The sequence below is a fragment of the Pseudonaja textilis genome, chromosome 2 (genome assembly GCF_049901715.1).
Source record: "Pseudonaja textilis isolate UNSWEBS1 chromosome 2, rPseTex1.2, whole genome shotgun sequence".
In the NCBI taxonomy this organism is placed as follows: Eukaryota; Metazoa; Chordata; class Lepidosauria; order Squamata; family Elapidae; genus Pseudonaja; species Pseudonaja textilis.
Window position 1 is genome coordinate 74,840,355 of NC_141991.1, and position 72,089 is coordinate 74,912,443.

The following is a 72,089-nucleotide window of genomic DNA, read 5'->3' on the forward strand; positions in this document are numbered from 1 at the left end:
TCTGTCTCTGTCTGTCTCTCTCCCTCTCCTCTCCCTCCCCCTCTCCCCCTGTCTCTCTCTCTCTCTCTCTGTCTGTCTCTCTCCCTCTCCTCTCCCTCCCCTCTCCCTGTCTCTCTCTCTCTGTCTGTCTCTCTCCCTCTCTCTCTCCCCTCTCCCCTGTCTCTCTCTCTCTCTCTGTCTCTCTCTCTCTCTCCCCCTCTCTCCCTCTCCCCTCTCTCTCCCTCTCCCTCTCCCCCTGTCTCTGTCTCTCTCTCTCTCCCTCCCTCTCCCTCCTTCCCTCTCCCCCTGTCTCTGTCTCTGTCTTTCTTTCTCTCCCTCTCTCTCTCCCCCTGTCTCTCTCTCTCCCTCTCCCCTGTCTCTGTCTCTCTCTCTCTCTCTCACACACACACACACACTCAAATAATACACAGACAGGGTCACTATAAAGAAAGGAAGCTAATATAAAAAAGCAGCAGTAAATGATAAAAAATTGTATCAAATAACATATGAGGAAAAAAGCAAATTCAGAAACATCTAAGAGAATACAGTAACTAGTTTATGATAGTTTAGAATAGTTTAGAGTCCACCATTGTGCTGCTCATCAACTCATCTCCAAACCTCAGGTCAGACAGCGTTGGGCTTCATAGTTTAATGATGGTGAAGGTGCCAGTCACAGTTACTGGTGAAACATCAAGAAACCAAGTATTCCAGCAGAAGGAAAATGTGTATAACTCACAGTTGAACTTTGGGGTCCTTAGTGGGCTCTGCGCTTGGTGGTCTTCTTGCAGATATTTCATTATCAAACTAGGTAACATCAGCCGCAGTTAGCAAGAGAGCATCAAGTATCCCACCACCAGGGTTTCTCTGTGGACACCCCTACTCTTCAGACAAGTAAAAGAAGCAGCTAGAATCTGGAAAAAACCCAGAAGTGGTGGGGAAATAGAATGAATTGATCTGGAAAGAAAAGAGGGATTTCAACATATAGGTGCTGGAAACAAAGATGGGGAAGATATGAAACATCATCAACAAACAAACATTTAGGTTCTTCTACATTTGTTCATTTAAGTGGAGGGGGAAAATAATCAAATCCATAGGAAATAAAAATATTTAAGTTAAACTTTGTTGCATCCACAGTGATTTAGTTAGAGTTAAAATTAGAGGAAAAAAGTTGAGGATGTGAACAATAATAAACAATAAAGTGGATAAAAATGTGGAGGACAAAGGATAGAAAGAAATATTTCTTTTTTAAAATATAGATTTAGTTCCATTGTTCTGGACCTGTTGGGTTAATTAGTTTGGACAGAGAGTATTGAATGTCTAGTGATTTCATTACAAAGCAGCTCTTAGTGATACCGAAAAGAGAGGCTGACACTTCTCATTCAGGGGAAGATTAGGGGGCAAGGTGAATAGGTTAATTACTTATATAGACTTACCAAATACTTAAAATTGTTTTCTTTTATCTGTAATTAGTGGAGCTTCTGCTCTAATCTTGCAGGCAGTTGTTGCTGAATAATTCACATCCAGACAATGCATGATCTGAGTATCTTTTCAGCAATAAAGAGAGACCTTGAATGTGTTGGAGAAATAAAATAGTTGATTTAAATAGTGCATCACCCGAGAAAAGGCTACATTTCCATCACCTTCATGTAGCAGATGTCAGAGCGGGAGTTCAAAAGTGCTTCATCTCGGTCATTAAAAAAAGGAGAAAACAACAGTTTTACCAATAGACTTTCATGCTGTTCTGGGAGGTCTAAAGGGGGAAATGCACCATCTGGAACAAAATTATATCAATCAGTTATTTGGTATTATACATTGTATCTATTTTGTGTTGATTTGTGAAATTGTAGTCCACATTTCTTATTTTAGTCCAATTTAGTCCATTGTTATTTTACAATGGACATTTATTTCATCGTGCTTCTACGGTATTGCAAGCCACTGTAAGTATAAAAGGTTTGGCTGCATACAAATTTAATAAATAAACAAACAATAATGAGAGTAGCCATAGAAATATGCCTACCCATAGTATTTAATACGGCTAGTCCTTGACTTACAACAGTTCATTTAGAGACGATTTAAAGTTAAAATGGCACTGAAAAAAGGGATATATGACCATTTATTCCATATAAAGAAAAGAGTATTACTACCACAACTATTTTTGAAAAAAAATCTCCCTGTGAAATGTGTTGCCTATAGTTGTAGATTACAGGTGTCAAACTCGCCACGTCACATTGCCATCCTGTGATGTTTTGAAACCTTTTCCCCATTCATTCAGAGCTGGGGTGGACGTGGCCTGCATGTGGGCCACCAGTTTGACACCCCTGTTTTAGATAGTGATCATAGCTTACAAGTCTGATTTGTAGTGAATTATAGACATTTACAGAAATCGACTTAGTTTTACAAGTATTAGAATTAAAATAGCAGAGTTGAAGGGATCTTTGAGGTCTTCTAGTCTAACCCCCTGCTTAGGCAGGAAACGCTATACCACTTCAGACAAATGGTTATCCCATCTCTTCTTAAAAACTTTCAGTGTTGGAACATTTACAACTTCTGGAGGCAAGTTGTTCCAAGTAATATATATTTATGAGGTGGGGTACCTTGTTGTAAAATACTGTATTAATACCTACATGTTAAAAAAAGCAAATATAAAATAAGGGCAGCACAGAAACTCAAAAATAAATCTTGCCAAACTCAGCTGGACTGAAATTAAATGCAGCAATGAAAAAAAAGAAGAAAAGAAATTGGAAACCCTTTAAAATTATCCATAATCTTACCATGCTGGATCTACAGTGGAATTGAAGCGTCATCTAAGTCCTGTCAACAGTGAAACTGATTCTGATTAAACAAATAACACACAAAACTGAATGAATTGAGCTGGTGTTCATGATCTATGTTGCTATTTTGTTCCAATCAGTATTCTGAATGGAATCAGTGGAAACTTAAGAGTAGTTGGAGAAAAAACCCTATTGCAAAGAGGCTCTGTTAAGACCCCTGAAGCTACATTGCATTCAGAAAGTATTCAGACCACCTTCAATTTTGTTATCAATTTTGTTATGCTGAAACCTGAGTCTACAGTTGTTGAAATTCATTTTTTTCCATCATTAATCTACACTCAGTACCAGAGGTGGCATTCAGCAGGTTCTGACCAGTTCTGGAGAACCAGTAGTGGAAATTTTGAGTAGTTCGGAGAACTGACAAATACCACCTCTGATTGGCCCGCCCTCACCTATTCTCTACCTTCCGAGTCCCAGTTGATTGGCTGGGTCTCCTTTGGTTGCCCTGCACAGGAGAACGGAGCTGGAAAGCTGGTTAGTGGGGTGGGGGGGATGGGGATTTTGCAGTAACCTTCCCTGCCACGCCCACCAAGCCAGGCCACGCCCACCAAGCCAGGCCCACGGAACCAGTAATAAAACAATTTTGAATCCCACCACTGCTCAGTACCCCATAATGACAAAGTGAAAATGGAATTTAGAAATCCCTGCAGCATAACAAAATTGACAAACGTGAAAGGGGTCTGAATACTTTCTGAATGTCCCGTACGTGCCATTAGTTTATTGAGTCCTTAAAGAATGGCCTCATTCTAACTACTGGAAGACACTGATCAGATTCCAGTAATATTCTCTGTAACTGAAGTGGCTCTGAATTTTTAGTGTCTTGATCATGGTTTGTTTTGTATGTTTTGTTTCTTGTCTGAAATGGTATAGGCCTTCCTGGTTGAGCAGGTTGGACTAGAAAACTTCTAAGATCCCTTCCAACTTTGTTATTCTGCTACTCTGAATGAGGTATTATCAGTCTAAATTAGAAACAATTTAAAGGGCCACAATATTTGATTCCATGAAGAATATATGCTGCTGTTCTCATGAATTATAGTCTAACCAACCTGATCTATAGGCTGGACAATCTGACCAGATGCCTTTAACTGAAAGTGGTCTAAATGAGCCTGATATGCCAGCTTCTTCCCTTGCTATCATGTAGTAACATTTGCTTCCATCCACTATTGCCCTCGTCCCTACTTGAGGACAAGCGGATATTGTTTTTAATGCTCAAGAATTAATTCCATGCAGATAGTGGTTAACCTGATTCCTATCGGGAGCTAAACAAAAAAAGTCATTGCTACCGACCTGAAGGAACCCTTCACCTTGAGATGCCTGTCCAGCTCTCTTCCCCACACTTTGTATTCAGCCATAATGTGGTTTGGATTTAGGTTTGGGTTTGGTTTTAGGTTTGGATATGGGTTTTGTTTTTTTTCTTTTGGCTTTGTGGATTCAGCGTTGAAATGTAACACTGATGATAGTAACCTAACAGTATGCTCAGGTTATTATTGCTCAAAGTTATATGAGGTCTATTTCGTTTTACATATTCCTTGTTTTCAATAGATATTCTGTTGGAGATATAAATAAGATGCAAAAGAAAAATTTAAAACAATGAATCAGTGAACAGGAACAACGAATGACTCCAAATCTGAAAAAAAACCCAAACATGATAGTGCAAAAGGAATGAATACTTATATACGACTTGAACAAGAAAATTTAAGTCAATTCAGATGCATTGAAACCCACCTTCCGAGAACCATAGAAAGTACTGGTTTAATAGGTCAGTCTTTTTACTCTACTTGGCCATCAATGCTTTATACTATTCAAATTAACTTTCAGGAAATGTCGTTTGCATTCCTTAGTGGTTTTCAATTAAAATAATTAAGGAATGAACAATTCATTTGTTGTGAAAATCTCTGTGTAAATTGTTTTTCAGTTCGAGGTCAGATGAATTAAACATTTTGACATTTGGTTTGCCATTTGGAGGCTGAGACAGCTTTCCTGGTTGAGAAGTTACTAATATTTTCTGGCAATCAATGTGACGTTGATTGATTGATACTAGTGATTCAGTTTTCAGGATTCCTGCTGCCATTGTTAAAAACTATAATCACTACAACCCTTGGACTTTATTACTTATCTATCCAAGTCTAAGGGAGCAACCACAATCATGGTGATCATCAAAACCTTCTCAAAATTGGTACATTCCATTCCTTGTTTGTGGTTATTCACAATCAGATAATCATCTCAAGTGTTCCTATGTCACTTGCTTTGGCTTCATGGATTACGTGAACATCTGGTCTCAGGATCATGTCTTCACTTCCCAGTTCAGAAGAATTTTAATCCAAAATCTAAGAGTCCATCTGTCATCCCTCAGTTTGATAGCGAGAAGCAACAAATAGTATCCTGGAACAATATTTTCAATGCTGTATCAGCTTCCAAAAAGACAACTGAATTGGGATGACATCTTCCTGAGATATGTCTGAATGTTGACTCAGTTTTCTGGATTTTTTTTTAATGCTTCATCCCCCTTTTGCCTATTGTAACAGTTCTTGCGTATTTTTGCCAAGATCATCTCTTATGCGCTATACCTTCCATAGAACTTCCAAAAAACTAGACCATTGGTTTTCTGCACTGTTAATCTATCACATCGGCCTGGTGACCTTCTGTGTAATACTCCTGCCAAACCTTAGACCAATTGTAACTTGCAATGGATTCCCCCTTTTTTTCCGAGATGATGTGATGATAATAGAAAAAGGCTAGGGCAATAGGGAGAGGAATGCACTTTCGCCTCAATTTTTGCATATCTGAGATTTCCAGGTTCATTAAGTTTATTGGATACCTAGTGTGGCTGTGGCACCAGGTGTTTCTTTCCTAGTTTTTTCCTGTTTTGGGGTGGTGTTGGTGTTTGCTCTTAATTTTACACTATTTCATATTGCTTTAGTGGTTGTAACCTATCCAGAGTTGTTTTAAGTGGGATTGGTATATAAGTGTTTTAATTAACGTAAATAAACACTGAATACATACACTAAATTCCTTTTGTTTCCAAGTAAAGAATTGGAAAATTTGTCATGTCCCTGGTGGTGGAATCACTGTTCTTAGTTCATGTTTCGACTGATTAACCTTTGAGTAAAAATTGTGACAGAACATAAGTCTCATACAAACCTAAGAATTAATTAAGATTTAATGCTGGGTTTACAAGTGGCAATAAGATGGAGTTTATAGAGCAGGAACAAGCCATGGTATATTAGTTCACAAAAACTAAATGATAATAGATGTTTCATGTGTTCTAAAGTAACACTGTGCATACATAAATACACATCATACAATTGCTTTTTCAGGATTTTCAGTACTACACAAAACTCAGAAAAGGGATTAGAAAAAAAAAATACTCTGATGGGATATGTCTACAAATCCAAGAAATCTGATTGAAAGAGGTGAGACCACATAACTTCCCAAGTTTTGTTACTTGTTTGGGGCCCATTTTTATTTACTTAAAAAACAGTAAAAAGCAATTTCCTGGCTTAGTCAAGACACTTTTCTGATTCATTAATTATTTTGCATTCCTTTGGAAGCGCTTTTCCCTCTCAGACTAATACAAAAGTGCCAGACCACTTATAGCCTTGGAGCCACTCTAAGTAAGCTCATATTTGCAAGTTATGTTATGCATGTACCCAGGATCAACACAATTCTTTAGGTTTCTAAATACTAGAGCTAGTCTTATATATTGTAGATTTAACACACAGGCTTACAGAATTTAGTGGTAAACTTTCCATATCTTTCAGTCAGATGAATTAGCAGTTGTTTTGGAATTTATTAATAACCTTCTGACAGGTACAACTTTGACCATGTTCTTCCTGTCTCTCTTTTGGCACAGCCTTCATACTATCTGCATTGTTATGATGGATCTCATGGTGTTTTGTTGGTCTCACCCTCAGGCAAATCATAGACTTCATGCCAGACATGAACAAATGAGCCTTCAGAAGGACAAAAAACTGCTTAATTCATTTTGGGATCACTACCATTTCTTCCACAGATTAAGCTCAACAGGCTATGCTTAACATAGCCACTAGAAATGGCTCAGGTCATTGTTGCCATGGTAGCACCTTTAGCTACATTCCATCCCCTGCTCCTTCTCAGAATTTTCTTTGATTTCTAGCACCATCCTAGTATCAGATGTCTCTTCTTTTGCCAACTCTGCTTCTGTGCTGCCCCTCCCTTCTCTGATGGGCATCATGTTGCATGAGAATCTAAACAGTCATCTATTTCCAAGTCCTTATCAGCAAAGCCTATTACAGAGAATTAACACAGAGTTTGTTTAGGTGTCTGTTTGCATGCACACTATAATGGAGGAATAAGATGAAGACAGGGAAGAAATGTAGCTAAATACAGTCAACACCATTCACCATTCTTCTCCGTGCTTTTCAGTCTTAGCAAACTAGCTTTTCTTTCATTGTATTCATCTGCCATTTCATAAAGTGAGTCAAATTAATAACTCAGTATGAGACATGGAGACACCTATCTTAAAATCCCCACGAAGGCTCACAAAGGGAGCTATGAGTATCGTGTGCACAGGCACACACAAACACACACACAGACACACAGACATAACAAATACTATTGTCTAATCTCACAGAATTGCCCAAATAAGCTTATAAGCTATGCCAATATCATTTTTCATGAATATGTTTGACACAAACATATGATTCCTCTTGATAATGATTAAACATGTTTCTTCCTCCATCAACAGAAGCCAAATTTATACATCACCCTCATATGAGGTATGCACTTTAATTCATTCTTCTGAAATAGTGAACATGGTGGGACAATTAATTTTGTTTTCTCTATCTTGGATGAAGTATTGCTTTCTCTCCACCCCATTTTAAGGGAAAGGAAAGAACTGGTTGGTTCTTGAACGGTAGCAAATCTGGAAGATCATATAAATATTCAAATATGAGAGAAAATTAATCAGGCTCTGCCACTTTCCTACCTTTCAACATGATGATATCCATAAAGCCTTTTTGAGAATCAGTGTAATGTAACCTAACTGTCCGCATAGCTTTGTTTTGTTTTGTTTTTAAAAATCTCAACAAATGTGACTTCTGACTTGCATTTTTCAAACCCCATGCTGGTCTCCTACCCAGCTTCTTTTTTTTCTGGGGTGAAGCAATCAAGACAACCAGAGGGTGCCAGGTTGAGCAGAAAAATGGAGGAGAACAATGCTAAATTTTGTTGGATATATGAAAGTGATGTCCAACAGAAATGTAAATTCAGTTTTCCATGGGACAAAGAAGAAATATTTTCAGTTTTCATCCCTCCCACTTCTGCTCTTGGAAACAAATATATCTACAAACAGATTTTAAATAGAAACCCCTATTTGTAAAGGAGAAACTATCAAAGATTTTGGTGAGTGTATCTACATGAGGCTGCCCTTGAAGAGTATCTGGAAGCTTCAATTGGTGCAAAATATGGTATGAGCAGTTATTGATGCTCCTAGAATGCACACATTACATTTCTGCTATACTACCTGCATTGGTTGCCAGTCTGCTTCTGGATTCAATTCAAGGTTCAGTTAGCAGTTGAATGAGGAAACATCAGATGGTAGTCAGTTGACAAAGGAACAAAAAAAAAACACAGAAGGCGGCAGTAGGAAACTACATTCAGGACAATCAGGAAAACCATGTGGATATAGGTGGTAATGTAGTCAGCTTGACTGGTGAGACTTTATTTTCAAATCTTTTCACATCCTAATCAGCATCTGCTTCCCCTACTCCCCTTGTTACTGTTCTCCCTTACTTAGTGACTTAGCACAGTGGTGTAGAGAGCAAGGGATTATAACAGATGTTCAATATTTGGTTGATTAAGTCTTCTCCCTCCACTGCTTGTTTCTAGAGAAGCTCAACCCCCAGGAGAAATCTCATCCTGAACACCAAAGGGAAACAGCCCAGCAATAGTACAGCAAGAATAGAAATCCAGCAAGTGATTTTCTTGCACGATAGGTTGCCAGGCAACCATAAAAATGCTCCATCTCCTGTCAAAGGAGGATGACCTGGGTGATGAAGTGGTGAAGACTCACATTGTGTAGGTACTAAAATGCGATCTTGTTGTGGGCTTCAATCAGACCTTTGCACAACTAATCTGGTACCAAAGCCAGGGTGTTATTCTGAAAATCAACTCAAGATAAATTGATTGTCAGTGTCAACTTTTTGTACCGCAGAGAAACAAACATAATGCCAGCTTCTGTTGTTATTACTTAAAATGAATTTTGTCTACTAGTGGCTTGTCTGTTCAATATGTCTTACAGTTCAAAGGGAAAAAAATGTCCAGATGGGAAAACTGTTATGTAGGCTGTGGTTTAAAGCACTTGTCCTATCAATAGTAGAATTATTTATTTGGCTGCTAGAGACTCAGGTGGAATTAACAAGTTCAAATCTAGCTGATAAACAACAGATGGTAAAAAATATTGGATCTAAGCAAGTCAGCAAGAAATGTTATTTTTCTTACTTTCTGGCCAGTATTATCAGATTCTCTTTAATGACCAATGGAATAGGGTTGACAGTGCTTCAAGGGGGAATGGGACAACTCGCTACAGCTAACACGCCATGGCCAACTCACCATGGGACGACTTGCTGTGGGACAATTCAACAAATACAAAAGTTGAATTAATTTTGATAGAACTGTGGCCAATAATAATAAAATAAGGAAAGTCAATCCAGAAATACAGGAGTTACAATAATTTTGACAAAAATGTGGTCACCAATAATAAAAGTACCGGAATGGAATGATTAATACAGCATTCAATTGTCCCACAGTGAGTTGGCTATTCTTTGACAGCAGAAGATCTCCAATTCAACATGTTAGCAGATCTGGTTGATACTATCTCCATTTTCCATGAAGTCATTCAGGTTCTTTGAAAATATGGACTGCAAACATTCCTACCTATTGTGTAAAGAAATACAGGCAGTCCTTGATTTGGAACATAATTGAACCCAAAATGTCTGTTGCTAAGAAAGACAGTTGTTAGGTGAATTTTGCGCCCATTGTACAATTTTACAATGTTTGTCATGCTGCAGTTAAGTGAATCACTGCCATTGTTAAGTTGGTAACACAATTGTTAAGTGAATCTGGCTTCTCCATTTACTTTACTCGTCAGAAGGCCAAAAAAAGGTGGTCCCATGAGCTCAGGACATGACAGCCATCATAAATATATGCCAGTTGCCAAAAGGTCCATGTGACATGGAAATGCTGCAATGATCATAAGTATAAAAAGAGTCATAAATCACATTTTTCAGTGCTATTGTAACTTTGAAGGTCACTAAAGAATGATTATAAGCCGAGGACTACCTGTATTTCTCCAAGCCTTGTAGAGATGCTTTGAAACCACTTTTTGTGGAATTTTCTTTTATTTTTATCTGATGTTTACGGTGACCCCACCCAGTCCTCGACTCCTAAGCAAATATTTACATATTTCCAAAGCCTCAGTGGTATATGCTATCTGACAGACACAGTCTTCAGAGAATAATTAGGACTACAGAAAAAACAATTACTACCAACCTCCCTTCCATTGAGGACTTGTATACCGCACGAGTCAAAAAGAGGGCTGTGGCCCCTCACATCCTGGACATAAATTGTTTCAACTCCTTCCCTCAAAATGACACTATAGAGCACTGCACACCAGAACAACTAGACACAAGAACAGTTTTTCCCCAAACGCCATCACTCTGCTAAACAAATAATTCCCTCAACACTGTCCAACTATTTACAAAGTCTGCACTACTATTACTATTAACCTTCTCATCACTCCTTATTACCCATCCCCTCCCACCTGTGATTGTAGGACTGTAACTTTGTTGCTCGTATCCTTACGATTTATATGGATTGTTTCCTAATATGATTTGATTGCTTATTGTACCCTATGACTATTATTAAGTGTTGTACCTGATGATTCTTCTTGACAAATGTATCTTTTCTTTTATGTATACTGAGAGCATTTGCACCAAGACAAATTCCTTGTGTGTCCAATCACACTTGGCTAATAAAGAATTCTATTCTATTGTATTCAAGATTAGGAAAGCTTAGGTACAAAATCACATCCCTCTTATCTTAGGCTAGTCTTTCACTAGCTAAGAAAAGGTTACATGACTATATAATAAAATGTGGCTGGAATAAACCTAAAGGGAGGAAACATCAAATTGCATTCTGTTATGTTCCCTGTGGCCACACATTTCCACATTCTAACAGCATGATGCTAATGCACTAGAGCATTTATGGCACCAATTAATGTTCTGTCTATAAGTTTTTGAGAGGTGGACTAAAATAATCTGCTCTGTTGGTCTCCAATTAATTAAGTGCTGACAAATCAGTGAGATGCAGACTAGTGAATTTATGTCTTGACTTTCATATACCTGAGTTCATAATGAATATGTTCCATTAACTAAAATCAATATTGCAGAACTCTTTGAAACTATCCAACTATATTATAAAAAGATTATTTCCCCCCCCAAAAAAATATTTGATGTGAAGGAATGAGCATTAAATGATGAAGTAGAATCCTTAAAGGTTACCTTGCTTTTAACAAGTTAATAACCTTTTCTGAGCTTGTTTAGAGAAAAAGCTTCTTTTTTTTCAAGGCTAAAATCATTTGCCATCATTTCCAAGGATAAAATTTTTTGCCAACATATTCAATTTGCCATTGGTTAAAAATGAGTAAGAGATGGCAGAATGGAGAAAGAGTAGTTGATTCATTTGTTGGTCTATCAAAAAATTAGAGATTTATTTCCATGCGAACAGAGTAAGTCCATGTTTCAGGTCCCCTGGATAAGGGAACTAGAGAGTGTCCAGATTTGGTCAGAGGATCCTTTGTACAACTATAGATGCCAATTGCATCTAATCTCGGATCAGGAAGCCTTCCATATTAGCATTCACACTTTAGTCCCCTCCTGATTGGATTACAGCAAGGTTCTACATGCTGAAAACTATCTGGAAAACTAACTGCCCTTAAAAACTATCTGGAGGAAGAAAGGGCAAACTGAAGATGGGTCCAAGAAAAGTGTAGTTGACTGTGGTGAAGAATAAAGAGCTGGTGAATGAAAGAGGATCAGAGATCGCCCACAACTGCTCTAGGCAGTTGTTCCTCACAAGAAGACTGCACTACAGTGCTCTTCAATGGGTTTTGTGCACTGGGAGTTGAGGGAATAGCCATTTGCTCCAACTGTGGTCAATACCTATAAAAGAATACTTCATTTTATAAGCTCATTTGGAAATTACTTATTAATACAGCTGGACTGTTTAGAATAGATAATTCACTTTTAAAGCCCTACATGGTATACACCTGGGTTATTCAATGTACCACCTTCTCTTTTGAACATCTTTCAGACCACATGCTTCCACAGATAGAGCATGTTACTTTTTTTTTTTTTCATTTAACCGTTGTCGTCTTACAGGGCCAAAGTAGTGTATTTTTTTAATACCCATCCTTGATACACGACGATCCCCCAGGACCTTTGCCTGTAGAAAAAGCTATTAAAACTTGGCTTTTTCCTTAGGCACGGAAGTCCCTCTTAGTTCTTCAATTATCCCCTTTGGTTTACCATTTTATATTTGGGAGGATTGCTTTAATGAGATGGGTTTGTTTCATTACTGTTTATTTTTGTTGTAGGCAGCCAAGAATCACATTGCTTGAATTGGGTAGGCTTTAAAATTTGAAAACTCAGTTAGACTCAGTGAAAAACAAAAATATTCTGCTTGGACTGCCTACAGAGTGAGACAGCAAGTAGAAGAAACTTACTACAGAACCTATTTGTCAGGTTTAAATATTTAAAGGCAAATAATTCAGTACTGCAATTAAAAAGGTATGTATTCTGATCAGCTTGGAGATAGAAGAATAGAGATTTTGCCAGAGGCCCCTCTGGATATATTTTAAGAGCAAAGAGATGTGAGATTTTTGACATCTTGTTTCCATGATAGAAAGATCAAATACCCATGGGCCATTCCATTTCATCTCAACGTTTTTATGAATGTTGGCAAAGTAGAGGACACTATTAAAGTGCTTGAATCATTGACAGCAACAGAACAAGCCCCAAAAGATCCAGAAAAGACAGGTGATCAAAACTAGATCAAACAGCAGCTCTATTTTCATAAATTACATTGATAACTGACATCCTGGATCAAATCAGAATATTCTTAACAAACACTAATGAACTGAATGTGGTCCTGTATTTAGAAAAAGAAAAAGATAGTTTTGAAATTAAAAAAGGAAAATGCAAATAAATAATTCAGAAGACCTATATTTTAAAAGATGATGCTAGCATTTTAGAATGCATTTAAGTAAAATAATTTGGCCTCTGATAGAGAGAAAAAATGGAGCATAAACTTCATAAACTTGCAATTGAACCTGGGAAAGTGGGATGGTAACTGATGGACTCCACTGGATTTCATAGGGAACTTAGGGGTCTTCATGAAAATCTGGTCCATGGCCTGACCAAAACTTTGGTCACTGCTTGGAATGAGAGGATGGCTGGGACTATGGATTGCATTGCTCCCATATAGTCCTTCTTCTTTTGCATATCCTGAGAGAGATGAAGCAGACACCCACACCGCCTTTGGAAAATGACAAGGAAGTGAACCTGACCAAACATGAATGAAAACCATGGTTAACACTGAAACATCAAAAGTTTTCCACCTTTATTGCCATCTGCAAAGAACTGTACAGGGGGTCTGTTTGGAGTGACTTGGCTCTTTCTAGGAAAGGTTAAGTTGCAAGTGTTTATTCCAGCTGCCCTATAAGGGATTGGGCAAGACTTATATTGGAGAAGATCACTTGAACTTGGTCTAAGTTGGACCACAGTCTTGAAGCAGATTCCAGGGTGATTACAGAGATCTGGGATGCGTTTGATCCTCTTTGTGCTAATGATGTACACAGGATTCTTGGAACTATTAGCTCAGCCCTTTGTATGTTGGACCCATATCTCTCCTGATTAGCTAAGGCTTTCCAGAATATTTTTATTATTAATTTTTTTATTATTAATTTTATATACCACCCCTCTTGCTATCAAAAGGGACTCTGGGCAGCATATATTTGATTGACTCTCGAATTCATTTTTGAGAGAGAGGGTGGTTCTATAATGCTTAAAAGGTGATATTTTTACCTCCTCCTTAAGAAGTCCTTGCTGAAGCCAACTACTCTGGATAATTTTTATCCCATCTCCAACTTTCTCTTTTTAGGGAAAGTTGTTGAGAAGATAGTTGCACTGGAACTTCAGAAAATCTTGAAGGAAACAAATTACCGGGACCTTTTCAGTTGGCTTTCAGACCTGGATAGGAAAATGAAATGGCATTGATTGTGCTTACGGATGACCTTGGCAGGAACAGGATAGAAGTGGTTCATCCATCCTGGTTCTCGCTGATTCCTCAGCAGTTTTAATACCATTAATCATGGTATCCTGGAACAGCTCTGGGGTGGGACTGACAGTTATACACTGATTCTTCACCTTCATCTAAGCCGGTATAAGTTTATAATGTTTTTTAGACTTACTTATTCTGCCTTTATTTTTTATAAATAATTGAAGGTGGCAAACATACCTAATACTCCTCCCTCCTCTTATTTTCTCCCCAGCAACAATCCTGTGAGATGAGTTAGTCTGAAATAGGTTCAAAGTCACCCAATTGGTGTTGATTGGAGGAAAATATCTAGCCCAAGGCCCTACTCTGTGGGTCCCAAAAAGGCACGAAGCTCTCCTATTTAACATCTACACAAAGTCACTGGTTAAGATCATTCAACAGCATGATCCAAGGTCATCCAACATTATGGAGATGATACCCAGTTCTACATTTCCACCCTGAGTTACCCAAGTAATGCCCTGTGTCATTGTTCATTGCTTTAGAGAACTAGTGGAATGTCCGCCTCAGGAGACCCCCAAGACAGAAATCAAACACTGGCACTGTCAGAACAGATGGAGCAGTCAGATGATGATGTACCAAGACCTCAGATTCAGTAAGTAGGTTGGAGACCAGAGCAAAGACATTTAGTGAGAGTCCTTGCTTTAATTAAGGACAGCTGGCTGCAGCCTGATTTAAGAGGCAACCCTGACCCAAATTTCCTTGTTCAAGACAACCATCTGATTTCTGATATGTTGTCATTGCCTTCTGCTTGTATAAGCATTTGCAACTCTGGCCCAGAGGAACTGACAATCTTTGCTTGACTTTCCAAATGTGCATAAAACTCGATAAATTTATTTATATAATTTATATGGCTGCCCATCTCATAAATGTCTTTGGACAGCTTACAGCATTAAAACAAATCTGTCAATCAACCCCCAACAAAATGTAGTTTATACAAAGGAAATTCTGAAGCCTTTCAAATATACAGTTCTACAGTGTATATTATTACTTTCCTCCTTAGATGAAGTTTGAAATATCCTTTGGAAAAATAATATACTTTTCTTCTGCTCACAATTCTTGCTCCACAATAGGCATGTGTTGGATAACTAACTCATTGTTAACTGTTCTTTCAAATATGGAAGTTGCAGCTCTTATTTATGCAGATCATAATCCATTAGTAATTGTAAGACTGAACTGGGGAACCTTTAGTTGAAAAAGGTGGAGATTGAATTGCTTATTATTTTAATAATATTAAGTTAATACTAAATTGAAGTGTCAATTTGAATTAAAGAGCTTGTTTCAAACTCACACCACTTCCAGTTTTAATGGAGCAAGTGAAAGAAGATGAATGTATATCAGGAAGATGAATTTCATGAAATAGGAAAAAAATGAGAAAAGTAATAGATCAGACAAATTGTTAGCTTATCAACAGAGGGAGGGAGGGAGGAAAGAAGGAACGAAGGAAGAAGTTTGGGATGAAAATAGATATGTCTTATCTCCAGAATAATGATTCAAGTTGTTAAATATTATTCTTAACAATACAGAAAACAGACACCAAGTCTGTAGAAGATTACAGAATATTCAAATGCAACACAGAATATGGAATTTACAGATCAATAAAAGGAGGCTCTAAATAAGCCAGCTACAAAAGATAAAACATAAAAACAATACAAAAGTAAAATGGAATGAATCCCAGACCTTAATGGTTTTTCTGCAATAAATTATAAGACTTTAAAAGAAATGCTGATAAAACTGTTGGCCCAGATAATAGATGAGATATAACAATATCAAATCTTTCCTTCTTTGTGGCAAAAGGCTTTTACTGGCTTTGATTTATAAAGAGGAGAATGTTCCAACTTGTCCAGAATCATAAAGGCATATCCCTTTACTGAATGTAGATTATAATCTTTTTTATAGCTATACTTGTAAGGAAGTTACATGGCTTTCTAGCTGTTCGAATTCATTCTGATCAGATCAGGTTTGTCACAAAGAGATATATGAGGGACAATATTAGATATACCTTGAATGCTATTGAAAATATAATAGTAATAGAAAAATAAGAAAACAGCTATGATTTCTTGACCTGGAGAAAGCTTTTGATGATTTGGAATGGATTTTATGCTCACAATTTAGAAGATGAATTGGAGTTTGAATTTTTTTTTGCATGAATACAGAATATATATAACTCTCCTATCCTTTTGTAAGGGCCTAAAGCAGGGGTCTTTAAACTTGACAGCTTTAAGACTTGTGGACTTCAACTCCCAGAATTCCTCCTCCAGTCATGTTAGCTCAGGAATTCTGGGAGTTGGAGTCCACAAGTCTTAAACTTGCCAAGTTTGAAGACCCTTGGCCTAAAGCAAGGGTCTCCAAACTTGGTGACTTTAAAGCTTGTGGACTTCAACTCCCAGAATTCCACAGTCAGCATGGCTGCCTGAGGAATTCTGGGAGCTGAAGTTCACAGGTTTTAAACTTGCCAAGTTTGAAGATCCTTGGCCTAAAGACTTTCCTCTGCCAGTTGGTTGCGGGGTGGTGGTGGTGATTGATCAAGTCACAACAGTTCCCACCTCCCCATATTCCATCCCCGTCTTCCCCACATGTCCCTCGATTTTAATCCTTGGTTTTAATTTATTTATGTTTTACTCCCAAGGGCATTTCCCACATACCATTACATCATAAAACCAGCACAACCGGTGTTTAACTCTAAGTGAACCCAAAGCCAATAGATACTTTGAATAATCCCCATAGCAGATCTGCAAAGGTTCTTTTGAATGCCAAGGAGGGAGATCGTTATTCAAAAGAGAGATGCCAGGGGTCATAAGGCAGGCCCAATAAAAATGGAAAAATAAACATTTTTATTGCCTTTATGCCACAAGGTACTCTCAACAAAGCCTCTTTACTTGTGCTCCATTAAAGTCACTCTTTATCTTCCTCCACTGGCACTCTAGGCATCTTGTATGCTGCTTCATTTCCTGAAGTTCCATAGATTGAAACTAATTTCAAATATTGACTTTTCCATCTTGCTGTTTTTCTGTTGAGCATCACTAAACCTCATATGCCTCTACAGCATGCATTGTTGACTCTATATATATTAATTGTTGCTAGGATACCTAATGTTTCTTACTTGAAATTACTTACTTAAAACATAATTCCTTCCTAAACTGTGGGAGCATGTCTCAATATGAAAAGGTCTGCTCCTGAATTTAATTTAACCTGGAAACCGTTTATGGACTGTGCCACATTGAAAAATTAGGTTTTTCTTAACACAAGACTTTAAAATATCATATTTTGCTTCAAGTGTCTTAATAAGGGCAGATTTTCTCTGCTTAGATAGAAACTCCTCTTAATTTTTTTAATCTGGTTCAGGATTCTTATTATATTGTCTATCTTTTGCTAATTATTGATTTGATTTTAACAATGCTGTTCAAGTACTAAATTAATTGTAGAACAGCTTTATACACAGTATTAATCTAATAATCCTTTGAAAATTATTATTCATTTGTATAAAATGAAATAAGAATTCTTTTCTATTTCTTTTTTGCTCCTTTATATTTCCTTTTCTATGTTTTTCTTGGTTATGCCTTTGTATATGTGATAAAATAAAACATAAATCTCTTATAAAGCTATTCAGCTTCCAGAAAGTAATAATTTTTATATGGAGGGTCTCACTTCATAAGAATAAAGTAGTAAGTGGCTGCTTAGATTCTTTTTTTCTTTAACTGTAGCATAATTATTTTTAATGACCACTTGTCCTTTTAGTTTAATATCCAAAGTGCTGAAATGCTCCCTCTCTGTGGAAATCAATTAAGGGCATTTCTAGCTTAGTTCTTTGCTTTAGCCATTGGCTGCCTGGCCAGAGTACTTAAAAATTATTCACACTTGATTCACACAAAATTATTTTTGTGTGAATTATTCACACAAAAAAAGTGACAGAATGGTCACTTAGTCCCTTACAAGATGCCTAGTAGTGCTGAGTATATTTAGTAGGACAATCCCAACCAAATATAGGATGTCCTCCTTTCCTTCTCCTCTTCCCCCTTCCCCCTCCTGCTCCTCCTCCTCCCCTCCTTTTCTTCCTTTCCTCCTCCTTTTACTCCCCCTCCCCTTCCCCCTCCTCCTCCTCTTCTCATTTTTATTTTTTATTTTATTCATTTTTTATCATTTTTTCAGGCTTTCTGTTACTAAATCAGCATGCCTTTATTCTATTGAGAGAGAAAAAAAGAATAAAATGTGCTCATGCTTTTCTTCATTTGTGAACACGTGTCTGACATTGCAAAAATGTACTAATACATTTGAGAAGAGCTAAAATTGGAGAAGGTTAAAGATGAAGTAATGTACAGAGAGCCTCCAAAAGCCTCCTGGTCATCTCTGCTGCCTCAACCACTGTAATTTGCAATTCCAACAATTCATTGGGGCACCTTTTCTCCAGTTGATTGGGTGAAAGGGAGGAGGAACTGAAGGAAGAAATGTTCTCCTACCCGTTGAAAACTTTAAGAGTGGATCATCAGGTTCTGTGACAGGGAGTGGCAAAGGAGCAAAGCTTCACTGTGCCTGCTGTTGTGCAATGAATCCAGAAGGTGGAAGTCATTCTTTTATGGTAAACTTTTTTTTTACCATGGTTGTGTAAAGTTCAGCTATAACTTAAGATCACGCTGTGCCAAAAATGAACTTAAGCAGAGGCTTTGAAGAACAAAATCTAACTTTTATTGGTCAATAAAAGGGTAAGACCTCTCCTCTCATATACACAGATATGTGAGGAAAGTTAGAAAGCATATAGGCGAAAGTAACTCTTCTTATATCTTAAGATTCTTTTAGAAGTAGAGTAATTGCATTGTAAAACACTCTAAGTTAGCTTTACATCTTTCCTGAAAAAAGACAAATGTCCTCCTGGCACTTGTTTATTTTTCAGTATCCTTTCTCCTATTGTCTGTTAATAGATCACAACTGACCATTTAAGAGGGCTATTAACAACATACTTAAAAAGGTGTATATTGCTCCAGATGTTGGGAGTTACGTTCCCAGGGAGTAGTTCCATTCAGATTGATTTAGATGGGATAATCAGGTGTCTTCATATGAGAGAGATGTAACTAATTGCAGGCATGTATTATTATTAGTTTTACAACACCAGTGAAAAGTTAAAGAAATGTTTTCTACAACAGCAAGATAAGAAATGCCTATAGAGATAAATGCTACATATATAAGAAAACAACTGCCTAACATCAAGATAAGACATGCCCATAGAGTAACTCTCTACTCTCTCTCTATAATATTTTTTATTTCTTTCCTGTATTTATTACCCTAACAGCTGTTAAGCAAATCACTGCAGTTGTTAAGTGAATCACAAGGTCCAGCTTCTCCCACTGATCTTGCTTGTCACAAGCCAATTAGGAAGGTTGCAAATGGTGATCACACTTATTTTTATTTATTTTTAAAATTAAACTTATATGCTGCCCATCAGCATAAATATCTGCTGGTTGCCAAGTGCCCAAATTTTGATCATGGTGATGTGGCAATGGTTGTAAGTGCAAGGAAGGACTGTTCATAACACACTTTTTCCAGTGCTTTTGTATGTTCAAACAGTCACTAAATGAAGGGCTATAAGTCAAGGACTATCTGTATTTAAAAGCATGTTTGTTATGTCTGCCATGATCACTGCAAATCTTGCCACGGTAGCCATAGCGTCCATCGTGCACTCTGAGCCTTGTCACAAAGGTAAGGCAGGAATTTGAGATTAAGTGCATTCATTTGCAAATCAATATCCTATCACATTCTGATGGCATAATGGAAATTGGTCATTCTTAATATAAGGAAGGCTAGTTCCCCCTGAATACAAGCATATGGTTGGCTTGTGCTGTGCCCGTATTTTAATAAGCTGTTCAAAAACAAGAGAGCCAACCAGAAATATTATTTTATAGAAAGAATGTCATCAGGATCAAGTGAAGTGAAAATAGTTAAAATGGAAGAAGGAATCCCCCACCTCCTTCTTAGCGTTATCCACATGATTGCTTTTCATAGCCTGTGTATTATGGTTAGCAGAGCAGCTATAATGTGGAGTGTAAGGCATAATAAATCTTCTTTTGTGCAAGGCATGCTTTTCATCACATTGTTTGAAATTACAAGGTAAGCATTTAAAACACACACATACAGATGCACAGACATACACACAGTGTTTGTTGCTTCCAAACAATGTTTAGATCATTAAAAAAAATAACAGTATCTTGTGGGGATAAGGGAGAAAAGAGAGAGAGAGAGAATTCTGTTTAGTTATTCTAACTTTCTTTGCTTCATGCTTATTTTGTTTAAAATTCCAACTGGGCCACTGAGAGGTTTACATTGATGGATCATGTATATTGATATCTGTGTAAACAAGGGATAGTATCAGCACAATGAGGTAGACTCGGTCACGGGGCAGCCACCATGGGGTTTATTTATTTTATATTATTTATTTATCTTGCCACATGGTAACTCTGGGCAGCCCACAATATTAAAGGGGTTCCTGGAAGGCTGCTTTATTATGATATGTTATAATAACAGAATCCTGAAAATTTATGGAGATTCTCAATCATCTGGGTCATGATTGTCCCAAGGTGCTTTTTCCAAAAGCAAACTGGAATTTATTGGGTTTTTTTCTTTGAAAACATTTCGCTACTCATTGAAGAAGTTTCTTTAGTTCTAACTGAAGAAGCTTCTTGGATGAGAATTGAAATCTTTTCAAGAACTCCCACAAGAAAGTCCAGTTGTTCTTTGGAAAAAGCACTTTGGGACAATCATGAAAGTTTCTCTGTTCCATCTTATAATTAAAAAAAAAAAATCAAGGCAGGATTATTCTCAGTTTCTTTAGGATGCTTGCTTAAATCTTTGGACTCAAGCTTATATCAATGTCAAGTCTACATTTCTTTCCAGGTGGGAAGTTGCTTATTCAATTTCAACTTCCATCATAAATTGAACATTTTGATATTCCTTTGAATAAATCCAATTTTAAGTAACAACTGTATAGACACCTAGTCAGTGTTATTTAATTGTTGATTCATCTCTCTCTTTTTTGAGCATTTTGGAGTTCCACAGCCATTCCGGCAAATTTCTTCATGTTAAAATACTTGAATGATTCCAGAAAAAGCAAAACAAAAAACCCACCAAATATCAGACTGTTTATCTTATGGCATGGAGAATAATCTGGGATTTACAAAAACAATTCAATTTCAATTTGTTTTAGAAATATCTGTCAAAGGAGAAGAAATTTTTTGCTAAATCAAGAGAGAAGGTGCTGTTCTTGTAAACTAAAAGATGCCAATAAGTATGTAAGAAGATTTTTTTTTTTCTACCAGTCTCTCCCCAGCAATCTGTAATTTCTTTGGTTTTCCATTTATTAATAATTGTGTAATTACATAATTGTGTACTGCTAGGAAGAAAATGCCCACAGATAAGAAATGGTTAATCAAAAATGGTTAGGAAGCTCCATATATGAAAGAGTTTATAGAAGACTGACAAAAATAATTGGTGTGTGTGTGTGTGTGTGTGTGTGTGTGTGTGTGTGTGTGTGAAGATTAAACATATGAAGAATGGTCACAGGAATTGGGTATGTCTAGTCTAGTGAAAAAAATGGACTAGTGGTGACATGATAGCAGTGTTCCAATATTTGAGAGGCTGCCATAAAGAAGGGGGGCGGCGTGTCAACCTATTTTCCAAAGCACCAGCAGGCACGACAAGAGGCAATGGATGACAACTGAACAAAGAGAGATATAACCAACAACTTAGGAGAAATTTCCTGACAGTAAGAACAATCAACCAATGGAACAATTTCCCTTCAAAAGTTGTGGATGCTCCAACACTGGAGGTTTTAAGAAGGGACTGGACACCATTTGTCTATCTCTTGGTTGAACAGGCAGTTGGACTAGGAGATTGCCAAGGGCCCTTCCAACTCTGTTATTCTGATAAGTGCCTTGTGAGTAAATTTAAAGTGTCTCCTATCTAAAACCATTGGATTTCAGTTTAGAAGCTTGACATCCAGATCTACATGGATGAAATCTTTCTTCCTTAAAATCAATTGGGGGTGGGGAGAGGAGGGAGGGAGAGAGAGAGACAGATAAATTACAACAATTTAAAACAGTTACATGAAGCCCTTGAAAATGTTATTGTTCATCCATGTTTTCATACGTTAGCATGGTAAATATAAACACCCCCACACACATATATATACATAAATATAGTATATAAAATCATACATTGCAATGTCCTACCTGTCAATGAATACTTCAGCTTCAATCATAACAATAGAAGAGCAAAAAATAGATGCAAACTCAAGGTTAACTGCACCAAACTTGACTGCAGAAAATATGACTTCAGCAACAGAGTGGTCAATGTCTGGAATACTCTACCTGACTCTGTGGTTCCTTCCCCAAACCCCCCAAAATTTAACCTCAGACTGTCTATTATTGGCCTTACTCCCTTCCTAAGAGGCCTGTAGGGGGCGTGAATAAGCGCACCAACGTGCTTACTGTCCCTGTCCTATTATTTCTTTTTATTTTTCTTATAAGTATCTATCTCATGTATTCAAAACCATGTTTATTCTTATACCTGTATCTTGTATGCGATTGACAAATCAAATAAATACTAAATACTAAAAGAAAAAATACTAAATAGAAAACTGTGTCCCCTCAGCAATGCAACCAGAGCAATGGTAAGACAGATATGGATTTTCTTCCACTCCAGGTCACTGGTGCAGATAATGACTAGTAATAAGGAAAATATTTCAAGCTATCCCTTGGGCTTAACAAGATTTCAGAGCAATAGAGAAGAGTGTATATATTTAAATGAATAGTTTATGGCTAGGTTCACACAATACACTTAATCAAGTGTGTTAAAGACATAACAACTGCATCACAAAGTATGCAAAGCTTGCTTATCCTGATTTGGGTGTTTCAGAGCACGGTGTGAACTAAGAAAACAGCTTAACTGAGTAAACAAATGAAGTATGTTCCACAAACCTAGCCATTATGTTCCTATAAAATAGATTATACAGAAATTAATTCAATTTCTATCTTTTTGATTCACTTGTGAAGAGCCCTTTCTTAGTGTGAAAGACTAAGTTTTCAAATCTTTTAGTAGATATGGATGGTTGCATGGCAGGCTGACCTTGGCCTCTGGATAACATGGTTAGATAAACTCCTAAAAGTGTTATATGTATATATGAAACATGGAGGAATAGAAGTTGTGCCCACAAATCAGTGCACAGACGATTAAATACCAAATTTGCTTTCGGCAGCCCACCTAGTTTGAAATCCAAAAGAATTATTGGTTTATAAATGGCGGAATATATAACCCAAATTTAAATAAAATAAACAGAAAGAGAGAGTAGGATCCAGATACATTTGAGCACTTTTAGATTTAGTGTAAGCGGAATTTAAACATATGCTAAAATCCAATGAAAACGTTAATCATTCTGGCTGGATCATGTGCAGAATTTTTAGAAGTAGCCGCTACTGGAATTTGATGAGCTCCTTTAATGAAGAAGTACATCCTGAAGCCCCTTGAGCTTTTAAAATAAATATTCATGGGAGAGGTAACATATTGCAAAACTTGATGACACTTTGTAACACAGAAAAACAAAATGGAGGCATGCCGAGAGAAGATTTTCAAACTTTGTGCAACCATTTGAAGAGTAGGACAATTAAAAGTCTGATTCATTCATCAAGCAACTGCTTCTAATGAATGACAGTGAACTGAAAACTTCCTGTGTTTGGAATTACAGCATTTATTTTCACATATATATCCATACAAGCGTCTCTTACAGAGTACGTTTTCTGCATTATGACATGTAAAATTAAAAGTTATAAGCCAGCCAAAGGTAAGACATTTTGGCTTCTGCTGAATTCAATATAGTAAAATCATCAAATAGGACAGTATTCTAAATGTCTAATTAAAGCAGTTTATGCCTGAGTAAGTTAGTTTAAATCTGTTTCAAGTTCAAAGAAAATCAGACATTCTTATTAGTATTTAATTTATTACAATTAATTACTGTCAATTACACAAATGACTGGTGAATTAAAGTCTTCATCATAGCCATGTATTTATTTTATTAAAGTTTTAAAAAGTTATAAACTAATAAAAACTAATGCAAAGTAAAGAAGGAAAAGAAAGAAATAGGAAGGAAAGAAAGAATAAGGTGCAAAAAGAAAATATAAAAAGAAATAAATGGAAGCTTCCAGGTTCTTCTGCAGCAAATACGATTTGCATAATTATTTTTTATACTAGGGTTACAAAAAATTTCTTTTTATTATCTAATATTTTCCAATCTTTTTCCAAAGTTTTCATTATAGTCCAGGTAATTACAGATTCTGCTCCACTCTTTAATCTTTGTTTGGAAAATACAAGTAGCTTGGGTAAAATTTCAGAGCAGGCAATGAAAGACACAGAAATACTGTATTTAGGTTTTGCTTAGCTATGAATCCCTTTGGTTTAAACATATGCTCTAAAGGGCATTAATGCAGTCTAAGACTTGGATATAACAATAATCCATGGTTTATAATGGCAATTAAAAATTTAAGGCATAAATGCAACAGGGGGAAAATGTAAATTCCAACCAACATTTTACTAACAAAATGAATATTACTTTTACAGTCTCTATTCTGTATTAGGTTTTTTTAAAAATCTCTCCCTGGTGCCTTTTATTCTGTAGCAATTATCTAACAGAGAACAGTGAACATGAACATGGAAGAGGAGAGTGTTGGTGAAAAGAGAAATGGTGAAACACACATGTGAGAAACATACAAATGCCATTAGGATCCAAATCTATAATTGTGGCAATTATTTAATTACATAATTGTGAAAGTGTTGTCATTGTACATTATCACAGGTTGCTGAAGGAACCTCTGCTAGCAAGAAACTACTTACATCTAATTATAGCATGGTCATCATCTGAATTGATGATGGCTTAGTGGTCACTTGAGAGAGCCACTTTGGGATTGTCTTTAAGGCATCAAGCTGGAAGCTGGGAGACCGTGAGTTCTAGTCCCACCTTAGGCATGAAATGGGCACTTTGTACATTCATTCTCTCTCACCATTTGGAAGGAAGAATGGCAAACTATTTCTGAAATCTTGCCAAGAAAACTGCAAGGACATGTCCTGGCACTCGCCAGGAATCAACACAAAAAAGATGGCGACCTAAATCAACCAAATACATACTCCAAGTCCAGGGAAGCTGCCAAAGGCAAGCTGCTGCAGATGATAATTGTCTCCCTTGCAACTACTTGCCAATCTATTGCAGGCTACACACATTTATGTTGGAAATCAGTATCTGTAGTCATTTGTAGCATTCAGGCATGTGGTGAGTGTTATGTCCTGAGGACTCAAGGAGTTCTCACTCAGGTCCACTCACTTTGTGTGGGCGTTATTCCCCCATTCCCATTGGTCAGTTCTCCCCAGCAGCCAGCTATAAAAGCAGGCTGTGGGGTCCAACTGGCTGCTGTTTGCTGCGAGCCAGTTCCAGGCTTGGCAAGCACGGTCAGCCCTTTATTTGTAAAATAAAGTACTGTTGCACTCATGCTCTGGTTCAGCCTCTCATTGCTCAAACTTAACACTGGCGACGAAGGTGGGATGGCTACCAGAAGCACCTTGCAACCGCTGAGTCACTAGCCACCGATCTACAGCCCAGAGAGAGCGATCGGCTGGCAACAAGGGAAACGCTGATCCGCAGCCAGAGAGAGCGGTCAGCTAACGAAACAAGCGATCAAAAAGAGCAAACGCAGATCCGCAGCCAGAGAAAGCGGTCTGAGTCAAATAGTTAGAAGCGCCTGTAGCCGCTTGTTAGCCTCGCTACGGGAAAGTGAAGCGCTGCGAGCCGCAGCCGCTCTGCATTTGGCGCGAAATTCAAACGGGTGTCATTTGAATTTCGAGCCAGTAGGAATCACAGCACAGCGCTGTAGAGAGTCACTAACGCCCACTTTTTGGCGCGAATCAAGACACCTCCAACGGCTAGCAGCCAACGTGGTAACCCAGAGAGAGAAAGAGAGGGTAGCAAAAACCTCTCCAGAGCTGATATCACTAGTAACTCACGAGCGTTCGTAGTCCCAGAGAGATTTCTCCGCAGGTAGCCCAGCCGTTCCAGCACCATGGGTTCCAATCCAGTATTCCCGGCGTTTAAACCAGACGAAGAGAAGTGGGAATCGTATAAGAACCGTTTCAATCATTACATCGATGCGGTCGGCCTGTCGGATGCGGGAGAGCATCGAAAAAATCCTATTTCCTAATCTACTGCGGAGCCACCGTTTACTGATACCGCTGCAGCACTCGTGGCGCCGAGAGAATTAAAAAACGTTCTGTGGTCCGAGTTGCTTGAGATCCTCACAAACCACTACGCTCCCAGGCCTTCACAAATCGCCAGGAGGTTCACGTTCCGAATGAGGAAGCAATCAAGTAAGGAGACCATCAACCAATATATGGCCGCCCTCAGAACAGCAGCCCTGCACTGCGGGTTTGGAACATACCTGGAGGACATGCTCCTCGATCAATTGGTTTGTGGGGTCAAGGATCTCAACCTACAGAGGCGGCTGCTAGCTAAAAAAGACCTCAACCTCGCGCAGGCGGTAGAGGAGGCCCTAGCAGCCGAGCTAGCAACAAACTCAGCCACCGAAATTCAGGGCCCAAGCGCCAAGCTAGCAGCGTTCCCAGTCCATTCGAAGAGGTGGAAGCGGAGGAAGGCCACAACGATGAGAACGATGTCCATCGTCTCACCAATGACAGACGGTCGCAGGTAGGGGCCAAACAAGAATACACCGGTCCACCCAAGCACATCACCCTGTGCCTAGCCTGTGGGGATCACATCAAAGGGCCACCTGCAAGTTTAAAGGAGCCGTTTGCAACAACTGCCATAAGAGGGGGCACATTGCGAGAGTCTGCCAAGCCGCCCAAAGCGCTGCACAAAGACCCCCGTCCTCGCACTCGGGACCACAGAGGCAAGTATTAAACTGTCGCACGCACCGCCTTGCCAGGCGTACTTGCCACTCTGTTAGTAAAATTTCTCTCTCCGTTTCCCTAGAAGGTAAACCGTGCCACATGGAGGTTGACACAGGGTCAGCGCTCTCAATAATCTCGTGGAACACCCTCAAGAGACTCCACCCCAGCCTATCTACTACCCGGCTTCAGAGATGCCAGTTCGGTCTGAAGGACTACCAGGGAAGGCCATTCCCGTGATCGGCAGAGGCAAGTTCTTTGTCAGTTTTAGAACTTTTAAAGGCCACCTACCTCTAGTGGTAGTTAACGGCAATCTACCCACCTTATTGGGGCTCGATTGGTTTCCCCACCTCGGCCTAGGGTTAACAGGAGTCCATGCTGTCTCAACCTCAGACACTGACTCCTTATTCGCTGACTACGCAGATGTGTTCAGCGAGGAGCTGGGGTGTTATAATGGAACCCCCATCTCGTTCACCGTTGACCCCAGGCAGTCCCAATCAGATTAAAACCACGTAGAGTTCCATTTGCTATTCGACCAAAACTAGACGCTGAATTGGATAAACTACTAAAACAAGGGGTCATTGAGCCAACAGATTTCGCCAAGTGGGAGACGTCCATTGTCACACCCTCAAAAAGATGGTAGCCTGAGAATTTGCTCGGACTACAAGACAACAATCAATAAATATTTACAAGTTAGCGCCTACCCCGTGCCCGTCATTCAGCACTTATTGCACACATTCGAACCGGGCAGTATTTTTGCTAAATTGGACATGTCTCAAGCATATCAACAGTTCCCTGTTGATAACCAAACAGCGGAACTTCAGACCATCGTCACTCACAGGGGTGCCTTCCGATGCAAGCGTCTCCAATTTGGCGTAAGTGTTGCCCGGTATTTTTCAATCCCTCATGGAGCGGATTTTACAGGGCCTCCCTGGTGTAGTACCCTACTTGACGACATCTTGGTCTCGGCCAGGGACAGACCCCAACTCTTCCAGAGAGTGCGAGCAGTGTTAGAGAGGTTCAGACAGCATGGCCTCAAGTTAAAAAAAAGAAAAATGCGCCATTGCCACTAGACAGGTGGACTTTCTGGGTTATAAAATTGACGCCTCTGGCATTCACCCCCTGGAGTCCAAAGTCAGGGCGATCCACGAAGCTCCCACACCGACCTCCAAAACGGAGTTACAAGCTTTCTTGGGACTCCTAAACTTTTATGCATCCTTTTTGCCCCATAAAGCCTCAGTAGCCGAACCCCTACACAGATTACTAGACAAAAAGTCACCGTGGCACTGGGGGCACAAAGAAGACCAGGCGTTTAACGCCGTCAAATCACTACTTACGTCAGAGGCAGTGCTCATCCAATTCGACCCCAACCTTCCTTTAGTACTGGCAGCAGACACATCCCCTTTTGGAATTGGGGCGGTCCTTAGTCACTGACTCGCCAATGGCGCCAAGGCCCCATCGCCTTTTTCTCCAGGACGCTCTCGGCCACGGAGCGAAATTACAGCCAAATAGACAAGGAAGCCCTAGCAGCTGTTGCAGCCGTGAAAAAGTTTCACGAATTCCTTTTGGCCACTTCTTGAACTGGTCACCGACCATAAGCCCCTCCTGGGCCTACTGGCGGCGACAAACAGACACCGCAAGTCCTCTCCTCGGATGACAAGGTGGACGCTTTTTCTAGCGGCCTACTCATACAAACTTATCCACCGCCCGGGCAAAACTCTATCCCACGCTGACGCACTCAGTCGCTGCCCCTTACCCGCTCCGGCTGAAGACCCAGCTCCTGTCAATGCCATTTTGAAATCACCCAGTTGGACCTGCCCATCACTGCCCTTGACATCGCCGCCAAAACCAAGGCAGACCAAACACTCGCCCAGGTGCTCGACTGGGTGAGGAGGGGGTGGCCGGGAGGCAATGTTGATAACAAATTCGCACCCTTTAAGACTCGCATGCAGGAGCTGTCCAGTTTGCAGGGTTGTCTACTGTGGGGCACTCGAGTGATCATTCCGACCTCGCTCGCACCCGAGTCCTGGAGGCGTTGCACGAGGGACACCCCGGCATTGTGAGAATGAAGGCGTTGGCACGCAGCTACGTGTGGTGGCCGGGTCTAGACGAGGACATTGTCAATTGGGTAAGTTCCTGCAGCATTTGCCAGGAATCCCGTCCTGCTCCCCCATCGCCACCCCTACCAGATGGGAGAGCGCCAGCGCCCTTGGTCTAGAATCCATATCGATCTGGCCGGCCCGTGCATGGAAAGATGTTCCTAGTGGTCGTGGACGCTTATTCCAAGTGGATAGACGTGGCGCAGCTATCCACGACCACCACACTAGCAATCACCAACGTGTTAACGCGCCTGTTCGTTACCCATGGACTACCCGACTCCTTGGTCTCCGATAATGGCCCACAGTTCGCATCAGTAGAATTCAGCCGTTTTGCAGCCAACCTAGGCATTCGCCACATTTTCACAGCCCCATTTCACCCTGCGAGTAATGGGTTGGCTGAAAGGGCCGTCAGGACCACCAAAGAGGCCCTCGCTAGGTTTGGCAGAGATGACTGGCACCACAAACTCTCACGGTTCCTGATGAGCCAGCACTCAACCCCTGTGCAGTCACCAATAAGTCCCCAGCGGAACTTCTGATGGGCCGGCGCCTGAGGACTGTATTAGATAGACTGCACCCACAATACTGCCCTGACTCTCCCCTCGCTTCCACTTGGGGGTTAGACATTTTATGTTACAGGAGCCGATATTCGCAAGGAATTTCGCTGGGGACCCACTTTGGATTCGGGCGAGGTCATCGCCGTCACCGGGCCGAGATCATATAGAGTCAGGCTGGAGGATGGTCGCGTCTGGAGGAGACACATAGACCAACTCAGAAGGCGCCTCAGCAACCTCGCAAACAAGAATCCAGAGTCTCCAATCGAAGGGAACCGTCCCATCCGCCACACAGCCACACCGCACCCAGTAACCAGTCTGCGCCAGCGGTCGTTCCGGTCAGCCCAAACTCGGACAACAGCGCCCAGAGAGTTGATCAACCGGATCCAACCCACAAGAGCTTGACTCCAGAAACCAACCCGGTGGTTTCCGAGGATGCCCAGTCCAGAGAGAGTGTTGGCGACACTATGCCAGCTCAACCGTCACAGACTGATACCGAGCAGTCAGACAATGTTCCTGAGTTGCGCCGCTCCGGGCGCCAACACAAACCCCCATCTACCTCAAGGACTATGCGTGTTCGCATCTGGGGGAAGGGGTGTTATGTCCTGAGGACTCAAGGAGTTCTCACTCAGGTCCACTCACTTTGTGTGGGCGTTATTCCCCCATTCCCATTGGTCAGTTCTCCCCAGCAGCCAGCTATAAAAGCAGGCCTGCTGTTTGCTGCGAGCCAGTTCCAGGCTTGGCAAGCACGGTCAGCCCTTTATTTGTAAAATAAAGTACTGTTGCACTCATGCTCTGGTTCAGCCTCTCATTGCTCAAACTTAACAGTGAGAGTATCATATTCCACAATTATAACTATAATTGTGAGGCAAGCCCAATTAGTGACTGTATTTATATATCACACCCAAACCAAATTTGTTTTCTTCATGGGATGTTGTGTGGTGCCAACTAAACAGTTTTTTAAAATTAATAAACCATGATTAACAAATATATGTCGGGGCATGATTGATAAGCCACTCTTTGACTTGATATTAAACTTACAAGTTACAAAAAGCTTACAAGTTAAGAAGTCTCATCTACTGTAGAAATATGTACAGAACTGTCTCTTTTTTTCTGTACTTAAGATACTTTATTGGAAACTCTATTTTTCTCACATTAGCTCAGGACTCCCACTTGTGTAAGAAGACATGGAAGGGGAACCAACAGAATCATCCCAAACAGTTAAGTGGATGGTATATAAATTTAACAGATAGATGATATATAAATGTGTGCCACTCCACATTTACATTTTGCTTTGTGGATAAAAGGCTTTTCTATCTTCTGCACAATTCACTTTGGTATTCATGGTTCTAGGAATCCCAAGAAACAGAAATGGACGCTGTAATCATAAAATTGAACTGTTACTTAGCACAGGAAATCAAAGTAAAGCATCTGAGGCAGATGGGAAGCCTTTCTGAGGAATTGGTTCCATGATCAAAAATACCTTCATTCTAGTAAGGGTATTATTATATCCTCTAATAATAGTCATTAAAATAAAGGGTTTTTTTTTCTTCCTCTTAACTTTCCCTTAGAATTTGCCTCCTTATAATTATTTAGCATCCTGCACTTGAAAACAAATAAAATCTGGTCTTAGCCTTCTTCTGCCAAAACATCATACTATTTTTTTCTTTAAAATTGGCTTTTGTTCTTTCTTAAGTTATAGGGTTGAAACAGAGTACATAATATGGTCCTAAATACTAAACTAGACTTATTATAATAATCCCTGGGGGCAGATACTTACAGTCATAGAAATGGAGATATATTTTATAGCTCCTGTTCTAAGTGCAGAAACCTCTCAACCTTTTCAACAGATGACTACCCAGCCTCCTTCCAGTGAAGGGAACTAACCATTTCATGAAGCATTTTTTTTCATTCATTGACAATCCTTATCCTCAGGAGATTCTTCCTAAAATCTAATCTGCTTCCCTGTAGTTTCGACCCATTCATCCTTCTTCTCCCCTCTGGGATGACTGAAGACAAATCTACTCCTTCATCTATTGATATCTGGAGACTTTCCTTTCACTCTTCTCTTCTGCAAGCTAAACATACCCAGTTCCTTTAATTGTTTCTTAAGGATTTTCCACCCCCACCCCCATTTTGAACTCATGCTAGTTTGTTAATGTCCTTTTTGCACAGCAGGCTCCCGAACCAGACAGAATGTGTCCTCCAAAGGCAGAATAGAGTGGAACAATTACTTCCCATAATTTGGGGTCTCTATTGCTATTAATGCAGCCCAAAAAAGCAATTGATTTTTTTTAGCAGCTGCATCACGTGTGTTCTGTTTTTAAGCAATGATTATTTAGCTTTCTTTTGCATTTATTATTGCCAAACATGGCCTCCTCCATCTTCCATTCCTTCAGTCTTTATGAATTTGTGAACACTCCCTAGATACAGTCATTTATCTGGCTATGAATCCATCTTATACTTCTGTCATCAGGTCCACATTTGCATATTAAGCAGAAGCTCATGAGACACCTTGTTGAAAGCTTTACTGAGATGAAGCTATGCTATATCCATACACTGTTCTGCTAAGCTAGGAACTTTTGTCAAACAAGCAGATAAAGTTAATCTGGATGATTTGTTTGTGAAAACCCATGCTGATACTAGTTAATTGTTGCATTCCCATCCAAGCAGTCACACATATTCTGTTTAATACGCTGCTCAGGGATATTATCCAATACAGAGATAAAGCTATAATTTGCCAGGTCCTCCTCCTTCCTTTTCCAAAAATAACAACAATATGCCAGACTTCTGGAGCCCTCCTGGTTTTCTCAGAGAACATTTTTGTGATACTTCTTTGGTATCTTAAAATGTTATTCAAAGGTTCCTGGAGGCCTGGCTTGCTCTAAATTGGCTATGTGCTTCTTTTACTCTCTTCACTTGCAACTTTATTTTTGTACAAATGGCACTTGCACAAGTGGCATAAGGCTGGCCAGATACAACTTCCTTTCCCTTCCAGAAAGAAGACAGCCCTAACTTGTGAATTAAAACACTTTGGTCTTCTCATCAGCAGTTGCTATCAATCAGCCTTCTTCTCACACCATGGACCTACAGCCTCTTTCCTTTGCCTTTTGACCATGATGTATACACAAAAACAATTTTTGTTGCTGTAGTTGCTTTGGACATTTCTCTGCTAACCCTATTTTTAGATTGTAGGGAAAATAATTCTGACAACTTCCTTCTATCCTTCTTTGGTTATAGGACCCCCCTATTTCTTAAACATGTTTCTTTTCCCACGGTTTTAATCCATACTAGTCTCTTTACATATCTCACATTTTTTCCTCCTAGCAAGTCTTGTTTGAGATAGCATCTTTAGTATCTTGTTTGCAATATTTCCCATCTTTTCCCAAGATTTCCATCTATCTCTAATCTGTCTTATTCTGAACTCATCCAAATCCATTCTTCTGAATTCTGGTGCACAAGACTGACTCTGTTATTGTTATGTCCCTGGAACTTACCAAAGTCCCCACCCAGGTCCGTTCATGCTGCGGGGGCGTTTGCTGCCCCTCATTGGCTGGCCTCCCTCGACAGCCGGCTATAAAAGCCAGCTGCAGGGTCCGGCCAGCCGCTGTTCGTTGTGAGCCTGCTCCAGGCAAGGCTAACACGTTCAGTCCTTTATTGCTTCAATAAAGTCTTGTTGCATCCATGCCCTGGTCTAGCCTCTCATTGCTCAACTACAACACTGGCGACGAGGATGGGATGGCTACCAGAGGCAACCCGCAACAGCTGAAATCACTAAAATCGCTGAACCGCAGCCGCGCCGCCGGAGAGCTCGGTCAGCAAGAGCGAAAGTAATAAGCGTCTGTAGCCGCTTGGTTAGCAAGCTACAGGGGAAAGTGGAGCGCTGCGAGCCGCAGCCGCTCAACACAAAAGAGCGCGAAATTCAAACGGCTATCGTTTGAATTTCTTGCCGGAATACAGCGCGGTGCTGTTATTCCGAGTCACTGACGCCTACGCAGGCATGAATTTTAAAGCGCTATCAGAGGCGGCTAGCCATTACCGCCTACGCTCCCCAGGAGCGCGAAATTCAAAGCGCTGCCAACAGCCATTGCAGCCTAACCACGTTGTTAGCCCAGAGAGAGAGAGCAGAGAGGTTCTGTGGAGCCTCTCCAGAGCTGTAATCACTAACCTAACAAGAGCACAAAGTGCCATTTTGTTGTTCCAGAGAGATTTCACAGCAGCCTAACCAGCAGAAGTCCTCATCATGAACTCCAACCCAGCTTTCCCACCATTCAAGCCGGATGAAGAAAAGTGGGAGTCAGACAAAAATCGTTTTAATCACTATATCGATGCCATTGGTCTGGCTGATGCTGGGGAGCACAGAAAAAAAGTCATTCTTCCTCAGTTATTGCGGAGCCATCGTTTTTGATACCGCCACAGCACTCGTTGCACCACGTGAGTTAAAGAATGTCCCCTGGGCAGAATTGCTAGAGATCCTCACCAATCATTACTCCCCCAGACCCTCACAAATCGCGAGGCGTTTCACCTTCCGGATGAGGAAGCAAGCGGAAAAGGAAACCGTCAACCAGTATATGGCCGCCTTGAGGACTGCAGCCCTTCACTGCGGGTTCGGGAACTATTTAGATGACATGCTCCTCGACCAGCTCGTCTGCGGGGTCAAAGACCTTCACCTCCAAAGGCGACTACTCGCCAGGAAGGACCTCAACCTCTCCCAGGCCGTCGAGGAAGCCTTGGCAGCAGAACTGGCAACACAGTCAGCCACCGAAATTCAAGGTCCCGTTCCCAAACAAAGCTGTGCCACCATTCATTCAGAAGAGGTAGTCAACGAAGATGATCCCAACGATCAAACAGACATCCACCATCTCGCTCATGCCAAACAACCACAGGCAGGAACCAGGCAAGAAAGCATCAGCGCATCCAAACACATCACCCTGTGCCTATCCTGTGGCGGACCTCACTCGAGAGCTTCGTGCAAATTCAAGGGTGCCATCTGCAACAATTGCCACAAAAAAGGCCACATCGCCAGAGTCTGCCTGGCCGGGCACAACTCAGCACAAAAGGTTCCTCCCTTTTCCCATTCTGGGCCCCAAAGGCAAGTACTAAATTGTCACACTTGCTACCATGCTAACCACACCTGTCACTCTATTAGTAAAATAACACTCTCCATTTTATTAGAAGGTAAACCTTGTCGTATGGAGGTTGACACGGGGTCAGCGCTCTCAATCATCTCTTGGAGCACTCTCAAGAAAATCCAGCCCAGACTATCCAGCAACCAGCTCCAGAAGTGCCAGATCACCTTGAGGGATTATCAGGGAAAGGACATTCCAGTACTCGGCAAAGGCAAGTTCCTTGTTAATTTTAAAGCTTTCAAAGGCCACCTGCCTCTAGTGGTAGTTAACGGCAACCTCCCTAGTCTCTTGGGGCTTGATTGGTTCCCCTACCTCGGCCTAGGGTTAACAGGAGTCCATGCTGTCTCAGCTTCTGACACTGACTCCTTATTCACTGACTACTCAGACGTATTCAGCGATGAGTTAGGGTGTTATAATGGTACCCCCATCTCATTTACGGTTGACCCCCAAGCGGTCCCAGTACGGCTGAAACCTCGTAGAGTCCCATTCGCCATTCGGCCTAAACTGGATGCAGAGCTGGATAAATTATTAAAGCAAGGGGTCATTGAGCCGACAGACTTCGCCAAATGGGAGACGCCAATTGTCACACCCCTTAAAAAAGATGGCAGCCTGAGAATTTGTTCGGATTACAAAACAACAATTAACCGCTTTCTACAAGTTAGCGCATACCCAGTCCCGGTCATTCAACATTTATTGCATACATTTGAGCCTGGCAACATTTTTGCCAAATTGGACATGTCACAAGCGTATCAACAGTTCCCTATTGACAACCAAACAGCCGAACTGCAGACCATTGTGACCCACAGGGGTGCCTTCCGGTGCAGGCGTCTCCAGTTTGGTGTAAGTGTGGCCCCGGGCATTTTCCAATCCCTCATGGAGCGCATACTTCAGGGCCTCCCTGGCGTAGTGCCCTACTTCGACGACATATTGGTCTCGGCCAGGGACAGGCCCCAGCTCTTCCAGAGAGTCAGAGCAGTGTTAGACAGGTTCAGACAGCATGGCCTCAAATTAAAACGGGAGAAATGTGCCATTGCCACTAAACAGGTGGACTTTCTGGGCTATAGAATTGACGCCTCAGGCATTCACCCCCTAGAATCCAAGGTCAAGGCAATTCATGAGGCACCCACGCCAACCACTAAAGCCGAGCTGCAAGCCTTTTTGGGATTATTGAACTTTTATGCATCATTTCTACCTCACAAAGCATCAGTAGCAGAGCCTTTACACAGGCTCTTAGATAAAAAATCACCTTGGCACTGGGGACACAAGGAAGACACCGCTTTTCGCGCAGTCAAATCACTGCTCACATCAGACGCGGTCCTTATTCAATTTGACCCACACCTCCCATTGGTACTGGCCGCAGATGCATCCCCTTTTGGGATTGGAGCCGTACTAAGCCATAGACTACCCAACGGCTCCGAGGCACCAATCGCTTTCTTTTCCAGAACGCTCTCAGCAACAGAGCGTAACTATAGTCAAATCGACAAGGAGGCTTTAGCCGCAGTGGCCGCTGTTAAGAAATTTCATGAATTCCTTTTTGGCCACAACTTCGAACTAATCACGGATCACAAGCCTCTCCTGGGTCTCCTATCTGGAGACAAGCAGACTCCACAAGTGTTGTCTCCCAGAATGACGAGGTGGACCTTGTTCCTGGCGGCCTATTCATACAAGCTCATCCACCGCCCAGGAAAAACATTAAGCCACGCAGACGCCCTCAGACGCTGCCCCCTGCCAGCTCCAGCTGAAGACCCGGCCCCAGTCCATGCCATCTTCGATGTCACCGAGCTTGACCTCCCTGTCACCGCCCTCGACATCTCCACCAAATCCAAGACGGACAAAACTATCGCCCAGGTACTGGACTGGGTGAGGAGGGGGTGGCCGGGCTCTAACCTCGCAGCCGAATTCACACCTTTTAAGACCCGTCAACAGGAACTATCTAGCTTACAGGGCTGCCTGTTGTGGGGCACCCGGGTTGTCATTCCGGCCTCACTTCGCACACCAGTCTTAGAGGCACTACACGAGGGCCACCCGGGCATCGTCCGGATGAAGGCGTTGGCTCGGAGTTACGTCTGGTGGCCTGGCCTGGACGACGACATCGTCAAGTGGGTAAGCTCATGCCAACCCTGTCAGGAATCCAGACCATCCCCTCCAGTCACCACCCCCACAAAGTGGGAGAGCGCCAACGCGCCTTGGTCAAGGCTACACATTAACTTAGCGGGTCCTATACACGGCAAAACCTTCTTGGTGGTCGTAGATTCATACTCTAAGTGGATCGATGTGGCCCAACTATCCACGACCACCACGCAAGCGGTTACCAAGGCTCTGACCCGCCTATTCGTAACACACGGGCTACCTGATACCTTAGTTTCGGATAATGGCCCCCAGTTTGCCTCAACAGAATTTAGTCGTTTCGCCACCAATCTTGGCATCCGACACATCTTCACGGCCCCCTTTCATCCTGCCAGCAACGGACTGGCAGAGAGAGCCGTTAGATCCACAAAAGAAGCATTAGCTAGATTCAGCAAGGAAGATTGGCATCACAGACTCTCCCGCTTCTTGCTAAGCCAACACTCAACCCCTTGCATGGTCACCAACAAATCCCCAGCTGAACTTCTGATGGGTAGACGCCTAAGAACTGTATTGGATAGGCTCCACCCTCACTATTGCCCTGACACCCCTCTCGCTTCAATGACGGGGGTCAGAGATTTTGTCTTGCAGGAACATGTCTTTGCAAGGAATTATGCCGGAGACCCGCTTTGGATTCCAGGAGTGATAGTAGCCATCACTGGTCCCAGGTTGTACCGCGTCCAGCTGGAAGACGGCCGCATCTGGAGGAGACACCTGGACCAGCTAAGGAAGCGACAGGGTACCTTCGCCAGTGCCGGATCGTGGACGCAGGTCGACCCCCAGGTGCCACACCAAACGCTCATCGAAGACCATGCCAGGATTCCTTCGCCACCACCACCCGGACCAAGGGAGCAGGCAGTAGACCGGGACTGCCCGATGGGTCCTCCACTTGAACCAGCAGACGGGGCCACGACATCACCGACCAGAAGCACCGCACCGGTACCAGCGCAAACCGCAGAGCGAGGCTGCACCCCATCACCAACCCTACCGGTTTCCTTGAACACTGAGACACTTGGTAACTCACCGGATTACGACGCTCGGGCGCCAGCACAGACCGCCCGCTTATTTAAATGACTATGCGTGTTCGCATCTGGGGGAAGGGGTGTTATGTCCCTGGAACTTACCAAAGTCCCCACCCAGGTCCGTTCATGCTGCAGGGGCGTTTGCTGCCCCTCATTGGCTGGCCTCCCTCGACAGCCGGCTATAAAAGCCAGCTGCAGGGTCCGGCCAGCCGCTGTTTGTTGTGAGCCTGCTCCAGGCAAGGCTAACATGTTCAGTCCTTTATTGCTTCAATAAAGTCTTGTTGCATCCATGCCCTGGTCTAGCCTCTCATTGCTCAACTACAACAGTTATGTTCCTTCTCTCCTTGATATTATAAACTCCTGTTAAACATTCCATCCCTGTTAAGCCTTTTCTCCTTAGGACACAGGCTATTCAGCAGCCAAGGCAGTCACTTATGGTCCTCATTTAATGACCTAAAGATTAATGGGTAATCACCTATTTAAGCCATTTCTGTTCATATTAATTCAGACTGGCACCTGAGGCAAAATTCCCATCAGAGGGAACCACTGAACACCGACAGAGCCCATTAACTCAACTTTCCTGCTCAGCTCAAGTGAATAGCTGAGTTCTCTCATAGAATACAATTTGAAACTGCCTTAAAGGGATAGGTTAACCAAATAATATCGATATAGGACTATTGCATCTATTTTAAAAACAAGAATGCATAATGAAACAGGAGAAATGCATAAAGAAGCAGGAGATATTGAGATCAGAAACATCTTTTTCTTTTCTTTGCAAAAGAAATACTTGAGAGTCTGATTTTATGCTTCTTTGGATCTGCTTATGATGTACAGACATTTTTTCCTCAGCTGGCACAAATCTAATTCCATATCTGGATATCTTTATCTACTATATAGACCAACCCTAACCCCCCTAAAATAGAATTACAAATTCTAGACAATGAGGCCTCTCATAAAATGGCTCAGATGGGAGAGGGCTCAGCCATTCCAAAATAACTACCAGCTAGCAACAGAAAGCTTCTTCACCACATTAGAAAATTAAAGCTTATTCTACAGTTCTTCAGCCTTTTTATTTTCCACAGAATCTTCTCCAAGGTTGATCTTGGAACCAGCTGAAAACTACATGTTCTGCCCAGAGGTGGTATTCAGCAGGTTCTGACCAGTTCTCGAGAACCAGTAGCAGAAATTTTGAGTAGTTCAGAGAACCGGCAAATACCACCTCTGACTGGAGATTTTACAGTATCCTTCCCCTGCCACGCTCACCAAGCCACGCCCATAGAACTGGTAGTAAAAAAAATTGAATCCCACCACTGGTTCTGCCTCCTGTCCTGCCATGGTTCATGATGTCATCAAATGATGTTATTTTTCTTTGGAGGGGGGTATGTTAAGGGAAAGAATTAGGGAATTCCCTCAATTTTTTCCTCCTCCCCCTCCCAGTCAATATCACCAGCTGATGAAAACCACTCTTCTTAATGTTGACTGGGATAAGGACTCAGAAGGAGTGGGTGTTGACAACTGCCTAAACTCACCCTTAAAATCAGGCACTGAGTAATTGGGGGTGGAGTGGTGGGGGAGTATCCAGGAAATTAAGAGAGATAACTGTTAAGTCTGGGCAGTGGGTCCCAAGGAGAGACAAGACTCGAAATAGTGACAACAGCTCTTTATTAGGAAACCAGATACTGAGACAAGACTCCCAGGCGAGGCAACTCCTTTTATAGAGCTGGCTGCAGCTAGGCAGCCTATGACATGCATTTGAGCTTGCCGCGCTTGGTTTTACCCAATCGCGGCAGCCGAATAAGAACCAATCAGAACGCTTAGTTTTGTCCAATCACGGCCCGGCTTTTCCAGACCAATAGGAATGCAGGCCTACAAGCCTGCTAGTATGGAACAATAACCTTGGGAGAGGCAAAATTAGGAAAGGCAAATCAAATGTGTCCTTATAGATGATTTGGGGTGGTGGAAAAGAGGATGGCTGGTTAAGAAGAAGAAGCTTTCTTGCAATGGATTGTGGGCTGCGTACAAAATTAAAATAATACTGTGGAAATACTGCAGGAAAAAAGGCAGGGAACAAAACAAATGGAAGCTAAGAAGAGAAATAGAAATTGGAGCTAAATCTAATTTATATCAACATCATTCACTGCATCTCTCGGATCCTTTCAAAACTTACAAACCACCATTGCTTCTGCCACATCAGTACATTTTTTATGCATTGTTTTTTGTTCTTTAAACTTCCTATCTCTCACTTTTGGAGGATCTCATTAATTGCAGCCTACCATGGATTTTTCAGTCTTCCCCTTTCTCTCAACCCCTGTATCCTTTTTCCATCCAGCAACATGCAGGTGGGTGTCAGAAAAATCAAGATAGTGGCTAGCTATTGAATTGAATTGAATTGAATTGAGAGCTTTTCATCATGCACACATTCTGGATCCTCTCTTTGTTTTAATCAAACATGATTCTTGAGTGCCCCATTTCCACTGCATTCAGCTCCTTTTTACACTTTTCTTGACATACTCACTCTCAGTTCCATGTCACAAAGTGGGTAGAAGCACGCTTTTACACAGAGCAATTTTCACTTCTTTTGACAAGCATTCATTCTTCACAGCAGACCACTTGATATGTGTCATCTTTCTGCCAATATTGCATACACTTTCTCCATTTGTTTTCCTCATCTTTAGTACATTCCAGAAAAATGCCCAGATCCACCTTCTTGGTTCAACCCCGTTTTGGCATTTATGAGTAATCTGCAATGGTTTATTTCATTTTCTTCATCATTAATTTTCAGTTCCATTTTCCTCATGTATCCAACCTATCTAAAATTTATCTGCATAACAAAAGATACCCCAGCAAACACATCACTAACATCATAACAATCATTATTTTATATCAATTCATAAATACATTAGCAACCCTAGGACATCACACATTATTTTCTTATTCAATGTTGAATGGTTCAATTTATTCTCACACATGCTTTACTTCCATCATAAACCACTTTTATCACATTCATAAATTACTTTTATCACATTTCCTTCTATATTCACACAAAGCTTTTTATAAATCAAACACGAGCTTTCTTTAGATCAACAAAGTACAACAAGTTTTTCCACATTAAGGATTTTCTCCTCCAATGTGTTCAAGAACAAACCTCTGTCTTGAAACTTTTTCCCTGGGAAGGTGTTTGGTGGAGTTCTGATTAAAAGATTATGGGAGGCAACCATGAGAAAAAATTGTCAGCCTTCTCCTTCCCTGGCATAACTCCACACCTTTTGCTGATGCAAGCTAATCTCCCTGGAGCAGGGGTGGGATTCAAAATTTTTAACACTGGTTCTGTGGGCATGGCTTAGTTGGTGGGCGTGGCCAACTCAGTATCACTCACATCAAGACACACATCTTCTTGCCTGGCCTCTCATGACTGCTGCAACAGTCATAAGTGTGAAAAATGGTCATAAGTCACTTTTTTCAGTGCCATTGTAACTTTGAATGGTCACTCCACACAAACAAAGTACCAGCAAAGGAGGGAAAAAGAAACCTCCAGAGACATTCCTGAGACAGGAAGTCTAGTCTCGCCAAGAATGTAATAAGGGTTAATGGAGAGGCAGTTTCTGTAAGCAACAACAGAATGTTTCCTTCCTGCCTTCCTTACAGGATTTGGGCAGTAATTTCTTCTAACAACTGCTTAGAATGTTAACAGCCAGTTCTACCAAATAGGTGCGAACTGGTAGAATCCCACTGCTGCCCTGGAGCTTTTGCATTCACTTTTTGCTATTTTTAACTGTGTATGAAAGAAGAACAACAGCATCTTTCTATTCTAATTGTCAGTTTTCATGCAAGCATTAAACAAATGCTTCCATATTTTAACATTTCTGCAATTATTCTACCTACTTGTACAGCCTTAGCATTTTTCTATAGTTTTATTAACATTTGTGAGTTCCTTTTCATTTCTTTTTTTTCTTGGATGAGTTATCTATTTAGGGCATTCATCCCAATTGCCCTCTTTAGCGTATTACTACTCATCCCATACAGACATTAAACTCTTCCTTCTAGCATTCCTTTTCTTCAATTTAATTTCAAAACATTTCATAACTTTTATTTTAATTTCCATTCATTTTTCTGGAGGCTCCTTGTTTAGCACTCTTTTCCCACTTAAAAAAAACCCATTTATTTCTATTAAAACACACATTGTTTTCCTGCCTCTTTTAAATGATAACCATTTCTTGCTCTCATTGACTACACGCTTTAGCAGCACCTTGCTCTTTGTGTATGCCATGCCATTTCATCCTCTTTTTGTCATTCTAATTTTTTGTAGCATTCAGTTTCAATATCTTACTTTTTCCCTCACTCACAGACCTTCCTTTTCATGTTTCACATCAGGGTAACTCCCTGAACTTCAGTGGACTTTTCTTTTCATTTTGCCTGGAGCAGCTTCCACATCCTTTGTCTCTGTGTCCCTTTTCCAACTTTTTCTGAAGATGTATTTAGTGTTTCCAACAAATGGCCCATCTAACATTCAGAACCACTCAGGTCTCTTGTATCCTTTATTAATCCTCTCAAATTTCACATTATCAATAACAAAACAAACCATGCTTTTATATATATTCCATGCCATGTATATGCAACAATAGACAAAATTATACCAAGCAAACTGTTACAGGGGCTCACCTATCACTCTGCCACAAGACCTGGGAGAATGGCCATATTTGCAATGCTATTTGGAACATCATTCAGGTAGAAGCCATAAAGATCTTGGGTGGAATAATTATGCCTAGTACATAGGCTCAGTGTTCCAAAAGCAAATAGTTCCCACCTCTTATTTGAAAAATTCAGCTTCCAGTGAAAGTCGGAATAGTTACAGCCTTTCTCTGCAGTCTGTACTTTTTCATAATGTGACTGACAGTTTGGGGTTGGTTTCTTGCCCAAACTATCATTAAGAAAAGGAGGGAATACAGAAGAAAATAATTGTTCTGACAATCTAATGCCAACAAGTTGCTGAAGCAAGCATATTCCATTAGTAGTTCCTGGCATGTACAATTGGCAATTGCAAGCATTCCCCATTAATTCCTAAATGATGGATTAAATTCTGGTTCTTAATTCAGTCAAGAAGCTGCAGTAGTGGAATTCCTTTCAAAATCTGCTCCAAATATGGGCCCATCAAAGATAGAGTCACCTTGGGTGAGTTGGTCCACTATATAATTTGATAAGTAAACAAGCAAACAAGCATCTGAAGTACTGTGAAAGCATAAATTGTGCTAGGACCATAATGGCGAACCTATGCCATGCGTGCCGGAAGTGGCACGCAGAGCCATTTCCCCCGGCACGCAAGAGCTCGCCCGGAAGAGCCCCACTGCACATGTGTGTGTGCTGCCGCCCAACAGCTGATTGGCAGGGATGTGGCGTGCATGTGGGGGGGTGCATGCAGGAGACAAATGTGCATGCGCAGAGATGTGCAGCACAGGCCAGAGGGTTGCGGGTGCATGTGCAGAGACGCATGGCATGTAGAAAGGGGATTTGCATGTGGATGCACAGATGACAGTGTGTGGCAAGGGGAATCGTACATGCATGCACAGATGTGCTGCGAGGGGATCACATGCGCAGGCACAGGGGGCGTGGGGGCCCCCAGCAAGCATTGCCTTCTGGGTGCTGGCACACAAGCATGAGTACACATGCACGAGCGCAATTATCAGTACGGAAGCTGAAAAAGGTTTGCCACCACTGTGCTTGGAGCAAAGCAGAGTTGAGATATAATCTTGATGCGTATATCACAATGGTGTGCTAATTTCTGTGCAGATTAAAGTGCATTTATGTTTTTTGGATCTATTGAACTATATACATTAAACTTTGGAATTTGCTACCATGAGATACGATGGTAGCTACCAGCTTAGCTGGCTTCTAAAGAAATCGGACAAACTCATGGAAGTCATGGGGATCAATGGCTATAAGCTTTGATGGCAGTGTGACTGCCTCTGAAGGCCAACTGTGGAGAGACCAGTGGGCTTTGTTTTCAATTTCAATTTGGCCACTGTGAGAACAAGATTGCTGGACTTTAGCGGAGCGCTACCTATGTCCTGATGTAGATTACACAGGGTCAATTTTTTTTTAAAAAAAAGCACAAATCTATACTAGTTGCCTTGGTGGCACAGTGGTTGGAATGAAGTATTGCAGGCTAACTCTGCCTACAGCCTAAGGTCCAATCCTGATGGGACTTAGCCTTCCATCCTTCTGAGGTCAGTAAAATGAGGACCCAGATTGTTGACGGCAATATGCTGACTCTGTAAACCACTTAGAAAGGGATGTAAAGCACTATGAAGCAGTATATAAGTCTTGGTACTATTGCTATAGTTTCTCTGCGAAAAGAGATGGGCAATTCAGAAATGTGAAAAATAATAAAATAAAATAGAGCTTAAGAATATCCCATCCCTAACCATTATAAGTACTAGAATAGAGGACTCCCATGGAACATTTTTTTCTATTTTCTATTTCAACACATGCTCTGCCAATATCTGTCCTGCAATTATAAGAAACAAACTTCTGCTTTTTCTGTCTTCTCAAAGTGCTTGAGAACTTTTGGTGATGTTTCTGAGTTTATGTTATTGTCAAATATGGTCAAGGATGTGGACCTGGTGCTACTGTTCTATTTTCGATTCAATATTATTCCATCACTTAACCCTTCCAAATCTGATAAAGCCCCATAGGAGGAGTTCCCTTAGGATTCCAATGAAGAGTGGGAAGCCAGAGAGATGTTTCTGGAGTGACAATCAGTTGTTTTGTGTGGCCAAAGAATCACAAGAACATGACTCTGAAATTCTCTTATCTTTGAAGAGAAATTTAAAAGCCAATTATTTTTCTTCAGATTGAATAACAACTGTTAAAAGAAATGTTGGAGAAGTTTTCTGCATGGAGCTAATTTTAATCCTTTGGTGTAAGACTAGTTCAGTTATAGATCTTGCTGCTGAAGCAGACATAAGAGCACTTAGATCACTCCATGCAGGAAATTTTTTTTCCCTTCCATGACTAAAGGTATATAAAAAAACACTGCATGCATTACTCACAAAAAAAAGGGGGGTTCCATCAGTGGCATAGATATCTATGGCCAGATGTCAAATATGTGGTCAAGACTAACTTTGTAATATGGAGTAATGAGCAAAAAGGGTTATAAAGAATAGGAAAAATCCACAAAGTAGATTTTAAAAGTTCAAAATAATTTAGAAAGATCATAAAAGTATAAGCAGAATAATTCTATACTTACATATATAAATCTCATTGTGTATTGCAACAAAAGACAGAGTTATAATTTGTATGGAGAGACATCAGTTTCCACAGAAGCAGCGATGCAAATCCTATAAAATTGTTCATCTGCCAACTTTACTGAAGTTAGCCAAGCAATGAGAGAACATTTTAAAAGGTGGTGGCCTTTTAAATATTTTCTACAGTTATAGATTGTCAAAGTCTTCTTTTACTGTCCTTGCTTTTAGGATTTTTATGTTGTCTGCTAAACTCAGCCTTACTATATTAACAAAGAGATAATTACAAAGAATCTCTTCTTTCCATTTAGAACTGAGAATTTGTGGGTGTCAGCCAATAATCTTTCACAATTTTATTCCCAATGTCACTTAGCTTAGACACAGAACGGTCTGGCATTTTCTGCAAGACAAAACAGAGCAGCAGAGCTTTTCATTTCATCAGAGGCTTCATGAGCACTTCCAAATTACATTAACATTGTCTGCAAATGAATTGAAAACAATAATTAAACCGCATTGTAAAAAAAAATCTATAATGAAATGACAGATCAGTGTTTACGAGTGAGAATCTATGCAAATATAAGAGAACAATTTAATTGAGCTTTTAATCAAACCAGTCTACATTTGACAAGGGAGATCAGGAAACAGCTAGCTTTGGTATCTTTGAATCAGCCATTATGAAATCCCCAAAGAGAAAGAATGTCAGCCGGTGCCAATTCCTCGTCCCACTATATCCTCTGAAGTGCTGGCAGACATAAAGAAGAAGAATGGCAGGTCTGGGTGGGATAAATGATTTTGCTGCCCAATATTTTGCAAGAGCTCAAGGTAAAGCTTTGCTCTCTCCTAGTGCAATGAAGGACAATGCAGATAATCTGGGGATTTATGAAAAGACTTGAAGAAGGGAAGAGGTAGGAAAAGATAATAACTCTTTTCCTGAAGAGATGTCATAAAGAAGAAAGACCACAGAAGGAAGAACAAGGAACAACGCACTTGTCACCAGAAGGAATACCATGATTCAATGTTAGGAAAAAAACAAAGAGTAAAGGCAACTTAACAATTGGAGAAACAATTAGCTAGGGAGGTAGAAACATTCTCTTAACTGGAGATGATCAAGCAGAGTTTGGACATCCATCTGTGAAGGCAGTTTTAATTTGTATTTCTGCACACAGCAGGAGATTGGATGTAACAAGATGAAAAATATTCCCCAAATGCATGATTTTATGATAATGGCACACAAACACTGACCATTGAAACATTTGGATGTCTATATAATATTTTTCCTTTCCCCTTATTACTTATTATTTCTTCTAAAGTCTGACTTTTATTTGGTACTGACCCCAAAAAATTCTTCTAATAAGCATTATGGACTAATTTCATTGTCAAATAAATGACTATAAAAATTTTACAACAATATTGGTCAAGAGACTTTCTTTTTTTACAGAACTTTATTCATGGTGATCAATACGGACTTTTACTAGAAGGCAAGTAAGGGGCAATGTGAGGACTATATCAGACATAATGAAATATTTTCAACATCACAATGAAAAACAAGTTGCATAGATCTTTTTGGATGCAGAGAAAGCTTTTGATAATTTGAATTGGGATTTTATGTTTAAAATTGTGGAAAATATGAATTTAGGAGATAACTTTTAGCAAGGGATCGAGTCAATTTATATATCCCAGAAGGCACATATTATTGTTAATGGTGACTTAGCTGAATAATGTGAGATACAGAAGGGGACACAACAGGGAGATCTCTTGTCACCTCTACTTTTTATCTTGGCTTTGGAAGTATTAAACAGAAATATAAGATAAGATGAGCAAAGCAAAGGACTGTTAATAGGCAAAGAGCATACTGAAGACAAGAAGAAAGTTAGAAGTTAATATAGCATGTGTGAAGAAAATCTTAAAGTCCAAAATAAGTGGAGGAAAAAAACCATCAAGGCCATTAATGGATTCCCTACTATCTTGCCAGAGCTGAAGAAGCTTCTTGGATGAGAAGCGAAACGTCTTCAAAGAGCAAGAAAGTCTAGTTGCCTCCTGAAAAAGCACCTTTGGACAATCATGACTTGGATGACTGAGAATCTCTACAGATTTTTAATAAATCATGCCCTTTATCCATGCAGTGATGTTGATAGACTCTGCTTATCAAGGATGATTGTGGAATGTTCCAAGTACATAGATGAAGAAAAAAGGGCATTGGAAGAACATCTGAAAGACAGTGAAGAAGATGATCTGAGATTAGTATAGGAGGAAGGTTTACTGAGTACTGGAGAGATCAAACTGGCCTACAAAAATACCCAATGAAGACTAGAAAAGAGACAGGGCAAGCCAAAGTATAGCATGGCCACTATATAAAAAGCAGAAAGCAAAGGAAATAACCAGAAGATCTGGCAATGGTTAAGAATAGGAAAGAAAGAGACAGAAAGCCTAATTCTGGCTACCCAAAACTAGTGGTGGTATGCTACCAGTTCGGCCGAATTGGTAGTAAAAAAAAGAAAAGCCTACGATCAGCTGAGAGGAGGAAAAAAAATCCTCTGACAATCAGCTGAGAGGAAAAAGAAGAGAAAAGCACAGGATTGGCCCTCCCACCTGTCCCTGCACTTTTCTCTTCTTTATCCTCTCAGCTGATTGGCGCCGCAGGTCTCAGCTGGTGTGGGGAAAGTTGTGTGCTGGCTTAGGCAAAGCATGTCCACCAAGCCACGCCCACAAAGCCACGCCCACCGAACCGGTGGTAAAACTATTTGAATCCCACCACTGCCCCAAACCAAACTTTAAGAACAAATTTATACAGAGCCAGAATTGAGAGGACAGCAATAAAAAAAAGCAACAAATGCTACATTGGCAAAAAAGCTGAAAAAATAGTGGACTGCTGCAAGAAGATTGCACAGACTGACTATAAACAATGGCATGACCGAACAATGTTGCACTGTAATATCTGCAATCCCAAAACATTGTAACACCTCTCAAACACCATTAGCATTGACAAAATCACAACCAGTCAATTGCAAAAGGTAGTGTTACATCCTGTGATGATACCTTTAACACCATCAAACTGCAACATCTGCCTATCCCAGGTCCTGGCTGACTGTGCAATCAATCATAATAATAGACCTACTGGCCAAAGAAAGCAAATAGTAAAAGATGGCTTGAGTGCAATCCCAAAACAACTGGAACACCATCTGAATGCCATTGGCATTGACAAAATCAATGTGGCCACCCATAAGTTGTTTATTCAATAAAGAAACAAAATAATGATAATTCCTGAGAAACCCCTCTTAAATTATCTTTGCCCTTGAAAGGGAATGGAAAATCCAATTTGTTTCATCCAATTGAATGAAAGCATCCTGGGGGAAATATGCAAAAGAATGATTTTGCACGGTGTTAATTTCAAACATTCCATAAAGTTAATTTGGCTTTAAAAGACCCTCTTGCAACAACATGATCAAACAGCAACCCGTCACCCTAGCTGCCCAAATTTCCCATCCTGAAAAAAAGCCCAAGGGAAAGAATTTATTTAAAAGAGAGAAATTGCAAGTCTGATAATGAAAAATGGGACTTTCCCTCATCTATGTATGAGACCTTTTCAGTTTGGCATTAGGCAGAACTGCTATGGTAGCCCTTCTTTCATAGGTGATAAACAGAGGTCATCCACTTAGCGGAAAATACCACCAAGTGCACTGTATCCTTTGTCTTTCGCAGCAGATTTGAAAGGTCAGGAATCAGCATGAGCATAACCTTTAGCTCTTGCCCAAAGTTGATCTGCAAGCAAGGATTTTTATCAACCTCAAAGCAAGGAGAGAAAAGGCTGGCGATGTTCGAGTCCTTTGTCCCTGAGCATCAGTCTACCTGCACTGCTCATAAAATCCATTTTCTCTCACCCTGTGCATAGATATTTCCCTCCCCCAACAACAAAAACAGTGAAGCAGCCTAGCAGCCTTCTTTTGTGTAGAGGCTCAGAACAAGATTTCCTTTGAACTACTTGGGTTGGAAGCTGATGTTAAATACATTGAATTAACTGTCAAAATAATTGCACAGAACTTGAGGAGACTCAAGATTAAATGTGGTGTTATTTCTCGGCCTTTCATTTGTCTCAGGCAAAAGGGGATTTATGGCTGATTTCTAAAACTTGTTTTTTTTAAATGAATCACAAATAATCTTCCATCAACTCTTTCCATATAAAAAGGATTATTGCACAATACAATCCCACATCTGCCAAAATGTAGGTTAAACAGAAACAGCAAAGTAAACATGCCTTGAGATTTCTCAATGGACTCCACAATAGGAAAATTTGTTTTCATCTGCTTCTATTTTTGCTATTTAGTGAAAAGCAATTACTTATTGTTCTTCAGATTCAATGGCTTTAAATACTAGCTTAAAATGTCAGCAACGGAGAAGCTTTTATGCAGGTTTATACATCTTAGATTACAGTTTGTCGTATATTCTAATTTTGATTGGTCATGGATAGTTGCTACTATATCTTTTTTTTCAATGGACCGCTTCATGAATTTGCAAGTCATCCTTGCACAGGGGCCATTCTAATCTTCTCTGTATTGTTCCAATTTTAGTATATGTGCTGCCAAAGCTATATCCTTTTTATGGGATGGAAAATTACATGTGATATGAAATGATTCTTCTGTTGAATCAATTTTTACTAGGCTAAGTGTGCAAACTTGGATATCATATAATGGTAAAGCCTAAATCTTGAAAACTGTACTGAAATCAAGTGAACAAGTTATAGAGCTCATCTATATTATCATTTTATGTAGCTACATGATGTCTCACTCACCTGTGTACCATGTGACACATCTCAACCAATCTGAGATCACAATTTCTTCTGTCATATTGTTTTTAACAAACTGTATTAATTGCAGTTCTTCGATTGAATGTGATTTTTCTGAATTATCAAGTTATGGGTATTGGGTTTTAACTTCATCTATCAACATAATGACTCTTACCTATGTGTGTATAATCCCATTTTCTTTATTTTTAACCTTTATAGCTACACATATTGCTACCACATTTTCAAGAAGAAAATAATGCTAAAGTGATGGAATGAACTGAGAAAAAGTTAAACTTATAAATTGTCCTCTATTTTGGAAATGGATCCATTTTTTCTATTAAAACATCTGAATGAATTAAACTTGTTAGAAGTAAAGAGAAGGAATATATAGTTGGTTGGTTTGATCAAGGTTAAAACAAAGCATGTTTCTATAAAGCTCTGGTAATTCTTATCAACTTTTTGCTGACATTAGGATGGAAATGTTGATCATTTATAGATTCGCATATAGATAATGAATGGGTTATGGGAAAAAGGATATTTGTTTGTAATCTTATGGGGGTGAAGAATGCTTAAATTCGTTTGTATTTGTTATGGTAAAAATCAGAATCACTTCTTGAAATATTTCTTTTTTTCTTTATCTTAGTTTCTTTTTTTTTTCTTTTCTTTTTCCTTGCTTGCACTTCTTATTCTTTCTTTCTATTTCTCTTTCTTTCTATCTCTCTTCCCCTAAATTTAATTGGCATTCATTTTACAACTGAATCAAAATTTCCATTTTTAAAAAATATTTTTTTAAAAAACAGAAATTAATCAATTTTAAAAAGCAATCCAAAAAGGCAGTTTGCAGTGAAAGAGAAGGTTTAAGGCATGTATTCCATACTTTAAATGTAAATAATGTAACTTACAATCTTTTAAACTCATGATCTTTCTATCCCCACTTAGTTCTTCCCAAATTAGGACATGAACTCCCTCAGGCTCTAGCTCAGAGCACAAGCCAGAACATATTTAAGCATGTTTAATAATGCAGTCTATTTAATGTTAAGACCAATTTTAAATCTCCTCATTGATTTTATTTACATGTAAATGGTAAATTTGTAATTTTATAAGGACATAAAAAGTTGCAGGTCTGGTAAACTGATATTAATGTGCTTTAGTACACCAATATATTTTACATGGGTAGTTTAGGAGTTGAGCTATCACAGAGCCAACAATGTGCACAGTAGGAGTAAATAGATCCATCTGTCACTTAACAAAGGGTTGTAAGTTGAGGACTACCTGTATTTTAATTAATTATCAATGTTCATGACTCTGAAAGCTAGATGACAAATATGTCCCCCTTCCTCAGTCACTGGGGAAGAAACAATTGTTACGGAAAAGCCAATAACAGACAGTATTAAAGATGTTAATCTTATATTGCAACACATATATAGGACAATCTTAACTCTCAATTTTGATTTCCAGAGATGGAGAGGGGCAAAAATCAATTTTTTAGGCATATTGGCTATAAAGTCTCTCATGTCTCTCAAAAATGAACAGCCATTGTTGAGAAAATCATGTCAAGAGGCTGAATATTTTATTTATAGTAAAGATGTAGAGGAGTTAAAGAATTCCTCTCCCAAGCCTTCCTTTAGCAGGGATGAGTGAAGCCCCCTCCATAATCCATACTATGGACTGTATGTCTAAGGTTTTCTTCTTTTCCTGTTCCTGTCCAATTTCTGCCATCTTTTTCTTTATTGTATCTTTTAAAAAGCATTTTTACTTATGAGTTGCTCAGGATTGTTGGGAGTCTGGTAGCACACAGATTTAAGAAATAAATACATACATTTATTAGACATCCAGCCTGCCTTTTAACCAGAAGTATAACACAGAATACACAGTGCTTTTTCCTCTTTTCTCCTCTACTAAGAAACCTATGGAAATGATTGACCTGGGGGAGGGAAGGACAGCTGAATTCGCCTGCTTTGCTTTTGTGGCAGAGAGCGGGATAAAACCTGGGTTTCCCTTCTTTTAGTCCAAAATTTTAAATGTTATACCAATTTGGTTTGCTTCCTGTTTTTTTTTCGGTGTGGGGGGAGAGAAAATAGAACACAGTGTTTGGAAAAGAAAACTGAGAAGTCTTGAGTTGGAACTATACATATCTACTAAATTGGAATGTAATCATATTCATACACCTTGCAGTATAATTAATTAAATATTAATTAAATTATTCATTGCATAAGACAAGGTTGCTGGGAGCAAGGGTAAACAAACTGGAAAATTATTGACTTCAGACAAAAATAGTACCAAACGCACAATAATATTTCCACAATTAAGGATTCCAGGTGTAAATGATATAATGAATATAATTTGCTAAATCAAAGATTTTTTTTTTCATTTTCAGACTTGATCTTAAAATGTAACTGGAGTATACATGAATAGTTCCAACACAAGACTTTTTAATTTTCTTTTCCAACACTTTCTAGTGAAGAACTTAAGTATTTTTTTTAAAAAATAATAATAAATATCTTTCAAAATTTTGCATGATCAAGTCATCAGCATTGCAGGAAACAAATGACAGTATGAAATCTGTATAACGGGAAACCTCTTACTTGTAATACTTCATATAGAACTATGAATCACATACTGAATATTCTGCTCGTATGGTATTAGAGGCACATTATCGTCTTTTGATGATACTTTTATTACTCTAATATTGAAGGTGGGTAAAAATTCCAGAGAATGTGCACATTGACACCTCTTGTTATTGTTGTTGTTGTTAAATGTGGATGATAAACTTACTGACAGCAATTCTGACACAGTGATTTCAGACTAAATTACTGTCAGTGATTTATCCTGTACAATTTGGTTTTGTAAAAGGACAAATTGCTTCAGAGAGAAGCTGAATTTTACAATGAACACATGAAAATCTTTTGATGCAATGTAGCTGAAATTATTGGAACATAATCTGGATGTTTTTTAATCAATTGGGTTAAAATTTGATAGTTCAACCTATAAACTAAAATTATTATAAATGTAATCATTTTTTCATCTGTTATTTTGTGGCATTGCCTTTTATATTTAATTTAAGGCTGGAATCATTGGTCTGTAATGTCAAACAACTCGATGACATTTCAGGAATGAAATGTTGCTGGAGCTAGACACAAAATGATGCTGTATGAAAATGCCACTTTAGCTCTTATTTATAATTACCAATATTATCTACCAAAACTTTTAATATTTTATACATTGATTTAATCTGGTGGGTATAAGTATTTTTAAATTCTTTTAAATATAATCATTCCTAGAAAAACTTCCCATCTAACAGTTCAAAAACATTCAAATGCAAGTAGAATAATAGGCACCACTTCGGTGGGAAGGTAACAGCGTTCCATGCACCTTTGGTCAGTGGTGGGATTCAAATAATTTAACAACTGGTTTTCTGCCCTAATGATTTCTTCCAACAACCAGTTCACCAAACTGCTCAGAAAGTTAACAACCGGTTCTCCTGAAGTGGTGTAAACCTGCTGAATCCCACCACTGCCTTTGGTGTACAGCCATGCTGGCCACATGTCAGTGGAAATGGTCTTCAGACAATGCTGTCTCAACAGAGATGAGCAGTATGCCCTAGAGTCAGACATGACTGACGATGAAACTTTTCCTTTTTTATTTAAAAAAATACGTTTATAAAAGTAGTTTATATCAAATTAATATTGATTTAAATATACAGCCCTATTCAAAAGTCACAATCTCACTGTTTGATATCCTGGCAGGAATTTGATTCTCCTCTCTCCATTATTCAGTTGTTTCTCTAGCACTAAAAGTTGTAGAAGATTCTGAAATAGAGGCTTGCTTGCAATCCTTTGATATTCAATTCTTTAGGATAGGTCTAATTTGGAAAATGCAGGTACATTGGTTTGGGGAAAGCTAGGCACAAGTAGATATTTACTGTAAATCAATTTGCTGTTATCCAGACAAATTATTCAAAGTAGGTGATACATTGCAGGCCACTGACTGGCGGTATGTTCAATTAAAACATCTTTGACTTTAGAAATTGGATTTAATGTGTTGTAGTAGACCTTTGTAGTAGACCTGGTCAAGAAACAGATATTCACAGGGATTCCCAGAATACAACTTAATCATTGTAGAGTATTGTAATGGAGACTTGAAGTCCTGTCCCATGTTTTCCATACATACACTAAACAAAAGCAAAACGAGGTTATTTTGAGTTTCTTCTCTTTGTTAGGAATATAAGTCACCTAACAGTTATTTGGGTTGGAAAAATATAAACCAGGATAGACATTTTAATACTGTATCTTTAAGAAAATGCAACAATTGTAATTGGGTGTGGTTTCTCAAATGGCCATAAGATGGAGCCAGAAACCTGGGTTGTTTAGTTTTAGTTTCAGAAGAAGCCTCAGTGATTCTCTGTTTCCTTCTGTTGGAGAGTATTGCCGTTCCTCCTAATTGGCTGCTATTCTTGGATTTGATGTAAATCTGTTACTGAACTGTTTTTGACACTGGACTTTGTTATTGGATTATCCCTGGACTGAAAATTGACTGACTTACCTGTGGATGACTTTGGACTGCTTATTTTGAACTTTGCTTAAACATTTCTGGAAGTAAAAACCTACATTTACTGTACAGTGTATCTGTGTTCTGTGTGTGCATTATTCAAACACTTCTCTCACTACATCTCCCTGTACGCGCTCATTCTCCTCACAGGGAATTACCTCAACACTCTTGTTTATTAAATTTCTGGACTGTTTAAATTTTTCTGAAAGTCACTCTTCAACAATTATTTTACATCTACCACAAAATCATCTCAAAATTGCTTTATATATGTAAACAGCCTCTGAAACTCCTACTTGTACTATTGGAAAAATGTATGTGGAGATTCTTAGTCATCTAGGTCATTGTAGTGCCAAATGTGCTTTTTGAAGAAGCAACTGGACTTTGTTTTTCCTTGAAGACGTTTCTCTTCTCATCCGAAACTCTACTTCAGTTCAGTCCCAGTTGCCTCTTGAAAAGTATCTATGGGACTACTATTTTAAAAAGTTTGGAAATCTTCGAAATTTACTATTTATTTTTACAGACTGCTTATCAATAGTATTAAGAGTAACTTGATTATTTATAAAAAATTCTTCTGGTTTTTCTTGAAACAAGAATTAAAGCAAACAAATTATGCTGCTGAATGGCTGTGGTCCTTTGATATAATGATCAAAAATAGTGCCATCCAAATATAATCCACATCAAAACTTAACCAGCTAAATTAAGCATGTAGTTCCTTGGTAATTGTTTACTGGATGGTAAAATGCCGTTTTCTCTTAGGAACAATATATTAGGATCCATATATTTTTAACAATAGTGCATTGCTGAGGGTGATAGATTGCTCTGCTGGAAGTCTCTTATGATCACTCTGACTTTTTTTTTTTTTTAGAAAAGCCCACAACAAAATGGATTGCAAGCTAACTTCTTTACTAAATTCTCTAGATTAGAACCAGCACTGCAGCCTCAAATAAGTTTTTTCTCCAGTCTGATTTTCTTTAAAGATTAACATGCGTCTAAGTACCAACCACTTAATTAGGCTTATGCAGATGTGGCTGTTTCTGATAATTCTTGGATTGCCCTTTTTTTCTTCCCTTTCTTGCCATTCTAGTCACAGCCTGTTAGGCTGGCTTTGGCAGGTTCTTTGTACTGCACCAAACAGAGAATAAATAATCACAGTTACAGAAATGTATTCAGGAAATGCTTTACTGGATCTAATTTATTCCGCATTATTATTTATATGCCAATAGACAAGATTCAAATGCCGCAAGGTACAGCAGCGGATTAGCTGAAGCACTTAGCAGCCATTAGCTTTCATTCAGTGTTTCTGGAAAGGCAAATATTACTTTTGGGGGGATAAATAATTGTAGTTTTAAAAAACCTTCTTAACAAAATTTATTTTGGCTTCTTCCAAAGTTAGAATGAAAATCTGTGTTCTGCATTTTTGCCATTTGTGGCGTTTTTAATTTAAGCTCTTGGCTCATAACCATATAATGCATCACTATTTCAATTCTGAAATTACATTTCCTACTTGGCTATGGAAAAGTTTTATTTATTTTGAAAAACTGCAGCACTGATAGACATCCTTTAGATTTAGGAGGACCGGAAGTACTTTCCTCTGTTTAAAATCTGACCTTGGCACTTATTTTTCAATCAGGCATAATACTTTGGTGTATATGTGTAAATAGATGATAGATGACAGATAGATGAAAGAGCGATATGATAAATGTATTTATACATAGTGACTGTATAAATCCTACCAACTAAAGCCAATGTCTGTCTGTCCCTTGAGTCAATGTTCCTGGACATTATAGTGCCTAAAAATAAAAGAGACCAACCCTATCTTTCATGAGACCCTTGCTTCACCTGGCTCAGTGTTGTCATTTTTTTTTAATAAAAAAATTATTTGGGTTTTCACAAAACATAATACAAGTAAAATTTCTTCTTTTTTTTGAGAATAGCATGGTCCTGGGTTATCACTTCTCCATTCAGACACAAATTCAAATTCAACTTCATATTCATCTTTGTGTTCTATTCCATATCTTATTACTATTTTAACATTTTCTCAATAATTTTTCCCTTCCCTTAGTTTTCTCAATCTCATTCCCTTCTAAATTCAAATATGTATGTATGTATGTATATATATATGGATCTTTGGTTGTTCGGGTTTTCTCCCGTGTAAGATTCGAAGTATCTAGGCAACGTTTCGATGAAGTCTCATTCATCATCTTCAGGCTTCTGTCTCCGGCTCTGTGCTTCTCAAAGATCCACATATAAATACCCGCGAGAACCTCAGAAAACAAATATATATATATATATATATATATATATATATATATATATATATATATATATATATATATATATGTTTTCTTAAGTTTTCTTAAGCATGGTACTTATGTATGGCATTCAGCTTTGTTCGGGTATTTTCCCATGTCATTGTAGTTGTGCTTTTAAAGTTGTAGCAACATTTCGGCAGAATCTCATCTGCCATCATCAGGCTTCTGTATATATACATATATATATATATACACATACATATACATACATATATATATATATATATATATATATATATATATATATGGATCTTTGGTTGTTCGGGTTTTCTCCCGCGTAAGATTGAAGCCTAGATACTTGAATCTTACGCGGAGAAAACTCCGAACAACCAAAGATCCACATACAAATACCGCAAGAACCTCAGAAAACATATATATATATATATATATATATATATATATATATATATATATATATATACACACACATACATACATACATACATACATATATGTTTCAATACCTTTCTAGTCATCATATTTATACTTTTGTCTGTCCTGTTTCAACTTCATATTTTCTTTTCTCATTAAACAAAATTTTTCCCTGTAGTTACTAATTGGAGTATGACATCGTTGTATCTTTTAATTTTTATCCATTCAGCTCTTATTTAAACTTCAATTTATGCCTTTACAATTATAACATTCAATATAACACATAATTTCCAGTCAAATTCTGCTTAGTACATTCTTAAGATATGCACTGTTCTTAAAGAGAAAATATATATATAACAATAATAAATAAAATACTTATTCTATTCCAATTCAGCTCTATCATTAATATTAATTATAATCTTTAACATCTTTAACATTTCTTTTCAATAGGATATCGTACTTCCTTAGGAACACTTATAATATTACCATAAATTTTTCATATTTTTTTCCATATTCCTCTTCACTTAAATTTTTATAACACATTTATAATAATTAAAATGTCCCACTCCTCTCCTACTTTCATTCTCTCATTCTCTTTATTTCATTTATTTATTAAACATTCCATTACATTACAATGAGTATTTCATCTATCATTTTAATCACACTTGTTTCATATTTTCAAAATTCATTTCTATTTCTAATATAACAATACTATCTTATGTACCCTTGCAGAATCCCTTCAATTAAGTTTTCACCCATTATCTCTGTGTCTTGTACATTTTCCCTGTTTCTCTATGTCCTGTTTCTGTCCTTTATAATTTCTTTTCCTTTCCCTCTTCTCCTTCTTCTTCTCCCTTCCCTTTTTGACCCCTTCTCTCTCTAATTCTGACTCTCTCTTCTGTTTCTTCCTAGTATTATAATTACTTTTCAAACTATTCTTTTTGGGGGTTGTTTTTTTCAAATCTTAAATTTTTCACTCTCTTTCCCCCCCCCTTTCCTTTCTTTTCCCCGCATAGAAATACTTGGTCATTGAAGATGGCTTCTTCTTTGTCCCGCCCTTCTTGTTCTACAGGCATTTCTTGTTGTTTCTCATAGTTCAGGATCTCCATTTCTAAAAATTGAAATATGAAGCCAAAAGAACCTCTTCCTTCTTGTGCATCTTCTTTCTGTTTTTTAAGTTCCATTCTCAATTCTTCCAAAAGTGATACCCTTTTAAAAACTTTTAAACAACCACCCGATTAATTTTAGTCCTTTAAATCCAATAGCCAAAAATAAAAAAATCACCAAGTAATCCAAATAATCCAAAGCTGTTTCTTCTTGCTTCTTTTTTTCACTTTCTCTTCCTGGGGTTCTCTTGTTACAAAGTTTCGGTTAAAATGTATCTTTTAGGAATCTTATTAAAATTTCACCGTTAATTTCTTTCACTTTCAGTGGTCTCCTCCATTTTTCCAGATCCCCCCCTTTTGTTTTTTTCCTTCTTTTAACAGTTTTTGAGAATCCAGAAATCTTTATTACCCCTTTAACATTTTATTTTCAGCTTAAATACCTGTTAATGTCAAAGTGGATTTTTGCCAGTTTCTTGTTTAAATCTCTTAGTTGTCAATATAGGGAAGAAAAGAAAAAAAAAACAAATGTTTTCCCTTCCCTCTCTCATTCGCCACTTCAAAGTCTTCTTTGGGAACAATGTTGTTCTTTATAATTCAAATTCCAGGGTACCTTGTATTGTTGTTTTTCCAGTTTGACCCGGTCAGCCAAAACTTTCTCTTCTTATCTTCCTCCTGCACATTCTTTTCTGGTCAAGTTCTTCTTTGAGGTGGCCATTTCTGACCACCACTCCAACCGCCTTTGGGAAAGGGAGTAAGGCCAGCTGAGGAGGAGAGATGCGACTCTCCTTGACCCTGCTGGCAGTCTCCCTCCTCTTCACCACTCTACGGGGTGGCTTAGCCCCGAAACCAGTCGGCTTGGGGTGCTCCAGCAGTGAGCGCTGATCGAAGCTGCGCACGATTGCAGATTTCAGTCTGTCACCAAAGAAGTTCAAGCCAGAAGTGCCACTCAGTGTTGTCATCATTGATTGGCAGTGGTTCTTCACTCAGATGCCAATACTTGAATTTAGAACTTTTTCCAGACAAAGTATGGTGTTCTGCTTTGAACGAAAAAGCATTGTGATTGTCTTTTCCAACGGCTGTCCTTATTGCAAACTACTGCCATTATTGAAAATGGTTAAAAACCATTTTGATTTGTTGAAAAAGTATGTCACTTGGGGAAATGAAAATCTATTTCTCAAATGCAAGTCCTGGTGAACTATATAAACATTCACTTTCTGTTCTACAGAAGAAGCTGGAATAATAATTCATTGTTCTTGTCCAACATCATTTCTGATAAATTCCAGCATCACATAAGACCTGGACAATAGCTACATAAATTCAAGAAAAAGGGAATCCATGTTTTTTTTTTCCTGAAGTACAACCTCAGTTTCTCTTATGGTAGCGGAACTGCTGCCTTCTAGCCCATGTTTAGCAGATACTTGAGTAATAGTATACACCATAACTTGAACATTCTAAAATAAAACTATCTTTTGGTATGCTTGCCTGGGAGCAGGTCCTATTGAAACAAATGGGCCTTCTTTGGTGGTACTGCATTGTGGTTTGAATGGATGAATTGGTAAAAACCTACTATTTGCACAAGCAGATAGAGATAGGGACATCTAGAAACCACACAGAATTTTCAAGTCCTGTCAAGAGCAGAATCTAACTCAGAGTCAGACAATTTTTTCTACATACTGTATTTCTTAAGTAGACAAGCAAGAAGATCAGAGAATTCAAGAAGTGTGAAGTATCACATTTTAGGCCAAAGTTTCTAAGGGTGTTCCTAAAGGACATAGCAATCTAATTGTTTTGTTAAAAAAAAAAATCCTTCATCAATGCTGTTTCCAAAGGCACTACTCACCAAAAATGAACCAATCTATTCTTTTAAATGCCTTCAAAATATCGCACATTTTCTGGTACAATTGATTCTTCCAAACAATTTCCCTTTCTTTTCACAATGTATTGCACTAGTTGTCATATACTGTATATTCCTTCAATTGTTTGGGTGGTGGTGGTGGTGGTTCATTTTTCTTCTCATATCCATATATCTTGAGACTAAAAACTTTGAATTCACAAATGATAAATTTTATTTCAACCTCAGAAGAGAAAGGTTAAATATATGCTTCACTGGGCTTCAATTACATTTGGCTGAACAAACTACTTGTTCTTATACATATCAATAACTTAATTACAGACTCTGCAGTTGAAAAAGTAATTGGAAACAATATTTGTGTAGGTGTACATTTCATTGTTACACTATTGCCCTTACTTATTCTGAAAGTTCAGCAAACAGAAACTACAACAAGGTATCAGCTAAACACACCAAATCTTATACTATGAAGAGAACAATCAATGTTACCCAGGCATGCAGTATATATTCTAAAGCAGGGTCCCCAACCCTCAGGCTGTGACCCACAAGTGGGCCATGAGAATGATGGGTGAGTGTGTGTGTATTTGCACAGCTCTACTTGCGTAAGTGGTGGGCACTTGCACATGAAACTCTATTTGTGTGAGTGCAAGTGTTGAGGTAATTCCCCATTAGGAGAATGAGCGCATACAGGGAGACATATTGAGAGAAGTGTTTGAATAATACACACACAGCACATAGATACACTGTACAGTAAATGTAGGTTTTTACTGCCAGAAACATTTAAGCAAAGTTCAAGATAAGCAGTCCAAAGTCATTCACAGGTTAAATCAGTCAGTTTTCAGTCCAGGGATAATCCAATAACAAAGTCCAGTGTCAAAAACAGTTCAGTATCAGACTTACATCAAATCCAATAATATCAGGCAATTAGGAAAAATGGCAAAACACTCCAACAGAAGGAAAAAGAGACTCACTGAGACTTCTGAGACTAAGACCAAAACAACCCAGGTTTCTGGCTCCATCTTATGGCCATTTGAGAAACCACACCCAATTACACTTTTAGGATTCTCTTAAAGATACAGTGTTAAAATGTCTATCCTGGTTTATATATTCCCAACCCAAATACCTGTTAGGTGACTTATATTCCTAACAGCAAGCATACATGAATACACCTACCTCTCATACTGAACCATTCCCTCTCCCCACCCCACCTGACCGTCAAGTTGGAAAGGTTGGGAACCACTGTTCTAAAGCATCCTGTCCCAATTTAGTGCTCCCTAGAAACATAGGAACTACATCTCCCAGAATGCCGCACCAAATTGGCTACTGAATATTGCAGCCCTGATTTATCTACACAACTCTAGTTTTGGAAAGGCTACCCTAGTTTTTAGCATCTAGTTACTCCCGGAATTTTAAAATTCCTCTAACTTTAAGGAATTCAAGTCTCATCCCTTTGACCTTCTGCATTCACAGTTTGAGTTTGTGATAAATGCAAAGTTTGTACCATGCAATTAAATGTTTTTGTCCTCGTCTTTTCTACATTTTTTCTAATCTTTCTGTTTGCCTGTAATTTCTTTCCTTATAAGACTAGTTCAAATAGGTAACATGTATTTGTACTTCATCATATAAAAATAGGTAAAAGAAAACATATGTGATTCAGTGACTCAGTGACTTTCAAGCTTATAAAGATAAAACCCCAATATAAAAACAATAACAAACAATAGCGTCCCACAGGTTAATTCCTATGGACTGTCCCATTTATGCTGAATTAGATGAAGATTGTTCAAAGTCATGAAGTCTAAAATTTCACCAAGACTAGATTCTTGCATATATTTGTCATTAGCTTCCCTGGAAATGAGTTAGTATCATGTATCACACTAAGTCATATTTAAATATGCTTTGTTGATCAAATCATGGCAGTTTGGTTTGTATAGTAAGCTAAATCCTGAACCATGGTTACAAATCGCAATGTTCACCCATTGCACTCAGTTATAATGTGGCCTTGTGCCAGTGTGGTATGCAAATTAGCTCATTAAGATTTAAGCTTTTTAGACTTTTGCTGATTAAAAACCTTCTATACAATTGCCTGTATTTCATGACAGCCTATTTCTTTATGTTATGCCTTCCTGCATTGTGAACCTATTGGACTTTTTTCTTGGGATTATTTTTAATATATTAACTTCAAGAAGTATGGCAGAGATTGTTTTTACTGGTTCAGTGTTCCGAAAATGGAAGACAGTTGCATATTTTGTCCATGGACAAAATAAATGAAATATTGACCTACAATTATTGGCTAGGCATTTCTTTCCACCTGCAGCATTCAACATGAAATCATTGCAATATAATAAATATATAATAATTGTGCCTCCCACAAAAGTTATCCTTATTGCTGCTATCTAGTCTTGCTGTGTTTATGTCTTGCAACATAAACATACCTGAGAACATACCTGAGAACAAATGTATCTTCCCGGTCTTGGTGTTCAAGGACTCCCGGTTGCAGTCTTCTAATTTGTTCAGTAATTATTGTTTAATGTGTGTTGTGGCCTGATGATGGCTAGTGAAACTGGCAGCAGAGTCGGACAGTGAGGAGGTTGGGGAGGAACATGGGACAGTCCTGGAGGCTGAGAAAGGCTCAGATGAGGGCCCTGTGTCAGAGGCAGAGATGGGGCCAGGGCAGTCTGGCAGTTATCAGCTGCCTTTGGTGTTGGACAGCAGTGAGGTGGGGGAGCAGCTGGAGCTGGTTTCCAGCCTGTGCATGCACAGAGCTGCCAAAAGAAAAGAACAATTATGAATTAAGGGTCGATGTGGGAGTAAGGCCACAGGTGGTTAATGGCCCCTCCCATAGGGATTAAAAAAGGAGCAAAAGGGGAGGGGGCTTTTGCAAGAAATAATTTGTTTGTTGCAACAGTGTGAAGGTCTGTCTGTGCATCTCAGAGACTCTGTACCAAGTCCTTCCTTGTCAGCACTGCATTTGAAAATATTTAATTGGCAGCTCTCCAAGGTAGATAAGGTCTGTGTTCCTAATGACATCCTTGAAAGACAGTTTGCCAGGTCTTTGGCTGAAAGTGAATGCAAGAAATTCACCTTCATTTAATAAAAGGGGTTTTGCCGGGACAAAGAGTCAGCTTAGTGCTCTTTGGGGAAGCCTAGGTCAGAACATTGTGGTGATGCCATTCTTGTTGCTGTGCACAAGGCCCTCTTTACTTTTAAAGCCATTAAAAATGTGGTTGGCTTTGTTAAGATGAATCATTGGGCCAGGTGTAAAAAATTGTGTGACTTTATTGAACTCCAACTTGGCTTTTTTTACATGCATTACACATTTGACACTCATGAAAAACAGAAGGCAACCTCATCTTGATTTATTTTAATTTGCATACAGACGCAGTGGGCATCCCTGGTTTTGCCAATTTTTAAATGGATGGATGCAAATCGTTATTGCATAAATGGGAGCTTATACAGTAAGATGGCTTTTATTTTAAATGTTCAGCTCAGGCATTTTTTGGGTCAGTTCTATTGCCTATATTTTTGTCATGTGAATTAATTGAGGGAGACTCTCCCTCCAAAGATGTAAATAAATGCATTTTTTGGCAATCTCCATTATCACCTGCTTTCTGGAAAGGCACAGGAATATAATACATAGTTTCAATAAATATGAGGATCTTAAAAGATTATTTTTAAACAACTTATGCAAATTTTGGCAAGGTTTTGAATGATAAATTCAAATTGAATTCTTCATCCTTTTTTATGTACATATAATCAGTAGAGCTTAATCCTGAAATGATCTTATACATTTTTAATATCAATTCTTTTTCTGGTGCTTTCTCAGTGCCAGATAATATATTTTCAAAAGTTGTTAAGGATCTATGAATATTTACACTTCTATCCAGCCCTAATAAATAATTTTAAATTACTGATGCTGAAAATGGGAGTCTTTCTTGTCCTGAAAAAAGTCATACAAATGGTACAGTTTTCAGTTAAATTCCTTATTCTATTTCCTTGATTGTCCAAAGCCCAGTATAAAAATATTTCTAGGTTATAAACTACACAGAATATGAAATGGATATTTTGAGAAAAAATTGTTGTCAGCATTAAGCTCACATTTTCCTAATCAGTTACCAATTTGAACTTTTTTTTAAAAAAAGGGATTTTACATTCTGATCCTCTGCAAATGCAAATAATTTAACTTACAAAATCCTGCAACATTGTATTTAAAAAGTCAATTTCTCCTTATGCATAAAGTTTGCAAAGAGGATCTGCTATATAGCAGCATATGCTGACCATTTATTTTTATTTTATTTATTTATTTGATTTGTCAATTGCTTACAAGATAATAGGTATAAGTATAAACATAGTTATGAATACATGAAATGGATACATATAAGAAAAATAAAAAGAATCAATAGGACAGGTAGGCATGTTGGTGCGCTTATGCACACCCCTTACCGACCTCTTAGTAAAGCGGTGAGGTCAATAGTAGGACCATTTTTTAAAATGATAGTAGGACCATCAGTTTAAGGACCATTCCTCTTTGAATCACATCCTACAATTCCATGCAGTGCCCTCAAAGTCTTGTGTGAAATGTTCATTCTAAAAGGTCTGCCAATTGCAATTTTTGATGTAGCAGAAATGAAAATTATTAATTCATAATTAAAATTGATGATTACTGTGCTGCAACATTAATTAGCCTGGGATCTTCATATGGGTTCACCAATTCCAAGCTGGCATAGCTGTGGGCCTTGTTTATTAGAAATTATGAGTGTAAAAGTTTAATAAGGGTATCAGAATGGGAAAACTTGATATCTCTCAAAGTGGTTTCCATCATACTCCACTTATTCCAAATTCTGTGCACCAAGTCTAGAGGTAAAATAGCCTATAGGAATGAATATTCTTATCTATAAATACTCAATAGAAAAGCAACTGAGTTCTCTGAGTTGAAAGGTAGGATAAAAAATAAACATATGTAGCACCTGTTTAATAAATTAATACGTGTATGGTTTCCACAATTGTTCAGTGCTTCAGGATTTGTAATAATAAGAAATGATATACAAGTAGATTGACTCTGAAATATCCATACTGGACAAACAGCTGGTGAAGATGACAGAATTTGGAGAGATAACAAATTTGATTTGTTTGATTAGGGAAAAGACAATTTGGTTGTCTTTCCAGGGATTTAGAAAGATGCAATATGGAAGGAAGGAAGCCATGATATAAACTTGGAGAGAGAAGATAAAATATAAATGCATTAATAATTTCTGTAAAGAAATTTGAAAGGCACTCATTTACATCTTTCTATTGCTTTTCTCTTTCTTCTCTTTTTAATTCTATTTCTTTCTTATTTACTTCCCCCTTTTCCTTTACTTTCCATTTCTTTCCTTTTAAAAAACTTTGTATTATTTTTACTGCGTTAAATTTTTCTTTTCTAAAGTTAATGTAAAAAAAGAAATGATATACAAAGTGATTAAATGAAACATAAACCAATCCACTGTAATAACAGCAAGCAAGTTCCCAAAAATTATGGTAGCAAATGCACAATTTAAAGCAACCCAGGATCTTCTAATTTTGTACCATATTCTTTGTGGGATAAGAGTAAACTGTCTTTCTCACTTAGGCTCTTGGCATTACTTAGTTTTACCACCTCCCGCATACTATAGCCAGACAAGTGGTTTGCAGTTGCAGGTGCATCTTCCATTGCCCAAGTAGGTGACAGAAGAGGTTGTCTGAATGCTGGAAGGCCAAGCAATATGGCAGCCTCACCTCATTATTCTTTAGAGGTAGTTTGCTCTACTGAGCAAACAATAAACAGACACCAGGACAAATGAAGCACTGACAACAAACATTTCAAAACAGTTATATGGCTGATATATACTTAATCTGTAGGATCCATCTCTGAGCCTGATGGCTTTCTTGCAGATGTCTCAACTGGGTAACTTCACATGAAGGGTTAATACTACTTTATAATGCCTTGGTAAGGCCAAATGTGGAATACTGCATCCACTTTTGGTCACCACAATGTAAAAAAAATGTTGAGACTCGAGAAAGAGTGTAGAGAAGAGCAACAAAGATGGCTGGGGGACTGGAGGCTCAAACATATAAGGGATGGTTGTTGGAATTGGGTTAGTTGAATAGTTAGTTGAATAGAATTGAATAGTTTAATGAAAAGAAGGACTAGGGGTGTCATGATAGCACTGTTCCAATATCTCAGGGGCTACCACAAAGGAAGTTTAATGGAATATGTGCCTACTTCCTAAAAAAGCTATCCACTGCCATAGCCGAACCTCTAAGCATAATTTTTGAAAAATCTTTCAGGACCAACTCCTTGCCAAACCTATGGTCACTAGCCACGGTCATCCCAGGGGTGGGATTCAAATTTTTTAACAACCAGTTCTGTGGGTGTGGCTTAGTTGGTGGGCATGGCTTGGTGGTCATGTGACTGGGTGGACGTGGCTTGGTGGTCATGTTATTGGCTGGGTGTGGCCAACTCAATATCACTCACATCGAGGCACGCATCTCCTCCCCTTGCCTCTCATGACTGTGGGGATGCTGCAACAGTCATAAGTGTGAAAAATGGTCATAAGTCACTTTTTTCAGTGCGATTGTAACTTTGAATGGTTACTCCACACAAGCAAAGTACCAGCAAAGGAGGGGGAAAAAACTCCAGAGATGTTCCTGAGACAGGAAGTCTAGTCCTGGCAAGAATGTAATAAGGGTCAACGGAGAAGCAGTTTCTGTAAGCAACACCAGAATGTTTCCTTTCTGCCTTCCTTACAGGATTAGGCCAATAATATCTTCTAACAACCAGTTCTCTGAACTGCTTAGAATGTTAACATTCTAGCGAATAGGTGCAAACTGGTAGAATCCCACCCCTGGTATCAGGGCTTTCCCCCTTCGCTAAACTGGGCAGGGGTGGGGCCAGCATGTGACATGACGCATCCAACCCATGGGCCGCAAGTTTGACACCCTGTCTTAGATGGTTTATGAAGACAGGGTAGTTTTCAGTTAGTAAGATAAATGGATATGTTTCAGATGAATAGCAGTACACTTTGAAGATCAACTGCCATTATTTAGCTATTTATTTACTCTACCTAGTAAATAAATATGCTGTTTTTTGGGTGGCTTAAAATATTAACTTAAAATATATAATTAAAACCATGACACCATGAAGTAAAAAAAATGAAAAAGTAAAGACTTGTAATAGTGAGAATCAAAACAGATAATGCACACATATTTTGAACATTAAAATAAAAGAGATTACACACCTCCTTCACTGGTTATCAAAATACTCATTAAAAAAGGAACCAAAATGAAATTAGGAGCTGCCTGTATAATTGCTCTCAAAAACATCAACAACCTTGCTAATTAAGTTTAGGGGCCAATTAGTTTGGTCTAGTTTACTGAAACTATATTCACATACGCTAAGCTGACAACAATCAAATCACATTATTGTCTGGCATAATGTATGAAACCAAGGTTTTTAAGGTGTCCCACTACAGACATGGAACCTTTTCAACAATAATATATTGGAGGAAATGTATGATGGCAAGTCCAGTGGAGGAGAAAAAGCTCTATTAATCATATTCATTTCCAGATATATTTTTAGGACTTTATCCAAATAGATTTTTAACTATCACTAACTATTTGTATGACCTGTTGATTTTAAATATGGAATAATAAAGCTAAAGGGACTGCTAGGTGCTTATCTAGATTTTTCCCTCATTTGAGAAGCAACACAATTGCAACTCTCAGGACCAAGCTTTTTATTTCCTACTGAAATAATTTATTTGAAAATGAACATAGTTTAGAACCCGGTAATGAACATTACATAATAATCGCTTGGCTGTAGTCATTATTACTGCAGTATTTTAATGTGACGTTACTACTGCTTTATTTAACATGTCCTTTCATAGAATATATGGGAAAACACTATCCTTCAAGCTGAGAGAACAGGCTCTAAATAAATCAGCTAACAGAGGGGGAGCCCATGTGAATCAACAGCTCAACAGCCTGCCTCCGACTCCCGGGAATTCAGATCAGCGGAGATGCAACTGCAACAGATGGTCTCGGTTTGATTAGTCTAGTATTTCCCAAACCTGGATAAATTATCCAAAATTGGGCAAAAAGTTATTTTTCTTAGAGTAATGAACACAAACCCATTACCCAATCACAACAGGGACATTTAAATTGATTTATAATGTTTTATTTAAATAAAGTAAAAGGGATTTTTTGATAAGCAGGTTGAGATAATGAATGAAGGGAAAGGTTTGGGAAACACTGGATTAGTCAGATGTCCTGAATTATATCCATAACCAATGTCCCTGGGTGCTCAAAGTAACCTGACTTATAGCAGGCACTCTTGGCTTGCTTCCAACCACCCCTGCTTCCACTGCTCAATTTCCCTGAAGTGGTTTGAAGCCAGCTGGCCACCATTTTCACTTCTTCTAGCTTGGAAACCCTGAGAACATGTAGAGATCAGCATGCACCAAACAGACTGGCCCCAGGTTCAGTGGTAGAGAATGTGAAAAACATTCTGTCAGTGCTTTGCTTCCCGAGTCTCTGGAAATGCTGGGAGTCATTAAAAACACACCCACAATTCATCCAAATCAGTTCACAAATAAAATTGATTCCTGGTTCAGATGTTCTCCATATTGTTGTGAGAAGCAATGAGGTGGAAGGTCATTAACCCCCCAATGTGAAGTAATAAAATATTGGCAGAGAGAGAGAGGGGGAGAGTCAAGGAGCTAGGAAATGAGGCAAATTAAAAATTCCCATCCATGAGAAAATGAGCCAGCCACAAACTCTACATTGCAAAGAAAACACTAGCTTTGCTGCATCTTCAAATGAACTATAACAGAGATAAAGAAATGTATCTCTCAAAATCGGGTTCCTTTTTCAAAAACGTTATTCCAAATTTTAAAGATATCCCCAACATTGATATTCCGAAGTCTGGACTTGATTTTCAAAAGTCTAATTGAATACATATTTTCTTGATTTTTTTAAAAAAAGCCAAACAATGTATACCACTGAAAGTTATATACAAACAGCAATACATTTTAAAAGAATTTATATTAGGATAATTTGCTCTAAGAGCAAGGAAAATCATATTCCAAAGAATAAAAGAATTTTTGTAATGATTCTTGGGAAATTTATGTCAACAGTTTTACAAATTAGGTGAGAATGCATAGTAGGGTTCTATACATTATGCTGATGGGAAGGAAAAATAAATGGTTTTGAAATCTTCTGTCATTTTAAAAAATGTGTAGAATGAAAGCACCAAACTATCAATAAAGCAGACAGAAGTTTTAACAATTCACATATATTCAATTGATTTATAATTGCTTTCTCCTTTGGGAATCAAAAGGTATAGAAGAATTCTAGGCTCCAAACTCATCCTTCTATCAAATATACTATACTTTGGATATAACATTGGCTTATGCACCAGGATCACCTACATCTGAGGTAGATTAGTTTTACCTTGAGTACTACAATAATTTCTCCTAGATATTTGATTAAAAACAATATTAATTAAACATCATTAATTTATTGATCTCATTCCACTTTAGTTTTGAAAGATGTTCCCCACTAGTTTCATGTTGCTGTAATATCATATTCAGTTGATATATCACACATTGTCCAAGAAGCCAAGCCAGCTTTCATTAATGACCATATTAGACATGATGTAGCTGAAGGGAAAAGAAAAACGAAACATTAACCAAGGCATCTGATTTTGTTGTTCAGGTATTTTCAATAAACAGTGTGATCAATTGTTATGAGGTCACCTGACCACATTCAGTCTGCAGATACAAGTTGTTTAGTAAAGCAGTGTAGTATATTCAGACATACCTAGAATAAAATGGGTCAAGACAGTTCTCACTGTTCTGCTCTATTTGATAAAATGAAAATAATCGGAATGGGACAACTTGCCATCTCCAACTCTCTACCACCAACTCGCTGCAGAGCAAATTAATGTGACATAACTATATTATTAATAATAGTAGTATTAATTATATTACTAATAATATTAAGAGAGAAAGGGACTAACATAGTTATCTCACATTAAGTTGTTCTATGGCAAGGTGGCTGCAGCGAGTTGTCCCGCGGTGAATTGACCATGGCAAGTTGGCTGCGGCAACTTGTTCTAGACCTGAAAATAATGACCAGTTCCCATATTCATCAGAAAATTATTATATAGATTTTGCTAAAATATGATACATAGAGTACTGTTGCAGTTAGTTTGCCTTATTTGTGCATATCACTTATATATTACAACATCCTGATGGATATGTTCATATTTCATTGGCCTAATTCAGCATGTAGAGAGGAATAAATGGTACAAGTGGGGCACACCATTAGATATGTGATGGTGCTGTTGAGTGCCTTGTTTTTATGGCCTCAAGAAAAAAACAATACCAGGAAGTTTACAAACTGCTTGACAAACTGTCATACATGGTTAGTAGGTTGAATTCAGCTTGGGAGGAAAAATTCCAACTAGGTTTGATCTAAAGGAAATCATTTCTGAGGACTTTTTTTAAAAAAGACACCACTTTTTAAAAAGACTACTTTTTAAAAAAAAAGTCCTCACAATTTTAATTAGCAACACCTAGTTTTCATCCATTTAAATTAGCAGTGTCTTTCTAGGCCAAAGAGATCTGGAAAATATGAACTCCAACTCACAGTTAAAAAATAAATATTGATCACTATTATTTGGATCAAATTAAGCTGGTCAGATCTAAACATCGATTCCATCACCACGTGGAGGGTGCTTCTTTGACTCATGGATCTTCAGCTACAGTGGATTCAGGACCAATCACTCCTCCCTGTCTCTGAGTTTTGTTTTAGTGACTAATTGCTTAGGAAAGTGACTGTTTTTAAGAATTTACAAATGATGCTTCTAATTATTTATTAATGGATTTACCTTTATTTTATCTTGACTACTTTATCTCTCACCCTAATATCCTGCCATTTCATTTCAGAATAGATTGCTTCCAGATAACCGCATGTTTGTTTCTGTGTTTTGTCCTTATTACAGGGGCTTTCTTTCTGTCTTCTTTAAGCAATGATTTTTTGTGAAAAATGATTTTTTTTTGTCCTTTGACATTTCTTCTCCAATCAAGAAATGAATAGAAGCAAAATGTCTTCATGGTGGAATGAAACAGAAACAAAAGCCAAGAATAGCAAAACTGATCCATGTCAAGTAATTTTCACCAACTCTCTCTTTATCTACAAGAAACAGACCAATCACCTTCTGTGGAAATACTACACTTATGGAGCCTACAGTGAAAAATCATGTTGTCCTATGGAATTCTTTCCATGCAGTGGTTAATCATTTTAGTTTAAACTAATTTAAATTAGTTTATTTCAGATGCGGTACAAGAATGGGTTATGTAATTGCAGACCAGTAGTTTTGTACTTGAGAAGGAGCTTATTTTAAGTCAGCAAATTTTTAAACTATGTTGTCTATTTTACATTAAATTCATATTATCTTTAAACATACTTTAAGCTTGTCTTTAGTTAAGACTGTAGTGTACTACAGCTTGGTATCTAACTAACTATATAATAAAATAACAAACTAGAAGATTGTTTATGCAGTCTATTGGTTTGGGACATTTAACTCTTGTGCCTTTCATTAATTAATGTTAATGCAATTTTAACTGCTTTTCATTGAAACCAATGAACTTAAAAGAGCTTAATTTTGATTGCAATATGCCCAGTGTTATTTATCTGTATTCTCTGTAGATAATAATTGAATGACTATACACCTTACTTGCCATTAAAATAAATAGATTTAAGCATGAAGGTGAATGACTAATGGCAGAGATTTACCTAGCCATAAATACCCAGCAAAAGTTAGTGAACCT

The 72,089-nt window shown here is 38.8% G+C and overlaps 1 long non-coding RNA gene and 1 other non-coding gene across 2 annotated transcripts; both read right to left on the reverse strand.

The window, feature by feature from the left end:
* Window positions 1–455: 455 nt before the first annotated feature.
* LOC148126917 (uncharacterized) lies at window positions 456–41,218 on the reverse strand. Its single transcript, XR_015741713.1, has 3 exons — window positions 41,181–41,218; window positions 1,413–1,545; window positions 456–933 (listed from the first exon to the last, which is right to left on the reverse strand). It is a non-coding gene; the product is annotated as an uncharacterized LOC148126917 (long non-coding RNA).
* Window positions 41,219–49,755: 8,537 nt separating this feature from the next.
* LOC113433877 (U6 spliceosomal RNA) lies at window positions 49,756–49,858 on the reverse strand. The gene has a single exon (XR_003373726.1). It is a non-coding gene; the product is annotated as a U6 spliceosomal RNA (small nuclear RNA).
* Window positions 49,859–72,089: the final 22,231 nt, after the last annotated feature.